Source organism: Thalassophryne amazonica, chromosome 14, assembly GCF_902500255.1.
Source record: "Thalassophryne amazonica chromosome 14, fThaAma1.1, whole genome shotgun sequence".
Taxonomy (NCBI): Eukaryota; Metazoa; Chordata; class Actinopteri; order Batrachoidiformes; family Batrachoididae; genus Thalassophryne; species Thalassophryne amazonica.
The window spans coordinates 49,099,949-49,172,037 of NC_047116.1; the positions used below are offsets into that span (position 1 = coordinate 49,099,949).

The window sequence follows — 72,089 nt, forward strand, 5'->3', positions numbered from 1 at the left end:
TACTGCCTAAGGGAAGCATGTATAAAGTGAATAAAATTGGTCCTAGCACAAAGAACCTTGTGGAACTCCATAATTAACCTTAGTCTGTGAAGAAGAGTCCCCATTTACATGAACAAATTGTAATCTATTAGATAAATATGATTCAAACCACCGCAGCGCAGTGCCTTTAATACCTATGGCATGCTGTAATCTCTGTAATAAAATTTTATGGTCAACAGTATCAAAAGCAGCACTGAGGTCTAACAGAACAAGCACAGAGATGAGTCCACTGTCTGAGGCCATAAGAAGATCATTTGTAACGTTCACTAATGCTGTTTCTGTACTATGATGAATTCTAAACCCTGACTGAAACTCTTCAAATAGACCATTCATCTGCAGATGATCAGTTAGCTGTTTTACAACTACCCTTTCAAGAATTTTTGAGAGAAAAGGAAGGTTGGAGATTGGCCTATAATTAGCTAAGATAGCTGGGTCAAGTGATGGCTTTCTAAGTAATGGTTTAACTACTGCCACCTTAAAAGCCTGTGGTACATAGCCAACTAATAAAGATAGATTGATCATATTTAAGATCAAAGCATTAATTAATGGTAGGGCTTCCTTGAGCAGCCTGGTAGGAATGGGGTCTAATAGACATGTTGATGGTTTGGAGGAAGTAACTAATGAAAATAACTCAGACAGAACAATCGGAGAGAAAGAGTCTAACCAAATACCGGCATCACTGAAAGCAGCCAAACAGAACGATATGTCTTTGGGATGGTTATGAGTAATTTTTTCTCTAATAGTTAAAATTTTATTAGCAAAGAAAGTCATGAAGTTATTACTAGTTAAAGTTAAGGGAATACTCGGCTCAATAGAGCTCTGACTCTTTGTCAGCCTGGCTACAGTGCTGAAAAGAAACCTGGGGTTGTTCTTATTTTCTTCAATTAGTGATGAGTAGTAAGATGTCCATGCTTTACGGAGGGCTTTTTTATAGAGCAACAGACTCTTTTTCCAGGCTAAATGAAGATCTTCTAAATTAGTGAGACGCCATTTCCTCTCCGACTTACGGGTTATCTGCTTTAAGCTGCGAGTTTGTGAGTTATACCACGGAGTCAGGCACTTCTGATTTAAGGCTCTCTTTTTCAGAGGAGTTACAGCATCCAAAGTTGTCCTCAATGAGGATATAAAACTATTGACGAGATAATCTATCTCACTCACAGAGTTTAGGTAGCTACTCTGCCCTGTGTTGGTATATGGCATTGGAGAACATAAAGAAGGAATCATATCCTTAAACCTAGTTACAGCGCTTTCTGAAAGACTTCTACTGTGATGAAACTTATTCCCCACTACAGGGTAGTCCATCAGAGTAAATGTAAATGTTATTAAGAAATGATCAGACAGAAGGGGGTTTTCAGGGAATACTGTTAAGTCTTCAATTTCCATACCATAACTCAGAACAAGATCTAAGGTATGATTAAAGTGGTGGGTGGGCTCATTTACATTTTGAGCAAAGCCAATCAAGGCTAACAATAGATTAAATGCAGTGTTGAGGCTGTCATTCTCAGCATCTGTGTGGATGTTAAAATCGCCCACTATAATTATCTTATCTGAGCTAAGCACTAAGTCTGACAAAAGGTCCGAAAATTCACAGAGAAACTCACAGTAACGACCAGGAGGACGATAGATAACAACAAATAAAAGTGGTTTTTGGGACTTCCAATTTGGATGGACAAGACTAAGAGTCAAGCTTTCAAATGAATTAAAGCTCTGTGTTGTGAAAGTGTAGTGACACGGACCCACAACAGGGGGCGTAAATGAACGGACAATGAAAGAGTCAAATATGAATACTTTACTGTTGTGAAAAGCACAACCAAACACAGCAGATTACAGAATATGTACAATAGTCAATTAGCAAAGGTGACGTGTGGGCAGGCTCGAGGATAGAGGACGTCTGTCCTGAGAAGATTCGGAACCACATGATTTCCTCCACCACCGAACCTGGAGAATACTGGAGCCGCCAAATCCCGAACACCCCAGGTGGCCACTGTCTCCGTGTGTCGGATCTGGTACTGCTGGCGAGGAGCAGAGACAATCAGATGTGGGTGTGTGAACACCCAGTAACAACAACGGTGGGAATTCCACCTCCACCTCTAACACACACTCGTGCAGCGTCTGTCTATTCACTTATCTGGATATGCAGGCTGAGAAGGTTACCTCCTAAGGTAGACGATATCTCGGCAATGAGGTGGAGATGACGTCCGGTCTTTATGGAGTGGGATGATGAAGTGTAGATGGGTGACAGCTGTCAAGAGATAATGAGTGACAGCTGTCACCCCCGTCTGTGTCCGTGGCAGCAGCGCCCTCTCGTGCCTGTAGCCCGCACTTCAGGCAGGGCACCCACTGGTGGTGGGCCAGCAGTACCTCCTCTTCTGGCGGCCCACACAACAGGACCCCCCCCCCCAACGGGTGCCTCCTGGTGCCCGACCAGGCTTGTCCGGGTGACGGCAGTAGAAATCGGCCAGGAGGGCCGGGTCCAGGATGAAGCTCCTCCTCACCCAGGAGCATTCTTCGGGTCCATACCCCTCCCAGTCCACCAAATACTGGAACCCCCGGCCCATCCGACGGACGTCCAGGAGCCGGCGCACTGTCCAAGCCGGCTCCCCGTCGATAATCCGGGCAGGAGGCGGCGCCGGTCCGGGAGCACAGAGGGGTGAGGTGTGGTGGGGTTTGATTCTTGACACATGAAAAACCGGGTGGATCCGCAGTGAAGCTGGGAGTCGGAGCTTCACTGCGGCAGGACTGAGGATTTTGAGGATTTCATACAGTCCAATGTACCTGTCCTTGAGCTTTGGAGAGTCCACCTGGAGGGGGATGTCCTTTGTGGATAGCCACACCTCCTGCCCGGGCTGGTAAGCAGGGGCCGGGGACCGCCGGCGGTCTGCATGGGTCTTCGCCCTCATCCGGGCCTTTAACAAGGCAGAACGGTCGGAGCGCCACACCCGACGGCACTTCCGCAGGTGGGCCTGGACCGAGGGCACAGCGACCTCTCCCTCCACCACGGGAAACAACGGGGGCTGATACCCCAAACACACCTCAAATGGGGAGAGGCTGGTGGCAGAGGACACCTGGCTGTTATGTGCGTACTCGATCCAGGCTAGATGTTCACTCCAGGCCGTCGGGTGTGCGGACGTCACACAGCGCAGGGCTTGCTCCAATTCCTGATTGGCCCATTCTGCCTGTCCATTGGTCTGCGGGTGATACCCGGACGAGAGGCTCACAGTGGCCCCCAGTTCCCGGCAGAAGCTCCTCCAGACGTGTGAGGAAAACTGGGGACCACGATCAGAGACGATGTCGGTAGGTATCCCATGCAGACGGACAACGTGGTGGACCAGGAGGTCTGCAGTCTCCTGGGCCGTGGGGAGCTTCGGGAGGGCCACGAAGTGGGCCACCTTGGAGAATCGGTCCATTATCGTGAAGATGGTTGTCATGCCCTGGGACTGCGGGAGGCCCGTGACAAAATCCAGACCGATGTGGGACCAGGGGCGATGAGGCACAGGAAGTGGCTGAAGAAGTCCCTGTGCCTTCTGGTGGTCTGCCTTTCCCCTGGCACAGGTGGTGCAGGCCTGGATATATTCCTGCACGTCGGCCTCCAGGGACACCCACCAGAAGCACTGCCGGACCACTGCCACGGTCCTTCGCACCCCCGGATGACAGGAGAGCTTAGAACCGTGACAGAAATCCAAGACAGCAGCTCTTGCCTCTGGTGGGACATAGAGTCTGTTCTTCGGCCCTGTTCTGGGGTCCGGGCTCCGTGCCAGGGCCTCCCGGACGGTCTTCTCCACGTCCCAGGTGAGGGTGGCCATGATAGTGGACTCCGGAATGATGGGCTCCGGTGGATCCGACAGTTCAGTCTTGACTTCATCTTCATGCACCCGGGACAAGGCATCCGATCTCTGGTTCTTGGTCCTGGGGCGGTAGGTGATCCGGAAGTCAAAACGTCCGAAGAACAGTGACCAGCGGAAGTTGATACGTGTTCAGATACGTGTTGGTTTACGTGTTGGCATCAGAATTTGGCTCTCTGTTGGGACTGTTTAAACAGAGACTGCTACCTGCTGCTTTGGACTTGAATTAACAGTCTTTTTCAAGACTTTTTTACTTTTTTACCTTTTTACTTTTTTTTTATTTTTTTTTTTACTTTTTTACTGTGCTCCAACGCCTAAGGAAGACCTCTAACGGTCAAAACATCGCGACGGAGCACTTTTATCAGTTAACTTTCATCAGCGTTGGCAAGCTAACTAGCTTGCTAACGCTTTCGTTTTTATTTATTTATTTATTTATTTATTTATTTTTTTCTCTTTTAGCACTGTTGTCGTGCGTTATCTGTGCTGCTCCACAGCGTGTTTAGTTGATTTTTATTTTATTTTAGCACCGTTGTCGTGCGTTGCCTGTGCTGCTTCATGGCCTGTTTGGTGCCTTGATTGGGGCACTCCTTCTGCTGAATCACCTTTAAATTATTTACACATTATTCACTTTGTGTGTTTTTAGGAATCCGCTAGGTTGCGCAGCTACTAGCTCTTAGCCGATTTAGCATGGCGGCTTCTCCTGTCTCTCCCGTACTTTTCTGCTCTGGGTGTGAAATGTTTAGTTATTCCTCGGCCTCCTTTAGCAGTAACGGTACTTGTAATAAGTGCAGCTTATTCGTAGCTTTGGAGGCCAGGCTGGGCGAATTGGAGACTCGGCTCCGCACCGTGGAAAATTCTACAGCTAGCCAGGCCCCTGTAGTCTGTGCTGACCAAGGTAGCTTAGCCGCCGCTAGTTCCCCCCTGGCAGATCCCGGGCAGTCAGGAAAGCAGGCTGACTGGGTGACTGTGAGGAGGAAGCGTAGCCCTAAACAGAAGCCCCGTGTACACCGTCAACCCGTTCACATCTCTAACCGTTTTTCCCCACTCGGCGACACACTCGCCGAGGATCAAACTCTGGTTATTGGCGACTCTGTTTTGAGAAATGTGAAGTTAGCGACACCAGCAACCATTGTCAATTGTCTTCCGGGGGCCAGAGCAGGCGACATCGAAGGACATTTGAAATTGCTGGCTAAGGCTAAGCGTAAATTTGGTAAGATTGTAATTCACGTCGGCAGTAATGACACTCGGTTACGCCAATCGGAGGTCACTAAAATTAACATTAAATCGGTGTGTAACTTTGCAAAAACAATGTCGGACTCTGTAGTTTTCTCTGGGCCCCTCCCCAATCAGACCGGGAGTGACATGTTTAGCCGCATGTTCTCCTTGAATTGCTGGCTGTCTGAGTGGTGTCCAAAAAATGAGGTGGGCTTCATAGATAATTGGCAAAGCTTCTGGGGAAAACCTGGTCTTGTTAGGAGAGACGGCATCCATCCCACTTTAGATGGAGCAGCTCTCATTTCTAGAAATCTGGCCAATTTTCTTGGATCCTCCAAACTGTGACTGTCCAGCGTTGGGACCAGGAGGCAGAGCTGTGGTCTTATACACCTCTCTGCAGCTTCTCTCCCCCTGCCATCCCCTCCTTGCCCCATCCCCGTAGAGACGGTGCCTGCTCCCAGACTACCAATAACCAGCAAAAATCTATTTAAGCATAAAAATTCAAAAAGAAAAAATAATATAGCACCTTCAATTGCACCACAGACTAAAACAGTTAAATGTGGTCTATTAAACATTAGGTCTCTCTCTTCTAAGTCCCTGTTGGTAAATGATATAATAATTGATCAACGTATTGATTTATTCTGCCTAACAGAAACCTGGTTACAGCAGGATGAATATGTTAGTTTAAATGAGTCAACACCCCCGAGTCACACTGTCAGAATGCTCGTAGCACGGGCCGGGGCGGAGGATTAGCAGCAATCTTCCATTCCAGCTTATTAATTAATCAAAAACCTAGACAGAGCTTTAATTCATTTGAAAGCTTGTCTCTTAGTCTTGTCCATCCAAATTGGAAGTCCCAAAAACCAGTTTTATTTGTTATTATCTATCGTCCACCTGGTCGTTACTGTGAGTTTCTCTGTGAATTTTCAGACCTTTTGTCTGACTTAGTGCTTAGCTCAGATAAGATAATTATAGTGGGCGATTTTAATATCCACACAGATGCTGAGAATGACAGCCTCAACACTGCATTTAATCTATTATTAGACTCTATCGGCTTTGCTCAAAAAGTAAATGAGTCCACCCACCACTTTAATCATATCTTAGATCTTGTTCTGACTTATGGTATGGAAATAGAAGACTTAACAGTATTCCCTGAAAACTCCCTTCTGTCTGATCATCTTTTAATAACATTTACATTTACCCTGATGGACTACCCTGCAGTGGGGAATAAGTTTCATTACACTAGAAGTCTTTCAGAAAGCGCTGTAACTAGGTTTAAGGATATGATTCCTTCTTTATGTTCTCTAATATCATATACCAACACAGAGCAGAGTAGCTACCTAAACTCTGTAAGGGAGTTAGAGTATCTCGTCAATAGTTTTACATCCTCTTTGAAGACAACTTTGGATGCTGTAGCTCCTCTGAAAAAGAGAGCTTTAAATCAGAAGAGTCTGACTCCGTGGTATAACTCACAAACTCGTAGCTTAAAGCAGATAACCCGTAAGTTGGAGAGGAAATGGCGTCTCACTAATTTAGAAGATCTTCACTTAGCCTGGAAAAAGAGTTTGTTGCTCTATAAAAAAGCCCTCCGTAAAGCTAGGACATCTTTCTACTCATCACTAATTGAAGAAAATAAGAATAACCTCAGGTTTCTTTTCAGCACTGTAGCTAGGCTGACAAAGAGTCAGAGCTCTATTGAGCTGAGTATTCCATTAACTTTAACTAGTAATGACTTCATGACTTTCTTTGCTAACAAAATTTTGACTATTAGAGAAAAAATTACTCATAACCATCCCAAAGATGTATCGTTATCTTTGGCTGCTTTCAGTGATGCCGGTATTTGGTTAGACTCTTTCTCTCCGGTTGTTCTGTCTGAGTTATTTTCATTGGTTGCTTCGTCCAAACCATCGGCATGTTTATTGGACCCCATTCCTGCCAGGCTGCTCAAGGAAGTCTTACCATTATTTAATGCTTCAATCTTAAATATGATCAATCTATCTTTATTAGTTGGTTATGTACCACAGGCCTTTAAGGTGGCAGTAATTAAACCATTACTTAAAAAGCCATCACTTGACCCAGCTATCTTAGCTAATTATAGGCCAATTTCCAACCTTCCTTTTCTCTCAAAGATTCTTGAGAGGGTAGTTGTAAAACAGCTAACTGATCACCTGCAGAGGAATGGTCTATTTGAAGAGTTTCAGTCAGGTTTTAGAATTCATCATAGTACAGAAACAGCATTAGTGAAGGTTACAAATGATCTTCTTATGGCTTCGGACAGTGGACTTATCTCTGTGCTTGTTCTGTTGGACCTCAGTGCTGCTTTTGATACTGTTGACCATAAAATTTTATTACAGAGATTAGAGCATGTCATAGGTATTAAAGGCACTGCGCTGCGGTGGTTTGAATCATATTTGTCTAATAGATTACAGTTTGTTCATGTAAATGGGGAATCTTCTTCACAGACTAAAGTTAATTATGGAGTTCCACAAGGTTCTGTGCTAGGACCAATTTTATTCACTTTATACATGCTTCCCTTAGGCAGTATTATTAGACGGTATTGCTTAAATTTTCATTGTTACGCAGATGATACCCAGCTTTATCTATCCATGAAGCCAGAGGATACACACCAATTACCTAAACTGCAGGATTGTCTTACAGACATAAAGACATGGATGACCTCTAATTTCCTGCTTTTAAACTCAGATAAAACTGAAGTTATTGTACTTGGCCCCACAAATCTTAGAAGCATGGTGTCTAACCAGATCGTTACTCTGGATGGCATTTCCATGATCTCTAGTAATACTGTGAGAAATCTTGGAGTCATTTTTGATCAGGATATGTCATTCAAAGCGCATATTAAACAAATATGTAGGACTGCCTTTTTGCATTTACGCAATATCTCTAAAATCAGAAAGGTCTTGTCTCAGAGTGATGCTGAAAAACTAATTCATGCATTTATTTCCTCTAGGCTGGACTATTGTAATTCATTATTATCAGGTTGTCCTAAAAGTTCCCTAAAAAGCCTTCAGTTGGTTCAGAATGCTGCAGCTAGAATCCTGACGGGGACTAGCAGGAGAGAGCATATCTCACCCGTGTTGGCCTCTCTTCATTGGCTTCCTGTTAATTCTAGAATAGAATTTAAAATTCTTCTTCTTACTTATAAGGTTTTGAATAATCAGGTCCCATCTTATCTTAGGGACCTCGTAGTACCATATTACCCCATTAGAGCGCTTCGCTCTCAGACTGCGGGCTTACTTGTAGTTCCTAGGGTTTGTAAGAGTAGAATGGGAGGCAGAGCCTTCAGCTTTCAGGCTCCTCTCCTGTGGAACCAGCTCCCAATTCAGATCAGGGAGACAGATACCCTCTCTACTTTTAAGATTAGGCTTAAAACTTTCCTTTTCGCTAAGGCTTATAGTTAGGGCTGGATCGGGTGACCCTGGACCATCCCTTGGTTATGCTGCTTTAGATGTAGATTGTGGGGGGGTTCCCATGATGCACTGTTTCTTTCTCTTTTTGCTCCGTATGCATCACTCTGCATTTAATCATTAGTGATCGATCTCTGCCCCCTTTCACGGCATGTCTTTTTCCTGGTTTTTTCCCTCAGCCCCAACCAGTCTCAGCAGAAGACTGCCCCTCCCTGAGCCTGGTTCTGCTGGAGGTTTCTTCCTGTTAAAAGGGAGTTTTTCCTTCCCACTGTTGCCAAGTGCTTGCTCATAGGGGGTCGTTTTGACCGTTGGGGTTTTTCATAATTATTGTATGGCCTTGCCTTACAATATGGAGCGCCTTGGGGCAACTGTTTGTTGTGATTTGGCGCTATATAAGAAAAAAGTTGATTGATTGATTGATTGCCTGGGGTTCAGCCGCCTGGCGGTCCTGATATACTCCAGGTTCCGATGGTCAGTGAAAACCGTGAATGGCACAGACGCTCCCTCCAACAGGTGTCTCCACTCCTCATGAGCCTCTTTCACCGCAAGGAGTTCTCGATTGCCGACGTCATAGTTCCGTTCAGCTGGGGTCAACCTGCGGGAAAAATAGGCACACGGGTGAAGGACCTTATCGGTCTCTCCGCTCTGGGATAGCACGGCTCCTATCCCTGAGTCAGAGGCATCCACTTCGACCACAAACTGGCGACTAAGGTCGGGCTGCACCAGCACTGGTGCAGTCGAGAACCGTCATTTCAACTCCTTGAACGCGGCTTCGCACCGATCTGACCAGGTGAAGGGAAACTTTAGGAGAGGTCAGGGCTGTCAGGGGGCTAACTACCTGGCTATAGCCCTTTATGAACCTCCTGTAGAAATTTGCAAAGCCGAGGAACTGTTGCAGCTTCCTCCGGCTTGTAGGTTGGGGCCAATCTCTCACCGCCGCAACCTTGGCCGGATCAGGGGCGACGGAGTTAGAGGAGATGATAAACCCCAGGAAGGACAAAGAAGTGCGGTGAAACTCACACTTCTCGCCCTTCACAAACAGCCGGTTCTCCAACAACCGCTGCAGGACCTGACGTACATGCTGGACATGAGTCTCAGGGTCCGGGGAAAAGATGAGAATATCGTCCAGATATACGAAGACGAATCGGTGCAGGAAGTCCCGCAAGACATCGTTTACCAAAGCTTGGAACGTTGCGGGGGCGTTAGTGAGGCAGAACGGCATGACCAGGTACTCAAAGTCACCTAACGGGGTGTTAAATGCCGTCTTCCATTCGTCTCCCTTCCGGACCCGAACCAGGTGATACGCATTCCGAAGATCCAATTTTGTAAAGATTTTGGCTCCATGCAGGGGGGTGAACACGGAATCCAACAAGGGCAACGGGTATCGATTGCGAACCGTAATCTCATTCAGCCCCCTGTAATCAATGCATGGACGGAGTCCGCCATCTTTCTTGCCCACAAAAAAGAAACCTGCACCCATCGGGGAGGTGGAATTTCAGGATCAACCCGGCAGCTAATGAGTCCCGGATGTAGGTCTCCATTGATTCGCGTTCAGGTTGTGAGAGGTTGTACAGCCTGCTGGACGGGAACTCTACGCCTGGTATCAAATCAATGGCACAATCGTACGGACGGTGCGGAGGAAGGGTGAGTGCCAGATCCTTGCTGAAGATGTCAGCAAGATCGTGGTACTCAACCGGCACCGCTGTCAGATTGGGAGGGACTTTGACCTCCTCCTTAGCCTGTAAACCGGGAGGAACCGAGGATCCTAAACACACCCGATGGCAGGTTTCGCTCCACTGAACCACCACCCCAGACGGCCAATCAATCCGGGGATTGTGTTTCAACATCCAAGGGAAGCCCAAAATCACGCGGGAGGTAGAAGGAGTCACAAAAAACTCGATCTCCTCCCGATGATTCCCAGACACTACCAGAGTTACTGGTTGTGTCTTGTGCGTGATTAAAGGGAAAAGGGTGCCATCTAGTGCCCGCACCTGCAATGGTGAAGGAAGCGCCACCAGAGGGAGCCCTGCTTCCCTAGCCCATCTGCTATCCAGCAGATTCCCTTCTGACCCTGTGTCCACCAGTGCTGGGGCTTGAAGGGTTAAATCCCCACTGGGTGTGGCAATATGTGTGTGTCCCACCTGCATGCTATGACCCCCCTTTAGCCCAGTCTCTAAAGGCGAGTGTTGTCGTTTTGGCCATTTGGGGCAGTTTCTCTGTATATGCTCCTTTGAGCTGCAGAAAAAACACTCCCCGTGGACCAGCCTCCTCATTCTGTCATTTGATCTTATCTTGGCCCTGCATGTTTCCCTAGCAACATCAGCAGGGGGTGCTGTTGCCACACGGAGCGCTGCGGCTGTGGAGCGTGGGGAGGGCGGAACCTTTTCAGACCCGGAAGGGAGAGGGACGGCGCGTGCCCGGCCACGTCCTTCGTCTCGCTCCCGACGGCGTTCCTCTAACCGATTGTCTAACCGTATAACGAGATCAATAAGTCCATCCAAATCCCGCGGTTCATCCTTGGCCACCAGGTGCTCCTTCAGGACCGATGACAGTCTGTTTATGAAGGCGGCGCGGAGCGCAGCATTATTCCAGCCGGACCTCGCAGCCGCAATGCGGAAGTCGACTGCATAAGCGGCTGCGCGCCGGCGTCCCTGTCTCATTGACAGCAGCACAGTTGAAGCGGTCTCTCCCCTGTTAGGGTGATCAAACACGGTTTTGAACTCCCTCACAAACCCAGTGTACGTATGAAGGAGCCGTGAATTTTGCTCCCAAAGCGCCGTAGCCCAAGCGCGTGCCTCTCCTCGAAGCAGATTAATTACATAAGCTACTTTACTAGCATCAGACGCGTACATGACGGGACGTTGTGCAAAGACGAGCGAACACTGCATGAGAAAGTCCGCGCACGTCTCCACACAACCTCCGTACGGCTCTGGGGGGGTTATGTATACTTCAGGGGATGGTGGGAGGGGTTGTTGAACGACCACTGGAACATTCATATCCTGCACAGGGTCGGCAGGAGGAGGAGCTGCAGCAGCGCCCTGAGCGCTCGCTGCCACCTGTGCGGAGAGAGCCTCCACCCTGCGGTTCAGGAGGATGTTTTGCTCGGTCATCTGATCCAACCGAGCCGTAAAGGCGGTGAGGATGTGCTGCAACTCACCGATCACGCCTCCTGCAGACGCCTGTGCACCCTGCTCTCCCATTGGCCGTTCAATTGCTGGGTGACGCCCCTCGGAGTCCATGACGCTGGCCGAGATATCCTGTTGTGAAAGTGTAGTGACACGGACCCACAACAGGGGGCGTAAATGAACGGACAATGAAAGAGTCAAATATGAACACTTTACTGTTGTGAAAAGCACAACCAAACACAGCAGATTACAGAATATGTACAATAGTCAATTAGCAAAGGTGACGTGTGCGCAGGCTCGAGGATAGAGGACGTCTGTCCTGAGAAGAACCGGAACCACACGATTTCCTCCGCCACCGAACCTGGAGAATACTGGAGCCGCCAAATCCCGAACACCCCAGGTGGCCACTGTCTCCGCGTGTCGGATCTGGTACTGCTGGCGAGGAGCAGAGACAATCAGATGTGGGTGTGTGAACACCCAGTAACAACAACGGTGTTCACCTCCACCTCTAACACACACTCGTGCAGCGTCTGTCTATTCACTTATCTGGATATGCAGGCTGAGAAGGTTACCTCCTAAGGTAGACGATATCTCGGCAACAAGGTGGAGATGACGTCCGGTCTTTATGGAGTGGGATGATGAAGTGTAGATGGGTGACAGCTGTCAAGAGATAATGAGTGACAGCTGTCACCCCCGGCTGTGTCCGTGGCAGCAGCGCCCTCTCGTGCCTGAAGCCCGCACTTCAGGCAGGGCACCCACTGGTGGTGGGCCAGCAGTACCTCCTCTTCTGGCAGCCCACACAACACTCTGTCTGGGTTTTTGATTAATTAATAAGCTGGAGTGGAAGATTGCTGCTAATCCTCCGCCTCAGCCCGTGCTACGAGCATTCTTGCAGTTAGTGTGACTCAGGGGTGTTGACTCATTTAAACTAACATATTCATCCTGCTGTAACCAGGTTTCTGTAAGGCAGAATAAATCAATATGTTGATCCATTATGATATCATTTACTAACAGGGACTTAGAAGAGAGAGATCTAATATTTAATAGACCACATTTAACTGTTTTAGTCTGTGGTGCAGTTGAAGGTGCTATATTATTTTTTTCTTTTTGAATTTTTATGCTTAAATAGATTTTTATTGGTTGTTGGTGGTCTGGGAGCAGGCACCGTCTCTACGGGGAATGGGGTAATGAGGGGATGGCAGGGGGAGAGAAGCTGCAGAGAGGTGTGTAAGACTACAACTCTGCTTCCTGGTCCCAACCCTGGATAGTCACGGTTTGGAGGATTTAAGAAAATTGGCCAGATTTCTAGAAATGAGAGCTGCTCCATCCAAAGTGGGATGGATGCCGTCTCTCCTAACAAGACCAGGTTTTCCCCAGAAGCTTTGCCAATTATCTATGAAGCCCACCTCATTTTTTGGACACCACTCAGACAGCCAGCAATTCAAGGAGAACATGTGGCTAAACATGTCACTCCCTGTCCGATTGGGGAGGGGCCCAGAGAAAACTATAGAGTCCGACATTGTTTTTGCAAAGTTACACACCGATTCAATGTTAATTTTAGTGACCTCCGATTGGCGTAACCGGGTGTCATTACTGCCGACGTGAATTACAATGTTACCAAATTTACGCTTAGCCTTAGCCAGCAGTTTCAAATTTCCTTCAGTGTCGCCTGCTCTGGCCCCCGGAAGACAGTTGACTATGGTTGCTGGTGTCGCTAACTTCACATTGCTACCTATCACTAAGCTACCTTGGTCCGCACTGACTACAGGGGCCTGGCTAGCTGTAGGATTTTCCAAGGTGCGGAGCCGAGTCTCCAATTCACCCAGCCTGGCCTCCAAAGCTACGAATAAGCTACACTTATTACAAGTACCATTACCGCTAAAGGAGGCCGAGGAATAACTAACATTTCACACCCAGAGCAGAAAAGTGCGGGAGAGACAGGAGAAGCCGCCATGCTAAATCGGCTAAGAGCTAGTAGCTGCGCTAAGCTAGCGGATTCCTAAAAACACGCAAAGTGAATAATGTGTAAATAATTTAGAGGTGATTCAGCAGAGGGAGTGCTTTAGTTAAGGCACGTGAAGATTACACTGTGAAACAAATCGTTATCTAGTTAACTAGATCAATCTAACTGCGCAGATTAAACAGCTAACAGATACAGCAAAACACCACTGTGCTCCGGAACAGGAAGTGATACAATACCACAGTGATGTAAATATAGATTAAATGGGGTTGTCAACATTATATTTAAATGCTCCAAAAATCTATAATTGGATAAGATCCAGATCAAACATTGTCAATTGATAAAAGATACCATCCTACATAATGCTCTCAAATATGAAGGAAATTTGATCTTTTTTGACAGTTATGAATTTTTGAAAAGCAGTTCAGTGTTAAGGGCCCCTTTACACATAGCACAAATAAGGAATCAGGGCAAATCGCAATGAAACAGCCCGAATGAGTGAACCACGAAAACATTGTGCCAATGTTGGGAGGGCAGGCGTGAACGATCCTGTCGCGATGGTTTCTAAAAGGAGCATAAAATGCCTAAAATCAACAAGGAGATAAACATATTTTTTAAAAAAAGAGAGAAATTAGACGATGTAGACGAATTGGAAGTCTTTAATTACAGCGAAAAAAGCGCCGCAATTGCTCCTGTTGTGGAGGGAAGAAAAAAAAAACATCTGGGGCGTGTTGCACCACATCCCTCCTCTGCTGTGGAATAAATAAATAAATTAAACCACACACCATAAAAAAAAAAAAAAAACGCTGCATTTTACTGAATCCCTCTTATCAAGCGGACAATACAAGTATGGACTCTGTAGAAGACCCTTGGTCATAGATGTACAGTCATAACATCACATAAATGAAGCAGTGCACTCTTATCATGTCCACATCTGCTGGCCCGGCATGTCCAGCCTGCCCCGTGTGTATCCGGCCCAACACACATGTCCTGTGGATGATGCGCTGCAGGACAGACACCGCGTCATGTGGAACAGAGCTCAGGTGGGTGACATGACGTTCAGATCACCTGCTGTGTTCTGATCTGATGGTCTGTTTCACCTGGGACAGCCTGTCAATGTGCGCACTGTGCGCTCACCCACTGGAGCCCATCGAAACAGCAGTATATGTTTTTATGTATGTCCACATGAGGACAGCAAGCAGAGACATGCGCGTCACAGTGGACAGTTGTAAGGCCATGTCTGTCAAAACACAGTACATGTTCCCCAGCTGGGATATCCACAACCAGAGGTCTCAACAGCTGCTGCTGTCGGCAGCCACTCCCCCTGTTCATCCAGCGCACACACCAACGTGTCACTCTCTGTTTCTGTGTTTATGTGATTTTTTTTTTATTTGTTATGTAATTGTGTATGTAGGTAGTGTAGTACTTATTAAAATACCCATCCTGGCTGTGGTCTCTGTGTTTTTAATGTGAAACATTGTGTGTACTGAGCTGTCATTCATTTGTAGCTGTAAGTGAGTCTCTGGTCAGCAGTTGGGAGGCAGCTCACTGTGCCGTGTGCGCTCTGACGTGGTTGGCCACTCCCCATCTGTACATCCATATCAGCAGTTCACGTAAGTGCGCTCCCACCCACCACCCGGCACGCCACATGTCTTGCGGATATGGGTGGGGGGGAGTGCAACACATGCGCGATACACATGCACAGCACATGTTGCTGGGGGAGCTGACACTCTGGGATGTCACGTGTGTTGCTTTTTTGCAACGCCACACTTGTGGGGACACTTAGACAAATTTCACATCCAGCTCGAAAGTGTTCATCTGCTCACTGTTTTCGTGATGACAGCACAAATGGCACCACAAGTGCCTAGCAAGCGGTGCTGGATGTTCTTGTGTGTCACCTGGAATTTAGCCGACACCTTCTGCAAGCGGGATTGAATGGGCTCTCACAGGGCACTCTGTCTTTCAGCCGCTGGTGTGTGAATAGTTATAGTGACAGGTGTACAAGGCGTTGGAGGCAGCTCCGATTTTTCATGAATGGCATGCAATTCCTCCTTCCTGCGCTAGTCAGCTTCAATTGTGTTATGTGTGAAGGGGCCCTAAAGATAGTGATTTTTCCAGTTTCCAAGATTTTTCCTGACTTTACCCTATAACCTTGAAAATTTAATCAGTTCTTATCTATCAGGATATGAATCTTCAGCAAACATTTCACAGCGATATATGAAAAATCATGGGCTCCAGGCTGTTCGCAAACAGACAAACAGACAGACAATCAAACAAACTGTGACAGACATTCAACACATAATGGACATAATTCACCATACCGAGTGTATTTCTTGTTTGGTATGTGGTAACACACCCATATGTGCGACGCACATACCAAAGTGTCACCACTGGTGGTTTGAGTGTGTCCTCTGTTCTGTGGTGTTAACACACCGAGGTGTGCATACTGATATTTCCTTTCTCGGCCCCTGCATGGGTAATTGGCAATGTGTATTCCTGCTATGCATATAACAAGCTGTCTCAGCCCCCTGTGGTGCGTTTCCTGTCAGAATTCCTGTGAGGTTAATGGGCAAGGCTGAACTGTTAATCTGTGAATTGTGTGAAAAGAGAGAAATAACGTGACATGCTGATGCATTGTCAGAATGGAAAACTGTTGCTCTTTCTTACAGCTATTGCAATTTCCACAAAACAATCAAACAGGGGCAAAAACATAACCTCATCCAACTTTGTTGGCAAAGGTAACAATACTATAAGTCAGGAGTCTACATAATTTATTGCATTTGGAATCCCAATGGGAAAGAGAAGTAAAGATTGATTGTCTTGCAAATTTTTTAAATTATTGATCTTATTTACATATGCTGGTAGAGTGTCCACTGAAGACCAGAAAACTAAGTTAACACAGATTTTAAAAAATGGTATGTGACAACATTATCACAAAGGAAATCATTAGAGCCCTTTCATGTCCATCATATACGCGTACATACAAAATTGTTGGGCTCTGGGTAATGCTTTGAGAGATGAAAAAGTCTTTTGACAAGACATTCAAAGAGTTTGATTGATTAAATTACAGATCTTGTAGCTTACAAAATAACAACACAGATGTCATGGCATTTTTGAGAATGGTAAAATGTATTTCTGACACTGAGCAGCACAAACATTTCATGTTACAGGTTAAAACTGCACAGAATAGACACAAATACTTGAAAGTAGCTTCATCAGAAGGACTAGCATGTCAAAGGTGAATACATTATGCAACAAAAAAAATATATATATATATCACTACCTGTAGTACACAAAGTAATCAGAGAAAAGAATGGTTTTATTTCCAGTTTATAACACTACTAGATGTGTAGGATTTACCACAAGTACCTCATTCTGTCAAATGTTGCACTATTAATCCTTTTACAAATTTATGGTTTCCAAACCCAGCTCTCATGCCATCACGAAATGAGTCACATTTTCATGACAATTATATTTTACTATTTCTGGCCCTACCCCTTCCCCTAATCCTAACCATAACCCCCAAAGACCCTCTCCGCATCACCCTGCATTTTGTGATGCCATCACGAAATAAATTTGTGCTCCCATCATGAAAATGTGACACTTTTTGTGACATATCATGAACTAATAGATCAATTTACGTTTTGTGATGCCATCACAAAATGTCATGAGATTGGGATGTCCAAACCACAAGATTTTTAGAAAAAATTGTTCACAAAAGGAAGTATGACCCTGGCACCCGGGATATATATTTTTGAACCTCAGGAGTGAATCAGTCTGTAGAGCATTTGACCTATAGCCGCAGGAAGAGGCAAAGCAGGATTTGTGAGGGTGCTATCGTGTTCATGGCTTTAGTCAGGAGAAACCTTGGCTCCACTTTCTCATCTCCACCTCCAGCACCAAACTGGCACCTCTTTTCTTTTTTTTTTGCTGTCATCTCTCGTGACAGAGAGGAAATGAGGGCCGACTGCAACTGTGTATAATCTGTAATATGCACAAATTAAGGTCTTTTGGATCACCATTTGTGAATTACTGTTCCAGCCCCATGTGACTACAATCACCATGTTTTCCGTGGCCTTGAGCTGTTGAAGGTGTAGGTCATTGAGACATTTTTGTGACACTATATAAAATGGGGTGAAAAGTAAATATAATGCACTGGCTCATGTAACTGTTGACATCTCAAACATCTCTTTTTTTCTATGTATATCTTCTTGTATCTGAGTCCTGTTTGGAAAACAACAATCCATCTGGGATGTTTAATTCATGCAATTATAAACCAGGTTCCAGCTTCACACAGGTCTCAGATCTCAACTGACTAGGCTTAAATTATGGAGCCATCACTCACAGCAAACTGCAACCACAAAGGTGGGCAGGGAGACTACTTTACACTCACAGTGCTACAGTGTACAACTCCCAGAGAGGCACTTGAAAGCAATCACCCTTGACCAGCAGAGTGATGTTCCTTCATTCCCCATGAAAAATAATTTTCAGGATCTGTCCAAACAAATGGTTTTGTTGAACCTGTGGCGTGATGACTCAGCTGTTTGAGGTTTGCCGCTGTTTAAGGTCTCCGTAGAAATGTAACAGCTTTTCGCAATGGCAATATACGTGACCTGTATATCCACAGGGTTGGGTAGGATTACTTTGAAATGTAATCCAAAAGTAATCAGATTACAAGTAATCCAAATGTATGTACATACATACATGTAATCCACATGTATTCTTTCAAAGTAATCCTACCCAACCTTGTATATCCAGTACCAGTGAAATGTTCGGAAACACTGTCCAAGTAGTTTACACATTTCCAACGAGTGTATATGGTGACTTTCACAAGATTTACAGCCTAAATGTTGCATACTCATAAAATTCTCAATTCTGAAGTTGGATTAAATTTATTTTATTATTGAATTTTTATTTATTTATTTATTTATTTGTATTTGAAAGGGCATAAACAAATTAGAATGTGTAATATATCAAGTCTTCCAATACTTTTGGAGGGCACTGCATTATGATATATTGCAACTATAAATAATATTGTTCACTCTTTTAAAAAGTGAGGATGCAAAATAAAAATTATTATTGTTATTATTATTGTTATTTTGCTTTGAACAATTATGAATTATGTCATGAGTGACAATAAGGCTATATGTATAATGCAGTGGACAGGATGCACTTCCAAATACAACCCCTGGCAAAAATTATGGAATCACCGGCCTCGGAGGATGTTCATTCTGTTGTTTAATTTTGTAGAAAAAAAGCAGATCACAGACATGACACAAAACTAAAGTCATTTCAAATGGCAACTTTCTGGCTTTAAGAAACACTATAAGAAATCAAGAAAAAAAGATTGTGGCAGTCAGTAACGGTTACTTTTTTAGACCAAGCAGAGTTTTCCTCTGCTTGGTCTCACTTATGGACTCACTCAATTCTGAGGAATAAATTATGGAATCACCCTGTAAATTTTCATCAGCAAAACTAACACCTGCATCAAATCACATCTGCTGGTTGACATTGACCCTGTGTCATGACATTGACCCTATGTGTCTTTTTGCAAGGAATGTTTTCACAGTTTTTGCTCTATGGCAAGATGCATTATCATCTTGAAAAATGATTTCATCATCCCCAAACATCATAAAAGTGTTCAAAATATCAACGTAGACTTGTGCATTTATTGATGATGTAATGACAGCCATCTCGCCAGTGCCTTTACCTGACATGCAGACCCATATCATCAATGACTGTGGAAATTAACATGTTCTCTTCAGGCAGTCATCTTTATAAATCTCATTGGAACGGCACCAAACAAAAGTTCCAGCATCATCACCTTGCCCAATGCAGATTTGAGATTCATCACTGAATATGACTTTCATCCAGTCATCCACAGTCCACGATTGCTTTTCCTTAGCCCATTGTAACCTTGTTTTTTTTTTCTGTTTAGGTGTTAATGATGGCTTTTGTTTAGCTTTTCTGTATGTAAATCCCATTTCCTTTAGGCAGTTTCTTACAGTTCGGTCACAGACGTTGACTCCAGTTTCCTCCCATTCGTTCCTCATTTGTTTTGCTGTGCATTTTCAAGACATATTGCTTTAAGTTTTCTGTCTTGACGCTTTGATGTTTTCCTTGGTCTACCAATATGTTTGCCTTTAACAACCTTCCCATGTTGTTTGTATTTGGTCCAGAGTTTAGACACAGCTGACTGTGAACAACCAACATCTTTTGCAATATTGCGTGATGATTTACCCTCTTTTAAGAGTTTGATAATCCTCTCCTTTGTTTCAATTGACATCTCTCGCATTGGAGCCATGATTCATGTCAGTCCACTTGGTGCAACAGCTCTCCAAGGTGTGATCATTCATTTTTAGATGAAGATTAACGAGCAGATGTGATTTGATGCAGGTGTTAGTTTGGGGGATGAAAATTTACACGGTGATTCCATAATTTATTCCTCAGAATTGAGTGAATCCATATATTTTTTCTCTGCTTGGTCTAAAAAAGTAACTGTTACTGACTGCCACAATCTTTTTTTCTTGATTTCTTATAGTGTTTCTTAAAGCCAGAAAGTTGCCATTTGAAATTACTTTAGTTTTGTATCATGTCTGTGATCTGCGTTTTTTCTACAAAATTAAACAACTGAATGAACATCCTCCGAGGCCAGTGATTCCATAATTTTTGCCAGAGGTTGTAGAAACTTCAACCAGAGCCTTGAATGGTGGAACATATCCTAATTCAAAGCAAAAATATGCCCATTGTTTCCTTTTGTACAGTAGAAAACAAAACTGGAAATGTGCATCAATGTTTTCCTTATTTAGACATTTTGGGTTTGGGGCAGTGACAACAGCGGTGATGCAGTGGTATGCAAAATAAATGCATTTAAAATTGGGGGCCAATTTGAATGAACTATGAATGAAAGGATGAAAGGAGTGATGGAGTGCTGCGGCAGTGACCTGGCCTTCACAGTCACCGGACCTGAACCCAATCGAGATGGTTTGGGGTGAGCTGGACCGCAGAGTGAAGGCAAAGGGGCCAACAAGTGCTAAATACCTCTGGGAACTCCTTCAAGACTGTTGGAAAACCATTTCAGGTGACTACCTCTTGAAGCTCATCGAGGGAATGCCAAGAGTGTGCAAAGCAGTAATCAGCGCAAAGGGTGGCTATTTTGAAGAAACTAAAATATAAAACATGTGTTCAGTTATTTCCCCTTTTTTGTTAAGTACATAACTCCATGTGTTTATTCATAGTTTTGATGCCTTCAGTGAGAATCTACAATGTACTAAATATTCATGAAAATAAAGAAAACGCATTGAATGAGAAGGTGTGTCCAAACTGTATATATATATATATATATACGAGGTCTATTAGATAAGAAACCGACACTTTTATTTTTTTATTAACTACATGGATTTGAATGACGTGCGATTACACCAATCATGCTTGACCCCTTGTGCGCATACGTGAGTTTTTTCACGCGTGTCGGTGACGTCATTTCCCTGTGGGCAGGCCTTGAGTGAGATGTGGTCCAGCCCTCTCGGCTGAATTCCTTTGTTTCACATGCTGCTCGAGATGGCGCGCGTTGCTTTATCAACATTTTTTCTGGACCTGTGAGGAATATCCAAGTGGACACTATTCGAGAAATTAAGCTGGTTTTCGGTGAAAGGTTTAACAGCTGATGAGAGATTATGGGGTGTTTCTGTCGGTGTAAGGACTTCCCACGGAGCGGGACATCACGCAGCGCTTCCAGGCGCCGTCTTCGGCCTGTTTCTTCCTGAAAACATTCTAATTTAAGGCTTAATTCACCCAGGACGTCGTGAGAGAACAGAGAAGATTCAGAAGAGGCCGGCATGAGGACTTTATGCGGACATTCCACTGTCTAAGAACATTTTTTAATGAAATACGTGCGCGCAAATTCGCGGAGTCGTTTCCGTGACGACTCGGCGAATCTGTGTGCGCCGCGACAGGAAAAACACCTCCGTGTTGAAAACCATTTGTAAAATTCAGGCGGCTTTTGATGGCTTTCAACAAGTGAGTAACTGAGAAATTGTTTAACAGCTTGGGCATGTTCCAACTTGCCCGTTAAGGTTTCCAATGGAGGTGTGTTTTTCCTATCGCGACCCCCCGCGATCGGGTCCGGCCCGACATGCGACTCTGCCCGCATGTTCTTTCATTACAAAATGTCCGTTAACAATGGAATGTCCGAATAAACTCCACATGCCGACTTCTTCTGAAAGTTCTCTGTTCTCTGTCGACTTACTGGGTCAACAGAGCCTGAAATGTAGAAGTTTTCAACTTGAAACGGCGAGACGCTGCTGCCTCGAAGCGCAGATCACCATCAGGCATCGTGGGCCGTCCTTACGGCGACACTACCAGACCAAAATCTCTCATCAGCCGTTAAAATTTTTACCGAAAACCAGCTGAATTTATCGAATGGTGTCCACTCAGTTGTGCCTTACAGTTTAGAAAAAATTTTGATCAATCAAAGCAGCAATATCTGAGCCATTCCTAAACAATGAAAAAATCGATGAGAGGGTGGGCCACTCCTCACTCAAAGACTGCCCACAGGCGAATGACATAACCGACAGGCGTGAAAAAACTCTCGCATGCCCACGAGGGTTCAAGCATGTCTGATGTAATCACATGTGATTCAAATCCATATGGTTTTTGAAAAAATAATAAGGTCGGATACTTTTCTAATAGACCTCGTGTATATGAACAGGCTGACGAGGTGAAAGCGTCATGGAGGTCAAAGCCCCTGATGGGGATGTACCACCTATTGATAGAGGAAGCCCTACTGATGGCTCGGAAAGGCCAGTGTCGCCGACCAAGTGGTCCCTCCTAAAAATAGGTCCATCCTGCCTTCACTGTGCATGCGTAATTTCGAAGTATCAGCATCGTCATTTCTGAGCATCAGCTGCATTCCACCAATTATCACCTCATGCTTAAAACTGCACTCCAGTCATCATCTATATCAGCAACATATATGTGAATCTTTTGTACAACAATCATTTACACATAAATTCAGCATTATTTTGGAATAAAAGACGGCGGACCAATCAGAGCACCACAGCAGCACGAGAGACATCTGACTTGCTGCTGCGCCTACATCATTTCAGTGCGTCAGTAGTGAAATGAGCCAATTATCGCCTCGTTTGTGCTTAAAACAGCCTTGTTTCTGCTTGAAACTGACTTTAGAATGATTTAAGAGGTTTTACTTTGTCATCTGATGGTTAATGATCACATTATTCCCTTTGATCACTTTGGGTGTAGAGAGTCAGACTCAGACGAGATGCTCAGGTCCCAAATGAAGCATGCTCAGCGAAGGCAGGGCGGACCAATTTTTAGGGGGTGGCTGGATCAACAACATCGGCAATTTTGGTATCAACAGTTGCAGAAACTCAAGTTTTTTTTTCTGTTTTGCAGATTCTTCTTCAAAAATGTAAAATTATTCATGTCACTTTTGATATTATAAATATTTGAAATCAAGGAGTGTTTTTGTGTTCGCCCTGTATTTCCTGTGTTTCCTTTGTGCTGAAAGTCATCTTTCTTTATATAAAAACAAACTACTCAGTTTTTTTCTTTATTATTTTATTACAATTAAAGCTCATCATCCAACAGCAACGGTGTACTGTTACAAGTTGTCAGGGGTGCATGTCTACCACAAAGCTTTCAGGTCATTGGATCACCTAAGTTCATCAATCGGAAGTGTCACAGATACAAAACCTGACATTGAACCTCAGCACAAAGCATGTGTGGCTCCATATGACATGAATTTGCAATCATGTTTCTGCTACTGTCACCACTCAAAAAATGTTCTGAGGCTATGTTTGATGTGAGACTGCAGTCCCGGAATGCACAATCAGATATTTATGATTTTGCTTTTAATTTAAAAGCCTTTTTGTAAGTATTTTTATCGACCTGAAATAAGCTTTTGATGTTATCGACCACTCAAGATTGCTTTACAAATTACAACAATATGGAATTAGAGGTATTGCACATCAGTGGGTAAAACGCTACTTAGAAAATAGAAAACAGTTTGTTCAGATAAATAATACTAAATCAGAATTGTGTAACATTATTTATGGAGTACCACAAGGGTCGGTACTTGGACCCAAACTGTTTATTTTGTATATCAATGACTTTGTGAATGTATCTAAAGTACTTGGCAGCATATTATTTGCTGATGATACAACATTATTTTACTCTGGATCAGATATACAGGAAGTAGTACAAGTGATAAATACAGAGTTGGAAAAAGTTAAACATTGGTTTGATATAAACAGATTGTCACTAAATCTTAATAAGACAAATTTCATATTGTTTAATGACAGAGTGAAAAAAAAATGATGTATCATTACAAATAGATGGAATGGACATACAAAGGGTAAAAGAAACAAAATTTCTAGGAGTCATGATTGATGAAGATCTTACATGGAAGTCACACATAAATAACACAAAAGGAAAAATAGCGAAAGACATTGCTGTTTTACATAAAGTAAAATTTTTGTTGAATAGTTATGGTTTATTAACATTGTACAATTCATTGATTGTCCCATATTTAATTTATTGTGTAGAAATCTCGGGATCAACAAAACTTATACACAACCATTATTTATTCTGCAGAAAAGAGCTTTAAAAATGATCAGCAATAGTCGTTTTAGAGATCCATCTAATCCATTATTCATTAAGTATAAGGTACTTAAATTTCATGATTTAGATGATTTGAAAATATTACAAACAGTGCACCAAGCTAATAAAAATACCTTACCAATAAACATTCAAAATATGTTTGAAAAAAAGAGTAAGTAGTTATAATTTGAAAGGAATAGAAGTCTTTAAAAAACCAAGATTCAGAACCAAAGTAAAGGAACGGAGTATTGCAGTGAATGGTGTAAAATTATGGAACAACCTCAACAAAGAAATCAAAGAATCAAGGTCGCTTAAATTATTTAAAAAACGTATTAAACTAGATGCATTAAGTAAGTATGAATAAATCATTGGGTTGTGACAAAGTCTAAAATGTAATCTGTTAATAATGTCTAAAATGTTTTAAGTCTAACAAGTAACCTGTTAAAAATGTAATCTTTTAAATAATGGCTAAAATTATGAAATAAGTCAGTGGTATGTGACAAAGTCGAAAAAAATGTAATCTGTTAAATAATGTTGAATAATGATGCTTAAAATTGAAAGATTGTATTGTTAAAAGGGGCAGAAAATATAAGACTTGTTCTTCTCTCTGCTCCTTTTCATTCAGTGTCTTGTAATGTACTCATTTCTGCTTTTCTTTTAAATGAATGAAGTAAATATTGAAAAAAAAATTCCTGACTTAATTCCTGACCTGTGGTTTATTTGTTTTTTATTGTTTTCATTCTTGTGTTTACTTGTAAACTGACATACAAATGTGTATAATTATTGTTATTATTGTGATTATCATTATTATCATCCAAGCAGGTTAGGGACCGTATGAAAATTTACTCCTTTCTCATGAACGCTTCAGCGAAACTTTTCACTCATTTCTCAGCCAAATTGTGGTTTTAGGCCTGGCAGAGTGTGTTTGTCCTCTGCAGCTGCCATGTTCCAAGCACACAAATCAGCTGCCATCTGATCTTATGAGTTGGCTTGTTTCGACGAATAAGAGCATCTGGTGCCAAAATAACATTACTGAACCATCCCTATTTGATAAGTACCCTTTTGTAAAATAAATGAATAAATAAATAAATACAAATTAACAAATAAAATTAAATCTTTGACATACCTTAAATAAAGTGCTTTAAAAATGTGGGGAATTTGGTTTTCTAACAGTTTTTTAGTCACTTCACACACACATACACACACACCCACACACACACACACACTGCTAAAGAACAGTGCTGATGGTGTCACACTCCTTGCTGATCTGAGAGCTGCTGGGGAGGGATTTGAGGTACTCCAGATGCCTCCTGGCATCCTCCTGATTGTGTCTCACATAGTAGATGACATATGCAATCACCATGGTGAACCACCCAAACATAGTAACAAACATGGCTATATCGGTGGTCTTATGATGAAAGTTGCAGAAGTTGATCCCTGAGTCCAGCACCTGGATTAGCGGCTTGCCTGCATATTCATCCTGCACTGCGGTGTGGCAGATGACCTCGTTCACTGTCTCAGGGTCCAGCCGCAACTCCCTTAGAACTTCCTGCAGTGTACACTCACAGTGCCAGGGATTGTGTGAAAGACTGATTTTTGCTCGAAGATGGGCAAACGCCTCTTTGGGGAGGCTTTGAATGTGATTGTTTGACAGATCCAGGACAAGGAGGCTGTCAGAAACCCCTTGAAATGCTCCAGCATCCACAATCTCAATGTTATTGTTAGACAGATCCAATTCTTGAAGGTGGTGCAGTTCCTTGAAAGTGTGGTTTGGGATCTTGGTGATGTGGTTGGAAGCCAAAAGCAGGACAACTGTGTCTCTTGGTAGATCTGATGGGATCTTCTCCAAACTGCGGGACATACACTGGACCACTGTTAAGCCGCTTTTCTCTATGCAGTGACAAATTTGGGGACAAGCCATCACTGGTGCAAGGATTATTCCCACCAACGAGCCCCACAGCAGGAAACCAGCAAATATCAGGAACTTCTTGGACATATCCAGCCCCAGTGAGATCCACATATTCAGTAGTAGGTTCCCCTCCCGTCCTGTCAGTCAAAAACAATCATCGTCTCCAGTACTTTGTGACCTCAAATGCAGATAACTTGAACTTTATTCAGTTTTTTTCCCACAATCCTAAGGACTCATCTTGAAGTAATCCTCACAACTCATTTCTTTGCATTCCATGTTGCCTTTTTAAAGTGTTGGTAAAAGACTTTAGCCACAGGTGGTACTCAGTGAGCTATTCCAGCAGGGAACTGTAATCTTGGGTTTGCTGTGAGGATGACTGTGGCAGAGAGACAAGTGCTGAAAGAAACAAAGTCATGTTGAGAAACAATTTAGTCTTCAACGTAGCAAAAATTCCAGCAGTAACTGTCAGTATCCAAGTTCATCATCGATTACTCCAGCAAAGACAACTGTTCCTTGTCCACAGGCAGCCCAGTCTTTTAAATACCATTTCCTTACGAATTGTTATACTCATTGATAAAGATACACTGCAGTTTTAGGGAATCTCATGAATCAACGCACACCCCCAGCTGTCACAGCCAATTTTGACTTATTCAATTAGGAAATTATATTCTGCACAGCCAACTGTAAGCATGATATTAAATTCATTTTGACACTGTAGTGCTCATCATTGTGTTAATTCTTTACTGAACAATAAAATAAAAATGGTTTATGTGGCTTGTCTCAGGCAATGTTTCCGCTGTTGTTCATTCATAGATACACAACAAAAATAGCTTTAACCTGTACAGTGCATCCTGCAGGAGCATCATCATTTTGGGACTGTGCTCTCTCTGCTGATCGCACTACCACCTGCCCCCTGGCTGCGCTCGAGGTCATCCTCCCCATAAAAATGATGTCTTCATTTTTTTTCCTTCCACCTCACTGTTTTGCATGTGCTTACCACCTTTCTGAAGTCACAAACACAATTACCACCATGAGTCCTTAAATACACCCCTCACATTCTCTAGGCAGTCTAGTCAGCAGGAGGTGTGGACAAGCGTTGGCATATGCACACACAAAGGCATTAAAGGCACCCTGTGGTGACTATCACAAATTATTTTTTAAAAATAAGTAGTGTGTTGGCCAAGAGGTCAGTGCACTTGTTTCCAAGACCACCCACACTCATTCTCCATGTAATGAGTTGCATCAGGAAGGGCATCAGATGTAAAAGCTGCACCAAATAAACATGCAAATTCCATTTTGAATGCAGTGTTACAACAATGGCAGCACAGTGGCTTAGTGGTTAGCACTGTTGCCTCACAGCAAGAAGGTCATGGGGTCAATTCCCATCTGTGTCCTTTCTGTGTGGAGTTTGCATGTTCTCCCCATGTTTGCTTTGGTTCTCTCTGGGTGCTCTGGCTTCCTCTCACATCCAAAGACATGCAGGTTAGGTGGACTGGAAACTTGAAATTGTCTGTAGATGTGCATGTTGGTGCACAGTAAAATCAACAGTGTAAAACTAACACTGACAGTGTTAAATTAACATTGCCAGTGTACATATGTTACTGCTTTGGTCAGAGTGGGGCCATATGTTCACTGTCAGTTTTAATTTAACACTGGTGATTTGTATGTGGCACTGCAAGACTGGCATCTTGTCCAGGGTATACCCTGCCTCACACTCTATCACTGCTGGGATAGGTTCCACCCCCCCCTCCCCCTGTGACCCTTAATTCGAGTAGGCAGTTGAAGATGAGTGAGTGAGTGAGTGTTACAACACCAAATGTAAAAAGGAAAAAGCCCAAAGAACTTACTTGATAGCATGAATATATTTCCATTCCTGTGTAATAATTCTTGAAATCAACTGTACTTGCTTAGAGGTGTGCAATAACAGCAGATGTTTATATCCAATTCACTGGAAAATGTGTTTAAAAAAAATGTACGTATCCGAGCAAAATGTGCGGTGTAGACATCCGTGTAACAGCAGGAAATGAAGCCAGATAGCTTGCATTGAACCAAGACAATCTGGTGAGGGAGTGAATGGTTATGAAGTATATAGAACAATATACAAGGAAATGCACATGAACCCAGAAGTCCAAGTGACAGGAAGTAAAGCTACAGAGAGAAGAAATATGAAGTAAGTGTAAAAATAAAAGCATGACGAATAATTATCACAAAGGAAAATTCCATTGAGAAGGTGTGAAGAGTAAATAATGCAGAGGAGAAATGTCAGAGATAATACAAAGTCAATGCCATGAAAATAATGCATGGCAGATAATAGTGGAGAAAACTAAATCAAATCAAATCAAATCAATTTTATTTATATAGTGTCAAATCACAACAAACAGTTGCCCCAAGGCGCTTTATATTGTAAGGCAAAACTGAAAGAAACAGTGTCTCACCTTAAAGTTAAAGGAATACCCGGCTCAATAGAGCTCTGACTCTTTGTCAGCCTGGCTACAGTGCTGAAAAGAAACCTGGGGTTGTTGTTATTTTCTTCAATTAGTGATGAGTAGTAAGATGTCCTAGCTTTACGGAGGGCTTTTTTATAGAGCAACAGACTCTTTTTCCAGGCTATGTGAAGATATTCTAAATTAGTGAGATGCCATTTCCTCTCCAACTTACGGGTTATCTGCTTTAAGCTGCGAGTTTGTGAGTTATACCACGGAGTCAGGCACTTTTGATTTAAGACTCTCTTTTTCAGAGGAGCTACAGCATCCAAAGTTGTCATCAATGAGGATATAAAACTATTGACGAGATAATCTATCTCACTCACAGAGTTTCGGTAGCTACTCTGCCCTGTGTTGGTATATGGCATTGGAGAACATAAAGAAGGAATCATATCCTTAAACCTAGTTACAGTGCTTTAAGCTTTCAAATGAGTTAAAGCTCTGTCTGGGTTTTTGATTAATTAATAAGCTGGAGTGGAAGATTGCTGCTAATCCTCCGCCTCAGCCTGTGCTACGAGCGTTCTGGCAGTTAATGTGACTTGGGGGTGTTGACTCATTTAAACTAACATGTTCATCCTGCTGTAACCAGGTTTCTGTAAGGCATAATACATCAATATGTTGATCAATTATTATATCATTTACTAACAGGGACTTAGAAGAGAGAGATCTAATGTTTAATAGACCGCATTTAACTGTTTTAGTCTGTGGTGCAGTTGAAGGTGCTATATTATTTTTTTCTTTTTGAATTTTTATGCTTAAATATATTTTTGCTGGTTATTGGTGGTCTTGGAGCAGGCACCGTCTCTACGGGATGGGGTAATGAGGGGATGGCAGGGGGAGAGAAGCTGCAGAGAGGTGTGTAAGACTACAACTCTGCTTCCTGGTCCCAACCCTGGATTGTCACGGTTTGGAGGATTTAAGAAAATTGGCCAGATTTCTAGAAATGAGAGCTGCTCCATCCAAAGATGGATGGATGCCGTCTCTCCTAACAAGACCAGGTTTTCCCCAGAAGCTTTGCCAATTATCTATGAAGCCCACCTCATTTTTTGGACACCACTCAGACAGCCAGCAATTCAGGGAGAACATGTGGCTAAACATGTCACTCCCGGTCCGATTGGGGAGGGGCCCAGAGAAAACTACAGAGTCCGACATTGTTTTTGCAAAGTTACACACCGATTCAATATTAATTTTAGTGACCTCCGATTGGCGTAACCGGGTGTCATTACTGCCGACGTGAATTACAATCTTACCAAATTTATGCTTAGCCTTAGCCAGCAGTTTCAAATTTCCTTCAATGTCACCTGCTCTGGCCCCCGGAAGACAATTGACTATGGTTTCTGGTGTCGCTAACTTCACATTTCTCAAAACAGAGTCGCCAATAACCAGAGTTTGTTCCTCGGCGGGTGTGTCGCTGAGTGGGGAAAAACGGTTAGAGATGTGAATGGGTTGGCGGTGTACACGGGGCTTCTGTTTAGGACTACGCTTCCTCCTCACAGTCACCCAGTCAGCCTGCTTTCCCGGCTGCTCGGGATCTGCTGGAGGGGAACTAACGGCGGCTAAGCTACCTTGGTCCGCACCAACTACAGGGGCCTGGCTAGCTGTAGGATTTTCCAAGGTGCGGAGCCAAGTCTCCAATTCGCCCAGCCTGGCTTCCAAAGCTACGAATAAGCTACACTTATTACAAGTACCATTACTGCTAAAGGAGGCCGAGGAATAACTAAACATTTCACACCCAGAGCAGAAAAGTGTGGGAGAGACAGGAGAAGCCACCATGCTAAACTGGCTAAGAGCTAGTAGCTGCGCTAAGCTAGCGGATTCCTAAAAACACACAAAGTGAATAATGTGTAAATAATTTAGGGGTGATTCAGCAGAGGGAGTGCTTTAGTTAAGGGACGTGAAGATTACAATGTGAAACAAATTGTTATCTAGTTAACTAAATTAATCTAACTGCACAGATTAAACAGCTAACAGATACAGCAAAACACCGCTGTGCTCCAGAACAGGAAGTGATACAATACCGCAGTGAGAGCCAACCACCAGTAGAGGCAGTAGAGGGATGTGACACTACCAGTAGCTAAACTACTAAACTAAACTAAACACCAGAAATGTGAATGTGAATGCCTCTGTAGAAATGATGAGCAATTTGAAAAGGCCAAGAAGATGCCCACATTGCAACTGCTTATGGCAGATAGATGACTACTTTTGAAATGTGGGGACCGGCTGTCTATTTAGGTTGCTGCCATTCAGGTCCTAAGATAGTTCCATAGTGTGGTGGATTCAGCGAAATGTGGTACCACCACATGCTCTCAGAATTTACCTGAGTGACACCCTCTAACAACCTCAATAAATATTCATTAATTTTTATGTGTTTGCTTCTCCTTTGCCAACTGCCAACAAGACTGCCTCGTCATCACCAATATTAGGAATGACTGATAGCTGTGTTTTTATCTAGTGCCTCTGTTTCTGAGTGACTCGTTTGCTGCTTCCCCATTGGATGCTGTCATCTGTTGGACAGATCTCCTGTGTATCAATCTTTTGGCAGTCTTTACAGTTATCTGAATTACCTGCTTTCACCTGAAAGCACGGGCCGAGGCGGAGGATTAGCAGCAATCTTCCATTCCAGCTTATTAATTAATCCAAAACCCAGACAGAGCTTTAATTCATTTGAAAGCTTGACTCTTAGTCTTGTCAATCCAAATTGGAAGTCCCAAAAACTAGTTTTATTTGTTATTATCTATCGTCCACCTGGTCATTTCTGTGAGTTTCTCTGTGAATTGTCAGACCTTTTGTCTGACTTAGTGCTTAGCTCAGATAAGATAATTATAGTGGGCGATTTTAACATCCACACAGATGCTGAGAATGACAGCCTCAACACTGCATTTAATCTATTATTAGACTCAATTGGCTTTGCTCAAAATGTAAATGAGTCCACCCACCACTTTAATCATATCTTAGATCTTGTTCTGACTTATGGTATGGAAATTGAAGACTTAACAGTATTCCCTGAAAACTCCCTTCTGTCTGATCATTTCTTAATAACATTTACATTTACTCTGATGGACTACCCAGCAGTGGGGAATAAGTTTCATTACACTAGAAGTCTTTCAGAAACCGTTGTAACTAGGTTTAAGGATATGATTCCTTCTTTATGTTCTCCAATGCCATATACCAACACAGTGCAGGGTAGCTACCTAAACTCTGTGAGTGAGATAGAGTATCTCGTCAATAGTTTTACATCCTCATTGAAGACAACTTTGAATGCTGTAGCTCCTCTGAAAAAGAGAGCCTTAAATCAGAAGTGCCTGACTCCGTGGTATAACTCACAAACTCGCAGCTTAAAGCAGATAACCCGTAAGTTGGAGAGGAAATGGCGTCTAACTAATTTAGAAGATCTTCACTTAGCCTGGAAAAAGAGTCTGTTGCTCTATAAAAAAGCCCTCCATAAAGCTAGAACATCTTACTACTCATCTCTAATTGAAGAAAATAAGAACAACCCCAGGTTTCTTTTCAGCACTGTAGCCAGGCTGACAAAGAGTCAGAGCTCTATTGAGCTGAGTATTCCTTTAACTTTAACTAGTAATGACTTCATGACTTTCTTTGCTAATAAAATTTTAACTATTAGAGAAAAAATTACTCATAACCATCCCAAAGACATATCGTTATCTTTGGCTGCTTTCAGTGATGCCGGTATTTGGTTAGACTCTTTCTCTCCAATTGTTCTGTCTGAGTTATTTTCATTAGTTACTTCCTCCAAACCATCAACATGTCTATTAGACCCCATTCCTACCAGGCTGCTCAAGGAAGCCCTACCATTAATTAATGCTTCGATCTTAAATATGATCAATCTATCTTTATTAGTTGGCTATGTACCACAGGCTTTTAAGGTGGCAGTAATTAAACCATTACTTAAAAAGCCATCACTTGACCCAGCTATCTTAGCTAATTATAGGCCAATCTCCAACCTTCCTTTTCTCTCAAAAATTCTTGAAAGGGTAGTTGTAAAACAGCTAACTGATCATCTGCAGAGGAATGGTCTATTTGAAGAGTTTCAGTCAGGTTTTAGAATTCATCATAGTACAGAAACAGCATTAGTGAAGGTTACAAATGATCTTCTTATGGCCTCAGACAGTGGACTCATCTCTGTGCTTGTTCTGTTAGACCTCAGTGCTGCTTTTGATACTGTTGACCATAAAATTTTATTCCAGAGATTAGAGCATGCCATAGGTATTAAAGGCACTGTACTGCGGTGGTTTGAATCATATTTATCTAATAAATTACAATTTGTTCATGTAAATGGGGAATCTTCTTCACAGACTAAGGTTAATTATGGAGTTCCACAAGGTTCTGTGCTAGGACCAATTTTATTCACTTTGTACATGTTTCCCGTAGGCAGTATTATTAGACAGCATTGCTTAAATTTTCATTGTTATGCAGATGATACCCAGCTTTATCTATCCATGAAGCCAGAGGACACACACCAATTAGCTAAACTGCAGGATTGTCTTACAGACATAAAGACATGGATGACCTCTAATTTCCTGCTTTTAAACTCAGATAAAACTGAAGTTATTGTACTTGGCCCCACAAATCTTAGAAACATGGTGTCTAACCAGATCCTTACTCTGGATGGCATTACCCTGACCTCTAGTAATACTTTGAGAAATCTTGGAGTCATTTTTGATCAGGATATGTCATTCAATGCGCATATTAAACAAATATGTATGACTGCTTTTTTGCATTTGTGCAATATCTCTAAAATTAGAAAGGTCTTGTCTCAGAGTGATGCTGAAAAACTAATTCATGCATTTATTTCCTCTAGGCTGGACTATTGTATTCATTATTATCAGGTTGTCCTAAAAGTTCCCTGAAAAGCCTTCAGTTAATTCAAAATGCTGCAGCTAGAGTACTGACAGGGACTAGAAGGAGAGAGCATATCTCACCCATATTGGCCTCTCTTCATTGGCTTCCTGTTAATTCTAGAATAGTATTTAAAATTATTCTTCTTACTTATAAGATTTTGAATAATCAGGTCCCATCTTATCTTATGGACCTCATAGTACCATATCACCCCAATAGAGCGCTTCGCTCTCAGACTGCAGGCTTACTTGTAGTTCCTAGGGTTTGTAAGAGTAGAATGGGAGACAGAGCCTTCAGCTTTCAGGCTCCTCTCCTCTGGAACCAGCTCCCAATTCGGATCAGGGAGACAGACACCCTCTCTACTTTTAAGATTAGGCTTAAAACTTTCCTTTTTGCTAAAGCTTATAGTTAGGGCTGGATCAGGTGACCCTGAACCATCCCTTAGTTTTGCTGCTATAGACTTAGACTGCTGGGGGGTTCCCATGATGCACTGAGTGTTTCTTTCTCTTTTTGCTCTGAATGCAGCACTCTGCATTTAATCATTAGTGATTGATCTCTGCTCCCCTCCACAGCATGTCTTTTTCCTGGCTCTCTCCCTCAGCCCCAACCAGTCCCAGCAGAGGACTGCCCCTCCCTGAGCCTGGTTCTGCTGGAGGTTTCTTCCTGTTAAAAGGGAGTTTTTCCTTCCCACTGTCGCCAAGTGCTTGCTCACAGGGGGTCGTTTTGACCGTTGGGGGTTTTCCGTAATTATTGTATGACCTTGCCTTACGATATAAAGCGCCTTGCGGCAACTGTTTGTTGTGACTTGGCGCTATATAAATAAAATTGATTTGATTTGGTTTGTGCTTAATTTCTTAGCAGTTGCACGCTATGTTTAGCCTATATATATTAAATTTTTTGATGTTGGACTAAAATGACTGAATTCTATCCCTTGAGAATGAAGAATAATCCTCCAAATGAACTTTATAATTCTTGATAAAGCATAGGTCATGTCCATCATGCCAGCGTGCCAGTTTTGTGCTGTCAATTTCTTGAATTTAATGAAAATAAACAAATGGAAATGAAAAGAAAAAGGTTGTGTATGTTTTATGTCATTAGGTTAGAGGTTACATTATAGTGAGCTCTAGCTCTATTATGTTTAATATGAATTGTCCTAGACTTTAAATATTCACACCATCTCTGTCATAATTTTACCAAACTTTGATTCTTTGGGATTCTGGCTGTGGTTGCTACTTGTATTGCGCCTTGATCCTTCACTGCTCCAAGTATACTACTTTTTATATTGTTGTTAGTAACCTTAATGTTGTGAAGGTGTAGGAACACGGACCCACAACAGGGGGCGTTAAATGAACGGGCAATGGATAAGCCAAACAGTAACAATTTAATGTTGTAGTGCACAACAAAATACAGACAATCACAGTGTAGGTACCACTGAATTACAGATTTGAGTGACGTGTGGGCAGGCTTGAGGATAGGAGACATCCGTCCTGAGCCGAGCCGGATCCCACACGGCCCTCACCACCAACGGATCTGAAGAACACCGGAGCTGCCAAGTCCTGTGTCCCCAGGTGGTCACCATCTCCAGCTGTCAGACCTGGTACTGCTGGCAGAGAACAGAAACAGTGTTGATGAGTGTGAGTTCGCACACTCAGTAATCCCACAGTCTGTATTCTTTTGGGAGGGAGCACCTCCACCTCCAATCACACACTCGTGCAGCTCCTGTCTAACCATTTATCTGGTTGGAGTGTGAAGCGAAGCCGTCGCTGATCACACTTTACACCAATCCCGGCTGCAAAAGCGTTCTGACTACACTCTCACTGCAGAGAAATTACCTCTTCTGATGGCTGATTTCTCAGCGGGGAGGTGGAGTTGCAGTCCGGCCTTTATGGTGGTGGTGATGTGGATGAGTGACAGCTGGTGCTGATGACGAGTGACAGCTGTCACTCCCGGTTGCTATGACGCCCTCTCATGCTTGAAGCCCGCACTTCAAGCAGGGCGCCATCTGGTGGTGGTGGGCCAGCAGTACCTCCTCTTCAGCGGCCCACACAACACTTAAGGGCCTTTAGTCATTACACTACTCAATGATGGCCTCTACTGGATGTATAATGAGCTGCAGTAAAGTACATTTTAGAATGCCCAGCCCTACTTCCACAGTTCCTTTGGTGAAAATAACTCAAAAGTCATTCAGAAGGATGTAGCGCATCACAATTCAGAGTAATATAACTAATATGGCAGCACAGTCTCGTTTGAATCCTGCGTGATTTGACCACTTATGGGGACAGCCGCTCCTGTTGTACAATATATAGACAGCATAACTTCATGTGGAAAAATGGTGTTGTGTTTTGTTTTCGGCTGCAATCACCAAAGCAGTCGCGAAAACTGTTTTTTTTTTTTTTTTTGTTTTGTTTTGTTTTGTTTCCATTGGTGAAGTGAAGATGAGGCGAATGGAAGATGTTGTGTCGGTAAGTGTTAGCCTACACAGCTAACCAGAGTAGCTATGTTCTCATGCCTGCAAAACTGCCTCGACATGTTTGTGCTCCGGCTCAGAAACTTTCCACCACATCGTCACTTTTTATTTGCATTTTCACTTTGTTTGTATATAATTTGCCCAAAAAGTCAGAGAAAATGCCATGTTTTTTCGCTGGAAGAATAGAAATTACCTTATATGTGTCATATTTTACCCCTTTAGTGCTCGCCCTCAAATGAGACTGTGGTGCCCAATTCAATTCAATTTATTTCATTTATATAGCGCCAAATCACAACAAAGTTTCCTCAAGGAGCTTCACACAAGTAAGGTCTAACTTAACCAACCCCCAATTACTATGAAATAACAGTAACTAGTAAAGTAACGCCTAGGTTACACATAGATGGTTTTGTCGGCGAGTAGTACGTAGACCGAAGTTCGCGGTAGTTCCGGCTGTTTTCGTGGTGGAAAGGGGCGGAGCGCGAGCACGTAAAAAAAAAAAAGAAACTCCGCTCCCCGCTCCTCCGCTCTTTCCCCCAAAAAACTCTGTCATAATTGTGTTTAGAAGCCAGTCACCATTTGCTTTATTATACATCTGTGTAGTAAATTAATAAAATATTCTCTACAGACGATTCGCTCGCGCGCACATAAAAAAAGAAAGAAAAAAAGAAACTCCGCTCCCTGCTGCTGTTTGTGTTTGCTGCGGGGCTGCTACTCGCTCTTTCCCCCAAAAAACTCTGTCATAATTGTGTTTAGAAGCCAGTCACCATTTGCTTTATTATACAGCTGTGTAGCTAATAAGCAAAATAATCTCCAGGACGATTCGCGTGCGCACGCACGTAAAATAAAAATAAAAAGAAACTCCGCTCCACACTGCTGTGGTGCTGCTGCTCGCTCCAAAAACTTTGTCATGATTGTAAAATAAAGGACAAAAGAGACCTAAGTCCTGCTCACAGGCTGCTACCAGATACAGGACATGTTCACATCTTCAAACTCCAGACATCTCCACGTCACTACATATTCAGTCCCTGATTGGTCATCACGGCGCGACGAGAACTGCGGCACTACAGGAAGCGGCAGGATGAAACGGCGATTAAAAAGTATCAAACGCCGTTGTTCGCGTTGTCGCTGTCGTCACGGGAGGTCTCCGGGAGCGCTCCCGGAATTATTTGACATGTTGAATAATTTTTTCGACGATTCCCGGTAAAGCCGGAACTAAGCCACGCCCCCTAGTGCTGGCGTTACCAACGGCGTGTGATCCTTAAGAAGGCCAAAAACTCTTCTGGGATGCTTCCGGAAGCTCTTACCGTCTGTGTGTAAACGGGGCTTATGTCCCTTTGGCTGCTCCCTTGTTTTCACTCAGAGTTGGCACAGCAGATCCAAGGTCAACGTGCATGTTGATTTGACACAATTATTACACTAGTTGCCCTTTTGTGACACAACTCCACATTACATGGAGAAATGTGGCAGAGATGGAGTTTGAACCAGAAACCTTCCACACTGAAACCAAGCGTACCTGTTGGGAAAGTGTAGGTACATGGACCCACAACAGGGGGCGCAAATGAACGGACAATGGAGGAAGTCAAATAACAACACTTTACTGTTGTGAATGGGCACAACAAATACAACAGATTACAACAATGGACAAAAAGCCAAATCACAAAAGGTGTCGTGTGGGCAGGCTCGAAGATAGGAGACGTCTGTCCAAAGCAGAACCGGAACCACACGATTTCCTCCGCCACCAGACCCCGGGAATACTGGAGCCGCCAAGTCCCGAATTCCCAGGTGGCCACTGCCTCCGCGTGTCGGACCTGGTACTGCTGGCGAGGAACAAAGAAACAATTAAATGTGGGCGCGTTTGCACCCAGCAATCCGCACGGCAGGAAAACTACCTCCACCTCTCGTTGGAAAAGGAGTCTGTTATACAATGCACAAAAGTCACAAAAGGTTACTGTTACACAGTTAGCTGAGAATGTTACCTTCCAGGTAGAACGATATCTCGGCAAAGAGGTGGAGACGTCGTCCTGCTGATGTACCCCTGCTGATCAGATGATTGGTAACAGCTGTTGCAGGTGATGCGTGACAGCTGTCACCCTGGCTGCTCCTGTGAGGCGGCTGCGCCCTCTGGTGCCTGGAGCCCACACTCCAGACAGGGCGCCCTCTGGTGGTGGGCCAGCAGTACCTCCTCTTGTGGCGGCCCACACAACAGGACCCCCCCCTCAACGGGCGCCTCCTGGCGCCCGACCAGGCTTGTCCGGGTGGCGGCGGTAGAAATCGGCCAGGAGGGCCGGGTCCAGGATGAAGCTCCTCTTCACCCAGGAGCGTTCTTCGGGACCGTACCCCTCCCAGTCCACCAAATACTGGAAGCCCCGGCCCATCCTACGGACATCCAAAAGCCGGCGTACAGTCCAAGCCGGCTCGCCATCGATTATCCGGGCAGGAGGCGGCACCGGACCCGGAGTACAGAGGGGTGAGGTGTGATGTGGTTTAACCCGGGACACATGAAACACAGGATGGATCCGCAGTGAGGCCGGAAGCTGAAGCCTCACTGCGGCTGGACTGATGACCTTAAGGATCTTGAATGGGCCGATGTATCGGTCCTGTAGCTTGGGGGAGTCCACTTTGAGGGGAATGTCTTTTGTGGATAACCACACCTCCTGCCCTGGCCGATACGCAGGGGCCGGGGTCCGCCGACGGTCTGCATGGGCTTTTGCCCTCGTCCGGGCCTTTAGCAAAGCAGAACAGGCGGCACGCCACACCCGACGGCACTTCCGTAGGTGGGCCTGGACCGAGGGCACACCGACCTCTCCCTCAACCACCGGAAACAACGGGGGCTGATACCCCAGACATACCTCAAAAGGGGAGAGGCCGGTGGCTGAAGACACCTGGCTGTTATGGGCATACTCGATCCAGGCCAAATGGGTACTCCAGGCCGCCGGGTGCGCGGCAGTCACGCAGCGCAAGGCCTGTTCCACCTCCTGGTTTACCCGTTCTGCTTGCCCGTTGGTCTGAGGGTGGTACCCGGACGAGAGACTCACCGTGGCCCCCAGTTCCCGGCAGAAGCTCCTCCAGACCTGCGAGGAGAACTGGGGACCGCGATCGGAGACAATGTCTGTTGGAATCCCATGCAGCCGGACGACGTGGTGGACCAGGAGGTCCGCTGTCTCCTGGGCTGTTGGGAGCTTCGGGAGGGCCACGAAGTGGGCCGCCTTGGAGAATCGGTCCACTATCGTGAGGATGGTGGTGTTACCCTGGGACGGCGGGAGGCCCGTGACAAAATCCAGGCCAATGTGGGACCAGGGGCGATGAGGCACAGGCAGCGGCTGGAGTAAACCTGATGCCCTGCGATGGTCAGCCTTGCCCCTGGTGCAGGTGGTGCAGGCCTGGATATAATCCCGGACGTCGGCCTCTAGGGACGCCCACCAGAAGCGCTGCCGGACAACTGCCACGGTTCTTCGCACCCCTGGATGACAGGAGAGCTTGGAGCCGTGACAGAAGTCCAGGACTGCAGCCCTAGCTTCTGGTGGGACGTATAGTTTGTTCTTCGGCCCAGTTCCGGGGTCCGGGCTTTGTGCCAGGGCCTCCCGGACGGTTCTCTCTACGTCCCAGGTGAGGATGGCCACGATAGTGGACTCCGGGATGATGGGTTCCGGTGGATCCGACAACTCCGCTTTGACTTCATCTTCATGTACCCGGGACAAGGCATCCGATCTCTGGTTCTTGGTCCCAGGACGGTAGGTGATCCGGAAGTCAAAACGGCCGAAGAACAGTGACCAGCAGGCTTGCCTGGGGTTCAGCCGCTTGGCGGTCCTGATATACTTCAGGTTCCGGTGGTCAGTGAAAACCGTGAATGGCACGGACGTTCCCTCCAACAGATGTCTCCACTCTTCAAGAGCCTCTTTCACCGCAAGGAGTTCTCGATTGCCGACGTCATAGTTCCGTTCGGCCGGGGTCAACCTGCGGGAAAAATAGGCACACGGGTGAAGGACCTTATCGGTCTTCCCGCTCTGGGAAAGCACAGCTCCTATCCCTGAGTCCGAGGCGTCCACTTCAACCACTAACTGGCGACTAGGATCGGGCTGCACCAGAACGGGTGCAGACGAGAAGCGCCGTTTCAACTCCTTGAACGCGGCATCGCAACGAGCCGACCAGGTGAAGGGGACTTTTGGTGAGGTCAGGGCTGTCAGGGGGCTAACTACCTGACTGTAGCCCTTAATGAACCTCCTGTAGAAATTTGCAAAGCCGAGGAACTGTTGCAGCTTCCTACGGCTAGTGGGTTGGGGCCAGTCTCTCACCGCCGCAACCTTGGCCGGATCAGGAGCGACGGAGTTGGGGGAGATGATAAACCCCAGGAAGGACAAAGATGTGCGGTGAAACTCACACTTCTCGCCCTTCACAAACAGCCGGTTCTCCAACAACCGCTGCAGGACCTGACGTACATGCCGGACATGAGTCTCAGGATCCGGAGAAAAGATGAGTATATCGTCTAGATATACGAAGACGAATCAGTGCAGGAAATCCCACAAGACATCATTAACTAATGCTTGGAACGTCGCGGGGGCGTTTGTGAGACCGAACGGCATGACCAGGTACTCAAAGTGACCTAAGGGGGTGTTAAATGCCGTCTTCCACTCGTCTCCCTTCCGGATCCGAACCAGGTGATACGCATTTCTAAGATCTAGCTTAGTGAAAATTCGGGCTCCATGCAGGGGCGTGAACACTGAATCCAACAAGGGCAACGGGTATCGATTACGAACCGTGATTTCGTTCAGCCCCCTATAATCAATGCATGGACGAAGTCCGCCATCTTTTTTACCCACAAAAAAGAAACCTGCACCCATCGGGGAGGTGGAATTCCGGATCAACCCGGCGGCTAAAGAGTCCCGGATGTAGGTCTCCATTGATTCGCGCTCAGGTCGTGAGAGGTTGTACAGCCTGCTGGACGGGAACTCAACGCCTGGAACCAAATCAATGGCACAATCGTACGGACGGTGGGGGGGAAGGGTGAGCGCCAGATCCTTACTGAACACATCCACCAGGTCATGGTACTCCACCGGCACCGTCCCTAGATTGGGCGGGACTCTGACCTCCTCCTTAGCCTGGGAACCGGGAGGAACCGAGGAACCTAAACATACTCGATGGCAGGTTTCGCTCCACTGAACCACTACCCCGGACGGCCAATCAATCCGGGGATTGTGTTTTAACATCCAAGGGAAACCGAGAATCACACGGGAGGTGGCAGGAGTCACAAAAAACTCGACCTCCTCTCGGTGATTTCCTGACACCACCAGAGTTACTGGTGGTGTCTTATGTGTGATTAGAGGGAGTAGGGAGCCATCTAGTGCCCGCACCTGCACAGGCGAGGTAAGCGTCACCAGAGGGAGCCCTACCTCCCTGGCCCATCTGCTGTCTAACAGATTCCCTTCAGAGCCCGTGTCCACCAGTGCTGGGGCCTTCAGGGTTAAGTCCTCATAAAGGATTGTAACTGGGAGTCGTGTGGCAATATGGGTATGTCCCATGTGAATGTTTTGACCCACCCCTAACCCAGTTTCTAGGGGCGGGCGTTGGTGTTTTAACCGCTCGGGGCAGTCCCTCACTTGATGCTCTATTGAGCCACAAACAAAGCACGCTCCGCGGGCCAGCCTCCTCTGTTTATCTGGTGCCCTAAATGTGGCCCTGCTCATGTCCATAGCTTCATCAGCAGGGGGAGCTGTAACCACACGGAGCGTAGAGGCCGTAGAGCGTGGGGAGGGCGGAACTCGGTCGGAACCGGAAGGGAGAGGGACGGCGCGTGCCCGGCCACGCCCTTCGTCTCGTTCCCGACGGCGTTCTTCTAACCGATTGTCTAATCGTATAACGAGATCAATAAGCCCGTCTAAATCCCGCGGTTCGTCCTTGGCCACCAGGAGCTCCTTCAGGACCAACGACAGTCCGTTTACGAAGGCGGCACGGAGGGCAGTGTTATTCCAGCCGGACCTCGCAGCCGCGATGCGGAAGTCGACTGCATAAACAGCTGCGCTCCGGCGCCCCTGTCTCATTGACAGCAGCACGGCTGAAGCGGTCTCTCCTCTATTTGGGTGATCGAACACTGTTCTGAACTCCCTCACAAACCCATCATATATCAGAAGGAGCCGTGAATTTTGCTCCCAAAGTGCTGTAGCCCAAGCGCGTGCCTTGCCGCGAAGCAGATTAATTACGTAATCTTACTAGCATCAGTCGCGTACATGACGGGACGTTGTGCGAAGACGAGCGAACACTGCATAAGAAAGTCCGCGCATGTCTCCACACAACCCCCGTACGGCTCTGGAGGGCTTATGTATGCTTCAGGGGAAGGTGGGAGGGGTCGTTGAACGACCTGTGGAACGTCACTGTTGCGCACAGGATCGACAGGAGGGGGAGCCGCAGCAGCGCCCTGAGGGCGCGCTTCCACCTGCGCGGCGAGAGCCTCCACCCTGCTGTTAAGGAGGACGTTCTGCTCAGTCATCAGATCCAGCCGAGCCGTAAAAGCGGTGAGGATTCGCTGCAACTCACCGATCATTCCTCCTGCAGACGCCTGTGCGCCCTGCTCTTCCATTGGCCGTTCAACAGCCGGTTGACGCCCCACGGGGTCCATGACGTTGGCCGAGATATCCTGTTGGGAAAGTGTAGGTACACAGACCCACAACAGGGGGCGCAAATGAACGGACAATGGAGGAAGTCAAATAACAACACTTTACTGTTGTGAATGGGCACAACAAATACAACAGATTACAACAATGGACAAAAAGCCAAATCACAAAAGGTGTCGTGTGGGCAGGCTCGAAGATAGGAGACGTCTGTCCAAAGCAGAACCGGAACCACACGATTTCCTCCGCCACCAGACCCCTGGAATACTGGAGCCGCCGAGTCCCGAATTCCCAGGTGGCCACTGCCTCCGCGTGTCGGACCTGGTACTGCTGGCGAGGAACAAAGAAACAATTAAATGTGGGCGCGTTTGCACCCAGCAATCCGCACGGCAGGAAAACTACCTCCACCTCTCGTTGGAAAAGGAGTCTGTTATACAACGCACAAAAGTCACAAAAGGTTACTGTTACACAGTTAGCTGAGAATGTTACCTTCCAGGTAGAACGATATCTCGGCAAAGAGGTGGAGACGTCGTCCTGCTGATGTACCCCTGCTGATCAGATGATTGGTAACAGCTGTTGCAGGTGATGCGTGACAGCTGTCACCCTGGCTGCTCCTGTGAGGCGGCTGTGCCCTCTGGTGCCTGGAGCCCGCACTCCAGACAGGGCGCCCTCTGGTGGTGGGCCAGCAGTACCTCCTCTTCTGGTGGCCCACACAACAGTACCCCTGTTACAGTAACTTGTCCAACACTGACTTTGACAGGAGGGTTTACATTGGGTGGAGTGCCAATCCTGTAATTCTTCATTAAACCACCAAGTCTCCTTATCTTACTTCCTCTGTTCAGGTGTCACGAAATACCTCCCAAAGGGCCCCTTCACACATAGTACTAATGTGGTCGAATTGTGCATGAAGCAGGAATCGTATGCAATATGTGTATAATCGTAGCTGCTTCCAACGCCTCATACACCGGTTGCTACATCTATTTGCACACACCAGTGGCTGGAAGACAGAGTGTGCGCTGTGAGAGCCCATTCGAACCCTCTTGCAGCAGGTGTCGGCCAAATTCCAGGTGACACACACAAACATCTAACACCACTCGTTTGGCACTTAGTGTGTGATCATTCACAGTATTAGCACAATAACAGTCAGCTGACGATCACTGTCGAGGTGGATGTGATATGTCTAAGTGCACACATGACTGTGGAGTTGCCAAGTGCACATGTGGTGTGCCAGAGTGTCGGCTGCCCCCACAACACGTGTGCATGTGTTTCATGTGCCCCCCTCCCCCCGCTCTGCCCCAACACATGTGCATGTGGTTCGCGCGCACCCCGCAGGCGAGGTATCTCTCATCTGGGGCGTGGCTGGCTGCCCATAGCTGTTGAGACAAATGCTGTTTGGTCAGTTATCACAGCACTTTTCTCTCTTTTTTGAAAAATACATTTATCTGCTTGTTAATTTTAGCCATTTCACGCTCCTGTTAAAACACAGTGATTGTAGCACAGTGGTAAAGTTTCTGTCTGTTAATCAGAGCTTATGGGTTTGAATCCCATGAGTGGCATTTATTTTTTAATTAACCAGGCTTATTTAACTGCAGGGTTCTGTATTGCCTCCCCTTTTAATTTATTATTTATATCAACTGAGTGATATTCACTAATTATACAGCTGTTTTTTTTTTTTTTTAATTTTCCTCCACCTCAACAGCACAATGTGGTGCAGCTGCTTGCACTGTATGTGTTCCTGCTCACACTGCACCATCATGTGCACGATACCATCGCACCAAGCTTGTGCATGCCTGCCCGTCGGCTCGATGTTTTCGTGGTTCGCTCATACGAGCTGTTCCGCCGTGAGTCGCCCTGATTTGGACTTATTTGTACTATGTGTGAAGGGGCCCTATCTGTCTCTCTCACCACTTCTACAATAATTTCCCATCATCCAGTCTCTCCTCACCACCACCATATCCCTGTTCAAAAAAAATACACCAAATTATTCAATGACTAGAAAGCTAATGTTAAAGTTTTCCATGCAGCAAAAAAAAAAAAAAAAAATGCATCTTTGGCTCAGTGGTTATCACTGTTATCTCACAGTAAGAAGGTTTCAGGTTCACTTCCCACCTGGGGCCTAATGTACAAAGACTTGCGTGGACTTTCTACTAAAAGTTGGGATACGCCAAAACCCTTAATCTGGCGTAAGCACAAAAATATTCAGACATATGAAAGTGTGGGTAGGCATGAATTCAAGCATGTTCCGTTTGTACATCCCACTGAACGTGGAACTGAGCATGGAACCAAACTCCTCCCTGGCCACGCCCTATTTAAATATGCAATTTTATGTAACTAGCCCCTTGGAGCAGGGATTCCCCACAATGTCACATCAGTCAACATGAACACAGAAAAGAAATTATACTATACATGACTGGAAATTACGTGGAGATACGCACGGACAGTTTATTCAGTACACTGTTAAATGGATTAATCATGAAACTGGAAAAATTTTCATGGGAGCTATGAAGTGTGTGTGTGTGAGGCCAACAGGCAGAACAGCGCACACACAGGGACGTTAAAAAGGTGCGGCGCTCCTCCACTGACCATTCTCAATTTACACACACATTTATTGACAAATACTGAACACAGGAAGCCTGTTAAGAAGCTCTGTAGCTCACCATCAAACAAAAATAATAAAAAAAGACATTAATAATAATAATAAAAACATATTTGAATACGCACATCCCCAAATGTGCCCACTCTGGTTTTCATTCAGAACAATTACACAAATAAACTATTTAAACACAAGCATCACCCCCCCACCCCCCACCCCCCATCACACACTGTGCACTGCAGCCTCCAGCCTTTTTTTGCACACCACATATGATTTGAACATTGATGGAATGAAAATGTTTCCTATTAACAGAAACAAATTCATCATGTGATGGCACTTTCATAGCAAAATGTGTGCAGTTAGTAGCGCCGGTTACATTCAGGGAACTGGCTCTCACTACAAAATGAGCTGTAATGTTAGAATGTACCTGATGACATTTGGATGATTTGTGGCTCGGTGCAACGTTGACTGGCACACCCCTGACTGATCAGCCAGCTCACGATGGAATGCACCTGATGCCAGGATGCCCAGCGTGGTCAGCACCTGTGTGGGCATAGACAACCCTTGGCTTGTTGTCGTATTGTACTCTGGTCTGGCCGCAGTTCTGTGCGCACTGCCAGTAACAGTGGCCTTGATAATCGAAATCGGTTTATGAGCCCATTATCCTCATTTGGAAGTAAATCCTCGCATTCTCCAAATACACGCTCACGTCGGATTGCACCATTAGAAAGGTCCTCTAAAAACGCCATTGTTAGTGTCATTTTACGCATCACTTTGTGCGTGCTTTTATATCCACACATATAATTGTAAACACGTGGGTGTGTTAAATGTTCATCAGTGTGTCTCTGATGTGCACATCACTCTGATGACTTCATGTTTTCACACTGTTGACGGTTCCCTGCGTCACCTCTACGTGTCAACGGTGGAACAATAGCTGTAGAAACGTGCGTACACCAGCCTGGAATATTGTGTGACGCACCGCACATTTCCACGCTCACGTCACTTTTGATACATTTACACGTGGACTGTGGAGACGGACGTATGCCAGGTTTTTGTGCGTAAGCACGCTTTGTACATGAGGCCCCAGGTTCTTTCTGTGGCGTGTTCTCCTCAGTGCGTGAGTTTGCGGGCGCGCCGGCTCCCTTTCACATCCGAAGACATGCAGGTTAGGTGAAAAGGTGACCCTAAATTGACTGCAGGCAAGAGTGTGACTGTGTTTGCCTGTCTATATGTGTTGGCTCTGCGATCGTCTGGCAGCCTGTCCTCAGTGAACGCAGGAACAGGCTCCAGCTCCCCCGTGATCTTTAAATGGACTAAATGGGCATTGAGAATGGATGAAAGAAAAAGGGAGCATTATAAACCCATTGCCATGTAAGCCGGAATGAGCCGTTGTTATAAATTAGGCTTCATCACTGTGCATAATATTAAACCAAAGTAAAGTAGCTCATCAGACACTATATATTTTAATATTCATATGATTTTACATGTTTTGTCAGACAATGTAATAACACCAAATGATTGTGTCAATGAATTACATGCAATGCAGCTTTTCCAAGCAGAGTTTTCAATATTACTACTACAACTACTACTAGTGTGACGAACAATAATAATAATAATATGGCTTTTGACAAGTTGCACTTACAGAAAAGTACAGCCAAAGCAAACATTCCGAGAAGGCATGTGCACAACAGCAGTAATATTCACTCAGGTACATTTGACAGGAACATGCTGTTGTGGAAGATCTCTGCATCTTTGTTTTGAACAGATTTGCTAATTATACCATTTATCTTATGTGTTTCTCTGAAGAAAATGTATTTTTCACTATCTGTAATAATAAATCTTTTTTTTTTTTTGTAACACAATGCTGCTATTTGTTTTATATACTGATTACATAATGATATTCTCCTCTTCTCCGATTTTGGAGCTCACGCAACTAACTGTCTGTTTGGTATAAGTAGCTTTGTTGCCAAAAATCTACTTGAATCTACAGTACTGCCGAATCTGATTTCTCAAACACAAAATGATTGACATGACTGACCTGACAGCCTGATATCCAGCTCGGCTGCATGCGGCTCTCTAATGTAAAATTTTTAAATATTCTGACAGACGTGTGATTTTATTTCTTCATGGACCCTTCGCTTTTTTAAATACAGAAAAACTAACCTCACAATTATTGTTATTCAAATATTCATATAGGTGGAAAAATGTGACAACCACTCCCAGTCTCCCCTATCCATTTTAATGATTTTATCATACTTTTTAACATTGTGCGTAAAATGTGGTAGCAAAATATAACACAGACACATATGTACTTACAGGGAAAGAGGAAAGCATCCAGCTTGTGTGCTGTGATCAGCAGCACATCTTTGCTCAGCTCTCCTCTGTGCCATCGCTGCAGGGATCACTGCAATAAAGTGCAGCCGAAATCGTCCCGTCCATGTCTCCCTGCAGGGGAAAAAAAAAAAAAAGTAAAAAGAAACAAAGTTCCCGTTTGGCACAAACTTCCTCAGTCAGAGGGAGAATAAAGATCTGCGTATGTGCACGAGCTTTGTAAAGATGACCAGGGCACTTGTTGATGATGCTGAGGATGTTCCTGCGCTCTTGTCCGCAGCGCAACGGTCCGGTTCATTACGCGCGTCACGCGGAGCGCAACTGCGCCGATTGGACTGCTGTTCTGCTGCCAGCGCTCCTCCTCACACTCCTGCTCCTCCTCTTGTCTGTCAGGGTGTCCTCTCCCTCCTGCCCTGCACCTCCTGCGCTCTCTCTCGCTCTTTCTCTCTGAGAGAGAGCGAGAGAAAGAGACAATTAGACACAATCTCAAAAATTGCCGCTGGATGGAAGCTGCATTAAAAATATATGATTTGCCCGATGGAATGTGCAGAATGCTGTGAGTTCGGTGGGGAAACACTGTTACACTCACAAAAACCCAGAAGGGCAAAAAGCAAAAGCAGGTGATCAGGTCAGCTCATCCATTTTACTGAACAAAGTGTTTGTTTGTTTGTTGCAGCATTTCCTTGCACTTTTTCAAACACTGAAAAAAAGTCTTGTTTCTAATAAAGAAGCATGAGAAAATGATGTTATTTGAACACATTCTGATCATGTGCAACTGGTGCACATATTTAAGTCATGTATCCTATTTTTCAGTTAATCTCAATAACCTCCACCCCACCCCCCCAAAAAACAATCAAAAACAAAAAAACAGCAAAACATTTTGTTTAACATACATTTTAAACTACGGAACCCGGGAGAGGTCACTTAAAGTGATTTTTTTTTTTTTTTTTCTGGCCATGATCATTTGTGCACACGTTTTCCTTTAACTGAGCCCACAAATTAATAAAACGTGCTGTCAAATTAATAAAACGTGTGCACATTTTCCTTTAATTGAGCCCTTGAATTAATAAAACGTGCGTACGTTTTCCTTTAATCGAGCCCTCGAATTAATAAAACGTGCGCACGTTTTCCTTTCGTTCAAAACTTCATAATATGACCGAAACTGTCATCCTCACGACGGGGAGACACTTCGCCCTCAGCATCCTTTTTAATGTGCTTAAACTCCAGATGATGCCATTCTGGGCAGCTGGAGTTCTCTGTGTCCTTGTGCACCCAAACCATGATGATACACTCTGACCAGATCCATTTCTAATGGGGAAATGTATAAAAATGTCTGCTGATTTGTTGGCTAAAAGCCAATATTTATGTGTCACGACAATACTGAGTGCACGTTTTACAAATTGTGGCCACGTTTAAGTAGATCGTGCCCTTGTTTTACTCAAACGATGCTTAAAACGTGCGCACAATATAATAAAAACGTGCGCACAATATAATAAAACGTGCACACAATATAATAAAACGTGTGCATAATATAATAAAATGTGCACGCAATATAACAAAAACCAGTGGCGGTCCTAGAGTGATTTACTCGCTGGGCGAAACCCCCACCAAATCAAATCAAATCAATTTTATTTATATAGCGCCAAGTCACAACAAACAGTTGCCCCAAGGCACTTTATATTGTAAGGCAAGGCCATACAATAATTACGTAAAAACCCCAATGGTCAAAACGACCCCCTGTGAGCAAGCACTTGGCGACAGTGGGAAGGAAAAACTCCCTTTTAACAGGAAGAAACCTCCAGCAGAACCAGGCTCAGGGAGGGGCAGTCTACTGCTGGGACTGGTTGGGGCTGAGGGAGAGAACCAGGAAAAAGACATGCTGTGGAGGGGAGCAGAGATCAGTCACTAATGATTAAATGCAGAGTGGTGCATACAGAGCAAAAAGAGAAAGAAACACTCAGTGCATCATGGGAACCCCCCAGCAGTCTAAGTCTATAGCAGCATAACTAAGGGATGGTTCAGGGTCACCTGATCCAGCCCTAACTATAAGCTTTAGCAAAAAGGAAAGTTTTAAGCCTAATCTTAAAAGTAGAGAGGGTGTCTGTCTCCCTGATCCGAATTGGGAGCTGGTTCCACAGGAGAGGAGCCTGAAAGCTGAAGGCTCTGCCTCCCATTCTACTCTTACAAACCCTAGGAACTACAAGTAAGCCTGCAGTCTGAGAGCGAAGCGCTCTATTGGGGTGATATGGTACTATGAGCACATAGTACTATGAGGCAACCTGATAATAATGAACAATAGTCCAGCCTAGAGGAAATAAATGCATGAATTAGTTTTTCAGCATCACTCTGAGACAAGACCTTTCTAATTTTAGAGATATTGCGTAAATGCAAAAAAGCAGTCCTACATATTTGTTTAATATGCGCATTTAATGACATATCCTGATCAAAAATGACTCCAAGATTTCTCACAGTATTACTAGAGGTCAGGGTAATGCCATCCAGAGTAAGGATCTGGTTAGACACCATGTTTCTAAGATTTGTGGGGCCAAGTACAATAACTGAGTTTAAAAGCAGGAAATTAGAGGTCATCCATGTCTTTATGTCTGTAAGACAATCCTGCAGTTTAGCTAATTGGTGTGTGTCCTCTGGCTTCATGGATAGATAAAGCTGGGTATCATCTGCGTAACAATGAAAATTTAACCAATGCCGTCTAATAATACTGCCTAAGGGAAGCATGTATAAAGTGAATAAAATTGGTCCTAGCACAGAACCTTGTGGAACTCCATAATTAACCTTAGCCTGTGAAGAAGATTCCCCATTTACATGAACAAATTGTAATTTATTAGATAAATATGATTCAAACCACCGCAGTGTAGTGCCTTTAATACCTACGGCATGCTCTAATCTCTGTAATAAAATGTTATGGTCAACAGTATCAAAAGCAGCACTGAGGTCTAACAGAACAAGCACAGAGATGAGTCCACTGTCTGAGGCTATAAGAAGATCATTTGTAACCTTCACTAATGCTGTTTCTGTACTATGATGAATTCTAAAACCTGACTGAAACTCTTCAAATAGACCATTCCTCTGCAGATGATCAGTTAGCTGTTTTACAACTAGTCTTTCAAGAATTTTTGAGAGAAAAGGAAGGTTGGAGATTGGCCTATAATTAGCAAAGATAGCTGGGTCAAGTGATGGCTTTTTAAGTAATGGTTTAATTACTGCCACCTTAAAAGCCTGTGGTACATAGCCAACTAATAAAGATAGATTGATCATATTTAAGATCGAAGCATTAATTAATGGTAGGGCTTCCTTGAGCAGCCTGGTAGGAATGGGGTCTAATAGACATGTTGATGGTTTGGAGGAAGTAACTAATGAAAATAACTCAGACAGAACAATCGGAGAGAAAGAGTCTAACCAAATACCGGCATCGCTGAAAGCAGCCAAAGATAACGATATGTCTTTGGGATGGTTATGAGTAATTTTTTCTCTAATAGTTAAAATTTTATTAGCAAAGAAAGTCATGAAGTCATTACTAGTTAAAGTTAAAGGAATACTCGGCTCAATAGAGCTCTGACTCTTTGTCAGCCTGGCTACAGTGCTGAAAAGAAACCTGGGGTTGTTCTTATTTTCTTCAATTAGTGATGAGTAGTAAGATGCCCTAGCTTTACGGAGGGCTTTTTTATAGAGCAACAGACTCTTTTTCCAGGCTAAGAGAAGATCTTCTAAATTAGTGAGACGCCATTTCCTCTCCAACTTATGGGTTATCTGCTTTAAGCTGCGAGTTTGTGAGTTATACCACATAGTCAGGCACTTCTGATTTAAAGCTCTCTTTTTCAGAGGAGCTACAGCATCCAAAGTTGTCTTCAATGAGAATGTAAAACTATTAACGAGATACTCTATCTCACTTACAGAGTTTAGGTAGCTACTCTGCACTGTGCTGGTATATGGCATTAGAGAACATAAAGAAAGAATCATATCCTTAAACCTAGTTACAGCGCTTTCTGAAAGACTTCTAGTGTAATGAAACTTATTCCCCACTGCTGGGTAGTCCATCAGAGTAAATGTAAATGTTATTAAGAAATGATCAGACAGAAGGGAGTTTTCAGGGAATACTGTTAAGTCTTCAATTTCCATACCATAAGTCAGAACAAGATCTAAGATATGATTAAAGTGGTGGGTGGACTCATTTACATTTTGAGCAAAGCCAATTGAGTCTAATAATAGATTAAATGCAGTGTTGAGGCTGTCATTCTCAGCATCTGTGTGGATGTTAAAATCGCCCACTATAATTATCTTATCTGAGCTAAGCACTAAGTCAGACAAAAGTTCTGAAAATTCACAGAGAAACTCACAGTAACGACCAGGTGGACGATAGATAATAACAAATAAAACTGGTTTTTGGGACTTCCAATTTGGATGGACAAGACTAAGAGTCAAGCTTTCAAATGAATTAAAGCTCTGTCTGGGTTTTTGATTAATTAATAAGCTGGAATGGAAGATTGCTGCTAATCCTCCGCCTCGGCCAGTGCTACGAGCGTTCTGGCAGTTAGTGTGACTCGGGGGTGTTGACTCATTTAAACTAACATATTCATCCTGCTGTAACCAGGTTTCTGTAAGGCAGAATAAATCAATATGTTGATCAATTATTATATCATTTACTAACAGGGACTTAGAAGAGAGAGACCTAATGTTTAATAGACCACATTTAACTGTTTTAGTCTGTGGTGCAGTTGAAGGTGCTATATTATTTTTTCTTTTTGAATTTTTATGCTTAAATAGATTTTTGCTGGTTATTGGTGGTCTGGGAGCAGGCACCGTCTCTACGGGGATGGGGTAATGAGGGGATGGCAGGGGGAGAGAAGCTGCAGAGAGGTGTGTAAGACTACAACTCTACTTCCTGGTCAAAACCCTGGATACTCACGGTTTGGAGGATTTAAGAAAATTGGCCAGATTTCTAGAAATGAGAGCTGCTCCATCCAAAGTGGGATGGATGCCGTCTCTCCTAACAAGACCACCTCATTTTTTGGACACCACTCAGACAGCCAGCAATTCAAGGAGAACATGCGGCTAAACATGTCACTCCCGGTCCGATTGGGGAGGGGCCCAGAGAAAACTACAGAGTCCGACATTGTTTTTGCAAAGTTACACACCGATTCAATGTTAATTTTAGTGACCTCCGATTGGCGTAACCGGGTGTCATTACTGCCGACGTGAATTACAATCTTACCAAATTTACGCTTAGCCTTAGCCAGCAGTTTCAAATTTCCTTCAATGTCGCCTGCTCTGGCCCCCGGAAGACAATTGACTATGGTTGCTGGTGTCGCTAACTTCACATTTCTCAAAACAGAGTCGCCAATAACCAGAGTTTGATCCTCGGCGGGTGTGTCGTCGAGTGGGGAAAAATGGTTAGAAATGTGAATGGGTTGGCGGTGTACACGGGGCTTCTGTTTAGGGCTACACTTCCTCCTCACAGTCACCCAGTTGGCCTGCTTTCCCGGCTGCTCAGGATCTGCCAGAGGGAAACTAACGGCGGCTAAGCTACCTTGGTCTGCACCAACTACAGGGGCCTGGCTAGCTGTAGAATTTTCCACGGTGCGGAGCTGAGTCTCCAATTCGCCCAGCCTGGCCTCCAAAGCTATGAATAAGCTACACTTATTACAAGTACCATTACTGCTAAAGGAGGCCGAGGAATAACTAAACATTTCACACCTAGAGCAGAAAAGTGCGGGAGAGACACGAGAAGCCGCCATGCTAAACCGGCTAAGAGCTAGTAGCTGCACTAAGCTAGCAGATTCCTAAAAACACACAAAGTGAATAATGTGTAAATAATTTAGAGGTGATTCAGCAGAGGGAGTGCTTTAGTTAAGGCACGTGAAGATTACACTGTGAAAGATTAAACAGCTAACAGATACAGCAAAACACCGCTGTGCTCCGGAACAGGAAGTGATACAATACCGCAGTGAGAGCCAACCACCAGTAGAGGCAAGCAAAAGGAGTACCATTCACCATAATGAACAAGACTTAAACCTCCATTAAAGTCGCACCATATAAATAACAAAAGAAGTTAAACAATCTGTATATTACAGAATACCATGAAGTGACAAAAAAAATGTACAAAAAAAAAAAAAAAACCCCTATAAAAGTGGCAAAAATGGTAAAGCGCAATCATGTATCATAAATAAATGAACTAACGACAGAGGTAAATTCTATATCCATTACTGTACACATAAGAAGAAATAACAAACACTATTGTGTATCATAAGTAACAGGAAGCAACAAGTGAAGAACTTAACACTCTTTAAAGGCAAAAATGGCAAACCATAATAATATGTCATAAATAACAAGAAGTGCAAAAGAAGTAAGAGGAAAACAGTCTATATACAAAAGTTTGCAGGAGGGCATCATAATTGTTTGCCACAGTGCTCACTATCCGTGATGTGAAATTCCATCGAGTAGGAGCATTTCTGGGCAACCTTGAGCAGCATGCAGACTCAAGAACAGACATCCTCTTTATGGATTTTGAGAAAAATGTGGCAAACCCAGAGAGTGATGCAAAAAATATTCTGCACTCAGATAAGCATTTAGCCCCCTGAGACAGAAACAGATTCAGTCTGTGTGCAGAGCAATACACAAACATTGCACTGGGGGCTGTTGCTTTAACTTTGGCCTGCAAACCACTGAGAGCTGAAGCCATGACAGCAGCCATGGCTTCTTCGTAAGGAAGACTATCAAATGGGTTCACCAAAATCCGGTCCACAACATTCAAATTGTCTGCCATTATGTGCAGCTTGCTACCTAGCTAGCTCACTAGCTGGGACTGGCGCGAGGCTCGTGTGAAGTGTGTCCACCTGTGAGTGCTTTGTGACGGTGGAGGAGCTCAGCAGCACCCGCTGCTCGGTAGGGACAGAAACTGCGATAGAAGTCAGAAAGAGTGATAGAAATCAGTCTCCAAACACAAGCAGCTACAAAAAACACACCAGAAATAGAAGCTTGATTTGTCGCTAGTCGTTTTTAACAAAGAAAATGCCGCTAAGAGGATTAGGAAAGTCTCCGGTTCAACTCAGAACAGAATGAAAATTAAATAATGCTCCCACGGATGTTTACACCAAAAGATCGCTGATTCGTTCATTTCGCTGTCAATCAAAAAGGGATTCAGCCTCAGACAGATCATCCAATCATCATGCAGAAGCTGAGCGTCCGGGCCGGCCGAGGCCAGCCCACTGCCCCATAGACCCCCAGACACGCTGAGCGTCCGAGCATTTATCCAATGACTCGTCTCGTTTTGCTGCAGTCTTTGTGTCGCTATTAAACTCTGTGGACGCTCCACACTGTTTAAAGCACTGTGAAGCTGCGGGAATACGTAAATCAATACATAACTTTTTCCTTTGCTCGTTTCTCCTTTTCTTCTTTCTTTTTCTTTCGAAATTGGGCACCTGATGGCTTTGATTGTTTCCTATCCATGATTATGTCTTACTCCGTTTCGACCACCTCCTCGTCCAAACATTGAATGATTCCCCCCTCCCCTGCACAAACGCTGCACTGTGCAGCGTTGCTCACCTAACGCGAGAGGTGAGATGGGGGGGCACTCTGCCGTAACGTAACCACGAACTCCCCCGTCAGGACAACCCCCGGTTTTATTTTTTTTTTTTTTTGGACAGGTTTTTTTTTTTTTTTTCGCACGCTCGTGCCCCCCCGCCCAGTCGGCTCGCCTCCAGGACCGCCCCTGAACAAAACGTGCACACAATAAAACGTGCGCACAATATAATAAAACGTGCACACAATATAAGAAAACGTGCACGCAATATAATAAAACGTGCGCACAATATAACAAAACGTGCAAACAATATAATAAAACGTGCGCACAATATAACAACATGTGCACACAATATAATAAAATGTGTGCACAATATAATAAAACATGCGCACAATATAACAAAATGTGTAGACAATATAATAAAACATGCGCACAATATAATAAAACGTGCGCACAATATAACAAAACGTGCACGCAATATAATAAAACGTGCGCACAATATAACAAAATGTGCACACAATATAATAAAATGTGTGCACAATATAATAAAACGTGCGCACAATATAACAAAATCTGCACACAATACGAGGTATGTCCATAAAGTATTGTACCTTTTTATTTTTTTCAAAAACTATATGGATTTCATTCATATGTTTTTACGTCAGACATGCTTGAACCGTCGTGCGCATGCGTGAGTTTTTCCACGCCTCTCGGTGACGTCATTCGCCTGTGAGCACGCCTTGTGGAAGGAGTGGTCCTGCCCCCTCGTCGGATTTTCATTGTCTGGAAATGGCGGAATGAAAAGGACTTTTTTCCATCAGAATTTTTTCAGAAGCTGTTAGAGACTGGCACCTAGAAACCATTCGAAAAATTTATCTGGCTTTCAATGAAAATTTTATGGGCTTCACAGAGATTAAGGACTTTAACTACAGGACCCCTTTAAGGACAGTCGTGCGCCGTGCTGCGAACTGCGATGACGCGGCACAAACCACTGGATCATTTCTAAGCTGATGGCTCTGTAGATACGAGACCGTCGTGTGCTCTTTCTCTGGTTATCACAAGACCTGGACATCAGCCATTTTCCGGCAGATTTCACTTTTAACAAGAGATTTTGTCATGGAAAGCCGCGCGGAGGCTTCGCGCGTCACGAACATGGCTGCACACAAAAAAAAAATCTCCTTTAACAGTGGAATATCCGGATAAAATGCTGAAACCGACTTCTTCTGAAACGTCTCTGTTCTCTCACGACGTCCTGGATCAATAGAGCCTGAAATGTGGAGGTTTTAAGCTTGAAACAGGCTGATGACGCTGCCTGAGAGCGCTGCGCGACGTCTCGCACCGTGAAAAGTCCTTAAAGCGACAGAATTACCTCAAAATCTCTCATCAGCTGTTAAAATTTTCACTGAAAACCAGCTTCATTTTTCGAACCATGTCCACTTCGATGTGTCTCACAGGTTTAGAAAAAATTTTGATCAAACAAAGCGCCAGTCTCTCAGCAACTTCTCAGACAAAGGAATTCCGACGAGGGGCTGGACGACTCCTCCCACAAGGAGTGCTCACAGGCGAATGACGTCACCGACAGGCATGGAAAAACTCACGCATGCGCACGAGGGTTCAAGCATGTCTGACGTAAAAACATATGAATGAAATCCATATAGTTTTTGAAAAAAATAAAAAGGACCTATACTTTACGGACAGACCTCATATATTGTAAGGCAAGGCCATACAATAATTATGTAAAACCCCAACGGTCAAAACGACCCCCTGTGAGCAAGCACTTGGCTACAGTGGGAAGGAAAAACTCCCTTTTAACAGGAAGAAACCTCCAGCAGAACCAGGCTCAGGGAGGGGCAGTCTTCTGCTGCGACTGGTTGGGGCTGAGGGAGAGAACCAGGAAAAAGACATGCTGTGGAGGGGAGCAGAGATCGATCACTAATGATTAAATGCAGAGTGGTGCATACAGAGCAAAAGAGAAAGAAACAGTGCATCATGGGAACCCCCCAGCAGTCTACGTCTATAGCAGCATAACTAAGGGATGGTTCAGGGTCACCTGATCCAGCCCTAACTATAAGCTTTAGCAAAAAGGAAAGTTTTAAGCCTAATCTTAAAAGTAGAGAGGGTGTCTGTCTCCCTGATCCGAATTGGGAGCTGGTTCCACAGGAGAGGAGCCTGAAAGCTGAAGGCTCTGCCTCCCATTCTACTCTTACAAACCCTAGGAACTACAAGTAAGCCTGCAGTCTGAGAGCGAAGCGCTCTATTGGGGTGATATGGTACTACGAGGTCCCTAAGATAAGATGGGACCTGATTATTCAAAACCTTATAAGTAAGAAGAAGAATTTTAAATTCTATTCTAGAATTAACAGGAAGCCAATGAAGAGAGGCCAATATGGGTGAGATATGCTCTCTCCTTCTAGTCCCCGTCAGTACTCTAGCTGCAGCATTTTGAATTAACTGAAGGCTTTTTAGGGAACTTTTAGGACAACCTGATAATAATGAATTACAATAGTCCAGCCTAGAGGAAATAAATGCATGAATTAGTTTTTCAGCATCACTCTGAGACAAGACCTTTCTGATTTTAGAGATATTGCGTAAATGCAAAAAAGCAGTCCTACATATTTGTTTAATATGCGCTTTGAATGACATATCCTGATCAAAAATGACTCCAAGATTTCTCACAGTATTACTAGAGGTCAGGGTAATGCCATCCAGAGTAAGGATCTGGTTAGACACCATGTTTCTAAGATTTGTGGGGCCAAGTACAATAACTTCAGTTTTATCTGAGTTTAAAAGCAGGAAATTAGAGGTCATCCATGTCTTTATGTCTGTAAGACAATCCTGCAGTTTAGCTAATTGGTGTGTGTCCTGTGGCTTCATGGATAGATAAAGCTGGGTATCATCTGCGTAACAATGAAAATTTAAGCAATACCGTCTAATAATACTGCCTAAGGGAAGCATGTATAAAGTGAATAAAATTGGTCCTAGCACAGAACCTTGTGGAACTCCATAATTAACTTTAGTCTGTGAAGAAGATTCCCCATTTACATGAACAAATTGTAATCTATTAGACAAATATGATTCAAACCACCGCAGCGCAGTGCCTTTAATACCTATGGCATGCTCTAATCTCTGTAATAAAATTTTATGGTCAACAGTATCAAAAGCAGCACTGAGGTCTAACAGAACAAGCACAGAGATGAGTCCACTGTCCGAGGCCATAAGAAGATCATTTGTAACCTTCACTAATGCTGTTTCTGTACTATGATGAATTCTAAAACCTGATTGAAACTCTTCAAATAGACCATTCCTCTGCAGATGATCAGTTAGCTGTTTTACAACTACCCTTTCAAGAATTTTTGAGAGAAAAGGAAGGTTGGAGATTGGCCTATAATTAGCTAAGATAGCTGGGTCAAGTGATGGCTTTTTAAGTAATGGTTTAATTACTGCCACCTTAAAAGCCTGTGGTACATAGCCAACTAACAAAGATAGATTGATCATATTTAAGATCGAAGCATTAAATAATGGTAGGGCTTCCTTGAGCAGCCTGGTAGGAATGGAGTCTAATAAACATGTTGATGGTTTGGATGAAGTAACTAATGAAAATAACTCAGACAGAACAATCGGAGAGAAAGAGTCTAACCAAATACCGGCATCACTGAAAGCAGCCAAAGATAACGATACGTCTTTGGGATGGTTATGAGTAATTTTTTCTCTAATAGTTAAAATTTTGTTAGCAAAGAAAGTCATGAAGTCATTACTAGTTAAAGTTAATGGAATACTCAGCTCAATAGAGCTCTGACTCTTTGTCAGCCTGGCTACAGTGCTGAAAAGAAACCTGGGGTTGTTCTTATTTTCTTCAATTAGTGATGAGTAGAAAGATGTCCTAGCTTTACGGAGGGCTTTTTTTTATAGAGCAACAGACTCTTTTTCCAGGCTAAGTGAAGATCTTCTAAATTAGTGAGACGCCATTTCCTCTCCAACTTACGGGTTATCTGCTTTAAGCTACGAGTTTGTGAGTTATACCACGGAGTCAGACACTTCTGATTTAAAGCTCTCTTTTTCAGAGGAGCTACAGCATCCAAAGTTGTCTTCAATGAGGATGTAAAACTATTGACGAGATACTCTATCTCCCTTACAGAGTTTAGGTAGCTACTCTGCACTGTGTTGGTATATGGCATTAGAGAACATAAAGAAGGAATCATATCCTTAAACCTAGTTACAGCGCTTTCTGAAAGACTTCTAGTGTAATGAAACTTATTCCCCACTGCTGGGTAGTCCATCAGAGTAAATGTAAATGTTATTAAGAAATGATCAGACAGAAGGGAGTTTTCAGGGAATACTGTTAAGTCTTCTATTTCCATACCATAAGTCAGAACAAGATCTAAGATATGATTAAAGTGGTGGGTGGACTCGTTTACTTTTTGAGCAAAGCCAATAGAGTCTAATAATAGATTAAATGCAGTGTTGAGGCTGTCATTCTCAGCATCTGTGTGGATGTTAAAATCGCCCACTATAATTATCTTATCTGAGCTAAGCACTAAGTCAGACAAAAGGTCTGAAAATTCACAGAGAAACTCACAGTAACGACCAGGTGGACGATAGATAATAACAAATAAAACTGGTTTTTGGGACTTCCAATTTGGATGGACAAGACTAAGAGACAAGCTTTCAAATGAATTAAAGATCTGTCTGGGTTTTTGATTAATTAATAAGCTGGAATGGAAGATTGCTGCTAATCCTCCGCCCCGGCCCGTGCTACGAGCATTCTGACAGTTAGTGTGACTCGGGGGTGTTGACTCATTTAAACTAACATATTCATCCTGCTGTAACCAGGTTTCTGTTAGGCAGAATAAATCAATATGTTGATCAATTATTATATCATTTACCAACAGGGACTTAGAAGAGAGAGACCTAATGTTTAATAGACCACATTTAACTGTTTTAGTCTGTGGTGCAGTTGAAGGTGCTATATTATTTTTTCTTTTTGAATTTTTATGCTTAAATAGATTTTTGCTGGTTATTGGTAGTCTGGGAGCAGGCACCGTCTCTACGGGGATGGGGTAATGAGGGGATGGCAGGGGGAGAGAAGCTGCAGAGAGGTGTGTAAGACTACAACTCTGCTTCCTGGTCCCAACCCTGGATAGTCACGGTTTGGAGGATTTAAGAAAATTGGCCAGATTTCTAGAAATGAGAGCTGCTCCATCCAAAGTGGGATGGATGCCGTCTCTCCTAACAAGACCAGGTTTTCCCCAGAAGCTTTGCCAATTATCTATGAAGCCCACCTCATTTTTTGGACACCACTCAGACAGCCAGCAATTCAAGGAGAACATGCGGCTAAACATGTCACTCCCGGTCCGATTGGGGAGGGGCCCAGAGAAAACTACAGAGTCCGACATTGTTTTTGCAAAGTTACACACCGATTTAATGTTAATTTTAGTGACCTCCGATTGGCGTAACCGGGTGTCATTACTGCCGACGTGAATTACAATCTTATCAAATTTACGCTTAGCCTTAGCCAGCAGTTTCAAATTTCCTTCAATGTCGCCTGCTCTGGCCCCCGGAAGACAATTGACTATGGTTGCTGGTGTCGCTAACTTCACATTTCTCAAAACAGAGTCGCCAATAACCAGAGTTTGATCCTCGGCGGGTGTGTCGTCGAGTGGGGAAAAACGGTTAGAGATGTGAACGGGTTGGCGGTGTACACGGGGCTTCTGTTTAGGGCTACGCTTCCTCCTCACAGTCACCCAGTCAGCCTGCTTTCCCGGCTGCTCGGGATCTGCCAGGGGGGAACTAACGGCGGCTAAGCTACCTTGGTCCGCACCAACTACAGGGGCCTGGCTAGCTGTAGAATTTTCCACGGTGCGGAGCCGAGTCTCCAATTCGCCCAGCCTGGCCTCCAAAGCTACGAATAAGCTACACTTATTACAAGTACCGTTACTGCTAAAGGAGGCCGAGGAATAACTAAACATTTCACACCCAGATCAGAAAAGTGCGGGAGAGACAGGAGAAGCCGCCATGCTAAATCGGCTAAGAGCTAGCAGCTACGCTAAGCTAGCGGATTCCTAAAAACATGCAAAGTGAAAAATGTGTAAATAATTTAGAGGTGATTCAGCAGAAGGAGTGCTTTAGTTAAGGCACGTAAAGATTACACTGGGAAACAAATCATAATCTAGATAACTAGATCAATCTAACTGCGCAGATTAAACAGCTAACAGATACAGAAAAACACCGCTGTGCTCCAGAACAGGAAGTGATACAATACCGCAGTGAGAGCCAACCACCAGTAGAGGCCAAAACGTGCAAACAATATAATAAAACGTGTGCACAATATAACAAAATGTGCACACAATATAACAAAATGTGCACACAATATAATAAAACGTGTGCACAATATAATAAAACGTGCACACAATATAATAAAACGTGCACACAATATAAAGCGTGCGCACAACATAATAAAACGTGCGCGCAATATAACAAAACGTGTGCAGAATATAACAAAATGTGTACACAATATTACAAAACATGCGCACAAAATAATAAAACGTGCGCACGTTCTCTCCACATGCAAAACATTTTGCGATGACACTAACACTAACCCTAACCCTAACCCTAACCCTTAACAACATTTACTTCATATTGAAAGCTAGTTGTTATATTTCTGTGGTTGATCACAGAATAACAGCTAATTGCTGTTATCGTATTTTTGTTTGTGTGTTGGGGGGGGGGGGACTGGATTCTGTGGTAAATGACATGAAATCCTGTTAGTGGCAATGCTGGAAGTTTGGGCTGCATTTGAAGGAAACTGGGAATGTGGAATTTCTAACTTCCAATGAAGAAAAATAGGCTCAAATAAATTAATTTTCACCCCAGACTTCTTTCTCCCCTGAAGCAAAGTGGGACTGAATTCAAAGCTGACAGCTGAGACAGCTGTCTGAAGGGTGGCAGTGAACCTGTGTGGTGTCTTACCTCTCTACTAGGTATCTACTAAAACCTATGTGTTCGTTCATATTTTATCCCGTGTTCTTCTCAGCAGGGTTTCTGCTCACCTGTGTTTATAAGCTGTATCTATTACTTTCTACCTGCTTTACTGTCTTTGTCATTCGCTTTGACACTAGTTTCAGAACCGTGATGTCACTTTTCACAACTCTAGATACAAAACTCACAACCAATGATCAAAATGCACTTTTTTGTCTTGGATACAATTCACATAAACCAAAGATCATTTGTCCATTGAACTATAATCACCTGTTCAAAATGACACACACATTACATTTGAGATGGCTGTCTATTCATTTAATTACAATAATCTATCAATTGATACAACTGATCAAAATGACAAGTACCTCTTACATTACTCTTAAAGCATAGTCGTATGGAAACTGAGGATGAGCATGTTCAGATCATGGAGGTTCTTTTTTGTTACAGTAACTGTTGCGTTCATTCAACCCGTGTTGTCATTTAATTTGTATTAATCAATAAATTTCAGCTTTGTTTAATGATCTCACTGTGTCTGTGGTATTCTCTCTACTACGTAATGGCACTTTCAGTTACAGTTGATGCCTCACTGCATTTATTCAGATGCTGACCAGGTTTGCTGTCCCAGAATCTGAACAAACCCCCACTCTATGGCATCGCCACAGAAAGTATGTCATGTCACTGGATTTTAACCAACATCAGTCAAAATCATAAAATGTTTCCAGACACAGTGAATTTAGAGCAGATTGGTGATATGAAACTGTAAATCTATTTTTTTAACTACAGGAGCAAAATTACAGTGGAGTAGAATAAAATCATTTTTATGACTTAAATGCTGGACTACACTTTTAAATTTTGTAAGCAGAACTGCCAGTAGTGTATTTTTTTCCATATCCAATTGTGGTAGTATTGTCAGGTCAGCAACATGGCTGATTTTATTCACAAAATGTAAAAATATCACATTAACCATTTAGGGATTACAACCAATTTCATTCACAGCTTCTCTATTTTCAGAGGCCATATGTTACTGCACAATTAACCGACAAATTTAATGGCCATCTGACCAGTCCCCTCATTATTCAATGACAAATTTAAGCAGATAAAAGCTCTGGAGTTTATTGCAAAAGTGGTGAATTTACATTGGGGCTCAATGTTCAGTGGAATTACCAATATGAGGTGCAAAGATGAGTTGAGAAAGTGAAGGAGGCCATAATTAGGCTGGAAAAAGCAATTAAAGGCATCAGAGGGCTGATGCATACCCTGCATGCTGTACACGCCACAATATAAATGTAAATACATACATATATGTCTGTAATAATGTTTTGACTATGTTTGACTTCATCATATGATTTCTGTGTGACTTCATTATGGAGTCATTCACACCAATCAATCCCAAATATTTTGTTGATCAATCTGTGCTCCCCCTCCCCACGACACACATAAACACAATTTCAACATCTTTGTGTGTTTCTTTTTATTCTTATTTGTGTTTTTTTTAAGGAACTGTCTATGCATTTACACATTTTATAGCCTTTGTAAACATTTTGAACATATTTTTAAAGAACTTTCTATTCTTTCACACATTTTACACCCGTATTAAACATTTTAAACGTCTTTAAAAAACTTTCTATTCTTTTATTTTTACTTTTTGTCATATTTTAAACATCACTTTTGACATTTAAACATCTCTGTGTGTTTTTAAACATCTTTGAAAGAATAAACTCATTTTAACATAGATAATATTAAACTTTTATACATATTGCTCATGAGTCTGGGTCTTTGACACCCACAGGCAGGTGATGCGGGGATGCACTGTGGAGAGGAGCAAATGAAGCTCATCCTCTACTTTTGTTCTTTTTTTGGTTGCCCCAAACTCTGTCTTCTCACTGGTAGATTTATGCACTAAAAATGTATCCATTTTGCTCCTGGCATGTTAGCTAACAATGTTTTCTTTTTGCTCCCCCCCTTCTTCTTTTGTTGGTTAACAGTGTTTACAGTTATTTTGCTGCACCTCCCCTGAAGAACTCTGGTGCCCCCAGGGGGAGCATGCCTCACAGTTTGAAAACAATTTCAATTCAATTTCAATTTATTAAAGTTATAGCACAAATTCACGACAGCGTCGTCTCAAGGCACTTCACATAAAACAACTCAACAATAAAGTCCAAAACAAATTAAATAAAATAAAAAAAATCAAAGAGCATGATGAAAAGGTTAAAAACATGATAAAATTAAAAAGGCAAATAAATAAATAAAATATTAAAAGAATAAAAGCAAAGTAAACAATATATTAATCATCTAAAATAGCACACAAATGCGTCTTCAGATGCGACTTAAAAGTCTCCAAGTAGGGTGGTACCAGTCCATGAACAACTTTATACGCCAGAAGCAGGACCTTAAAATCTGATCTCGCAGAGACAGGCAGCCAGTGAAGAGATGCCAAAATGGGAGTAATGTGGTCAAACCTTCTGCTTCATGTCAAGAGTCTGGCAGCAGTGTTTTGAACAAATTGAAGTCCCCTGATTCTGTACTGCGGCAACCCAGAAATTAAACATTGCAATAATCCAACCTAGAGGAAACAAATGCATGTATCAGGGTCTGAGCATCAGCCATAGACAGGATAGGACGCATCTTCGCTATTTCGCAGATGGAAGAAGGCAGTCCTCGTGATGTCTTTAATATGGAGGTCAAAGGACAATGTGGGATCAAAAATTACCCCAAGGTTTCTCACTTTGTCAGTATGATGCTGGTCAAACTGGTGCTGATGTCTCTGCTGGACCAAGAACCATCATTTCAGTCTTATCAGAGTTCAAAAGCAAGAAATTACCAGACATCCAGCTTATCACTGAAACAAGGCAATCCTCTTGGGATTTTATATGAATAAGATTACCAGCAGTTATTGGCATGTACAACTGAGTATCATCAGCACTGCAATGAAAGGCAATTCCAGAATGCTGCAGTATACACCCAAGGGGTGATACATACAGGGAAGAAAACAAGGGGCCCAGAACAGATCCATGTGGAACCCCAAACTTCATATCACTAAGATTAGAAGTCGTGTATTGTACAAAACACATTGAGAACGACTGAACAGGTATGACGTCAACCACGCAAGAGCACTTCCAGTAATCCCAAATAATTCGCCAGCCTGTGAAGTAAAATATGATGATCCACAGTATCAAATGCAGCACTGTGCAAGTTTTGGCCCTTTTTCAGCTGATTTTTCACTCATGCGAGAATTTTTTGGATTGTGCTGAGTTTCAGCTTAATCGCGTGTCCTGCATTGTGTAGTATACATGGAGTAACGAGCTGCATTTAACCTCTCACGACCACCTCCCGATTGGCAATCGTATAGTCAGATGAATATCAAACCTCTTTATATTCTGGTCAGCCGTTGTGAGGGTATCTTGCTGCTGAAGCAGCACTACAAGCGTCTCTTGCACTGTGCATGATCATCTCTTTGGGAGAGCAGCTTCTGTTTCTTTTTTCCCCATTATTCTTCAACTCATTTAAAGTCTTGTATTTTTTTTTTTTAATTTTGATGTCTCCCATCGAGAGGTTTTGTAAAAATAAGAAATGTAAATAAAGTTTGAAAAAAAGAATAAGAAAAAAAAAAGCTTCTGTTTAAGTTCTGCTTCCGGAAACACGAGTCCGACGTGTGGTTTTTGAACGTACAATGTGAGTAATCAGATTGCATCAGAGCATCAGGCCGTATAGTGTGAGAACATGAATCGTGCGCTCTGAACTTTTACACCCTGTGGTTTTGTCACACAGTTTGAACTGGAGCCAAGTACAATGATTGAAAATATCATACAGTGTCTGCCCAGCTTAAGAAGAAAAAAAATTTGTATAAGCAATTCTTAAAACTCAGAACATTTCAGGCCGAGAGCAAATACAAGACAATAATATTATGCGATCTTGCAAAAGGCAGTACTATATAGTGATTTATTGGGAAAAAAAATAAAACAAACATTAAAGGTACTTGGAAGCTATTAAACAACATCAAAAATAAAAGAGTTACCAAAGACTATCCAACATATTTTTACACAAATACTGAAACAATTGTTAAGGAAAAGGAAGCCATAGTAAATCTTTTTAATAATTATTTTGCTAATGTGGGGAAAAAAAATGAGCAAATTCATTAGTACCTTCTAATATACATTCTTGGGATAACAGTACAATAAGAAACAACCATTTGGATTCTATGTTTATCAGAGAAACTAATGAATATAAAATAATTGATATAGTTCATAAAGGAAAAAAGGAAAAGGAAAAAAAATCTACAGATTGCGAAATTTTTACATGTTTTTGATAAAAAAAAATATTATTGTGTTGCTAAGCTTCAAGCTTATATTTGTAATTAATCATTAATGACTGGGAGATTGATTTCCTTCCAAAATGAAAATAGCGAAAGTAATACCACTGTTCAGATCTGGTGACAAACATGTTTTCTTAAACTACAGGCCAATCTCACTGTTACCTCAGTTTTCAAAACATTTAGAAAAGGTATTTATTAAGAGGTTAAATGATTTTATGTCTAAACATCACATACTAATTGAGCAACAATATGAATTTAGACAAAAATCAGACTACTTCATTGGTGGTGATTGATTTTGTGGAACATATTACGAATGCAATTGAAAACAAGCAATATACTGTAGCTTTTTTTTTTTTTGACTTACAGAAAGCATTTGATACCATAGATCACACATTATTACTGGATAAACTATGGAAGTATAATATCAGGGGACTAGATCACGATTGGATAGCAAGTTATCTGCACAATATCAGTATGTTCATGTTGGTGGGGTGAATTCTTGAAATGTACTTGTGGGGTGCCCCAGGGCTCAGTCCTTGGGCCGTTGTTGTTTCTTTTGTATATTAATAACATACTCGTATGTTTGGTTTCAAAATTTGTGAGTTGCATTTTGTTTGCTGATGACATGACTGTGTTTTGTAGTGGGGATCATTTGGAAGAGGTTCTGGATTTGATGGAGAGGGAACTACAGAAGTACAAAGAATGGTTTGATTCAAATAAATTATCGCTTCATTTTGGTCAAACTAAGTGTTGTGTGGGCCGCTGAAGAGGAGGTACTGCTGGCCCACCACCACCAGAGGGCGCCCTGCCTGGAGTGCGGGCTCCAGGCACCAGAGGGCGCTGCCGCCTTATGGGAGTAGCCTGGGTGACAGCTGTCACCCATCACCAGACACAGCTGTTCCACTCAGCACAGAGGTATATCAGGAGGACGGCGTCTCCACCTCAGTGCCGAGATATCGCCTTAAGACTGAGGTAACGTTCTCTGCATTCATAGTCTGAATAACCAGCTAAAACTTGTTAAACCTTTTCAGGACTGCTGACTACTGATAGCTAAATTGCTTGGATAAGTACTCACCTTCCTGTTATATATTGACAAGAGGTGGAGGCGGCTCTTCCCCTCTCCGTTACTGGGTGCTGTCGCATCCACACCTGTGTGTTGTTGCTCTCTCCCGCCAGCAGTACCGGATCCGACGAGCGGAGGCAGTGGCTACCTGGGAATTCGGGACTTGGCGGTTCCAGTATTTCCAGGGTTCGGTGGCAGAGGAGATCTGGGTGGTTCCGGTTCGACTGAGACAGACGTCTCCTACCTTCGAGCCTGCCCACACGACACCAGCGGATTCGACCCCAAATTGTTAATTGTTGTATTCGTTGTGCTCGTTTCACAACAGTAAAACTTGTTATTCACCTTTCTCCATTGTCCGTTCATTACGCCCCCTGTTGTGGGTCCGTGTACCTACACTTTCACAACACTAAGTGTATCATATTTGGAAATAAACCCAGGAATTTATCTAGGAATTTACTAGTGCATGATATTGAAAGTGAACTTGTAAATAAACAAAATTTCTTGAGATTTTTATTGATGAGGGATTGAGTGGGAAAACACATATAAATTATGTTAAATCAAAAATGTCAAAAGCCATTGCCTTTTTCAACAAAGCACAATACTTCCTCCCCAACGGTCATTAGTTACCCCATATCATTCATTAATAGTTCTGTACATGACCTATTGCACTGAAGTTTGGGGAACCACCTACAAGACAAATACAAACTCAATATTCTTGCTACAAAAGAAAGCCATAAGAATTATTAGTAATAAACCATATCATGAGCCAACAAATCCATTGTTTGTCTGTTTAAACATTTTAAAATTTTGGGACCTGACTGACTATAGCTTAATACAAATTATGTTTAAAGTAAAATATAACTTTTTACCACAACATGTCCAGGACCTGTTCAAAATGAGGGACTCCAGTCATAATTTGTGAGGAACATTATTATTTCAAAAACCGAAGATTCGAACTACAGTATAAAGTCATTGTGTTTCTGTTGAAAGCGTAAATATTTGGAATTTGTGCCCGGATAACATAAAGTCACTTGGTAACTTGGTTGGCTTCAAAAGGCTCTTCAAAAATAATTGAATTACTTGTTATAGCATGATTAACTAGGTTCATCAATTTTGTTTTGGTTTTTTTGGGTTTGTGCATGGCCCACTGCTGTTTGCATGTTTGTGTTTTGAAATCTTAGTTTAGTGATTACTTTAAATTTTGCATCAGTTATCATGGGTGTGTATATGTATACATATGCATATATTTTTTCATTCTTTTGGTTAAAGGGGCAGGTGTTTATAAGCCTTTGCTTCTGCCCACATCCTTTCAGTCACATGGGTGCCTTGTCAGATTGTTTTCTTTCTTTTCACTGTGAGGTTTGTCATTTTTTTCTGTGTGCTTAATAAAGTCATTCATTCATTATTCTCAGCAAGGTGGTCCATGAGCTGCCGTGAAACCACTTTTTCCAGAATTTTAGAACAAAATGATAAATTTGATATTGGCCTATAATTTTTCAATACACTAGGGTCAAAATTAGATTTCTTAAGTAACGGTTTAATCGCTGCAGATTTAAAGCATTTAGGAACAGATTCAGAAGTTAGTGAGAGATTAACAATTTCCAGCATAGCCAGCCCAAGAATGGGCGATAAATCGTTAGAGTTTTGTTGGTATGGGATCAAATAAACAGGTTGTGCTTTTTGTAGATGTTATGAGTTTTGTCAGTGCGCCTAATGAAATACTATTAAATTCTATAAATCTAGGTAATACCTCAATGGTAGCACCCACTTCCATAGCAGGGCGCAGTGGCTGGGACAAGGCATGCTGAGATATGCTCAACGTAATATCTTCTATTTTCTTCTTGAAAAAAATCCAAGAACTCCTATGCTGAAAAGGGAGAACGACTAACAACTGGCTATCCATGAATAAGAAACGCTACCGTGTCAAACAAAAACTTTGAGTTATGCTTGTTTTTTTGATCAAATCAGGATAATAGGCCTGCTTTGTAGCAAAAGTAAACCATAAACCACTGCTTTAGAAGGAATGCACTGGTGTGCCAAGCAACAAGGAAAGACCTGGACAAATCACACGACAGCTCAAGTGGATGACAGCAGGATTCTTTCATTGGCGAAGAAAAATCCCTTCACTATCAACATGACTGACTGACATGTAAGGGATTAACTGTCCAAGCACCTTCCCAACAAATCAGTTACTGTACCTTTCAGACATATTGACCAATTAAAAAAAAATATATAGAGAGAATGTTGTGTGTTGGGGGGTTTGGCTGGATGTTTTTGTGTTGTTTTCTTTTCTTTGCTCTCCAGGTGGTATGCAAACTGGTTTTTGTCTGTGGAGAAGGTGCTGGCAGAAGAGTCCTTCACCCTCATCAGCATTATTAGCTGCACCTGTGGAGGATGTTCACGTGCAGGCCTACTGACTCGCAGCACCTGTGGATGATGCTCACGTGTAAACTTAAAGAGTTTCAGCTGAAGCAGATAATGAGATGGCGTTCTGCATTTAAGCCATGAGCGGTTCAAGCAGAATTGCCGGGAACTCGACCTTGTGACGTTCGTTTGTGAGACGCTGAGGACCGCGCCAGGGTTTGACACATCGTGCCTGTGAAGGAGGACGGGTGAGGGACACATGCTGTCAGCACACATCAGAGGTGATTATTGTCTGAATGATCGTTAATAGTAATTTGGCATTTTGTTACGCAGTATATTTGAACATTGATGAGAATTGTGCAGTTTGCTTCTCACTGCCGTGGCGTACGGACTGATGGTCCTCCACCTGTTGTGAGAAGCTGCTCATTTACATAAAGCTTAAATTCAGACCTGAATGTGTTGCTGATAGTGTGTGCCTCTGAAAGATATTTACTGTATCTCTGTTGACTTACCTCACCTTTTCCATCCTTCACAGAGTCAGTTTGTCGTATCCACCTGGGGGGTGTTTAGCGGTGAATCTGAGTCCAGAAGTGCCGAGGCTTCGATCCTTTTGGGCGCTGGAGAGCGCGCCGTCCTTCACTCCACCAGACAAACCAAATATTTATGTTGTACACTAATTATTGCACTGGAGGGGAAATAAAATTGTTTTGTTTGTGGAACCGCTTTCTGGTTATTTAGTGCTGGGTTCGGTCAGACGTTGGTCCGCTCCTCAACCTGCGTCTGCACATAACAGTAGTTCCCGGCCATTCCAAAATGGACCCAGCGGCAGAAGCGGTTCTGTTTGCCGAAAGAGTTCAAGAACACTTGGAGAACATTTGGGAGCAATTACAGCATCTCACAAACCAAATTAAACACACAGATGCCCGCGTTACGGAGCTTGCAGCGCAAGCCGTTCCGCTTCCTGCTGCTCCAGCTGCGGCACCATCGATACCGGTGCAGATAAGTCTGTCACCCAGAGATTCGGCTTCCGAACCAATCATTTGTCATCCGGAGCCTTATGCGGGAAATGTTGAAGCCTGTGCTCCGTTTTTGATGCAATGTTCTCTGGTTTTTGCTCAGCGACCGGCTTCCTTCTCTTCTGATGGTAGTCATGTCTCATATGTGACAAATTTGCTCCAAGGTGACGCTTTAGCTTGGGTCACTGCGTTGTGGAGTAATAACTCTCCATTGTTAGGATCCTTTAAGGATTTCTCCCGGGAGTTCCGCTTGGTTTTTGAACATCCGGTGAAAACAAATACCGTTGCCCAATGGTTGCTGAATCTCAGGCAGGGGAGGCGGAGTGCGGCGGATTATTCCGTGGATTTCCGAATTTTTTCTGCTCAGTCCGGTTGGAATGCTGCAGCTTTAAGAGGAGCGTTTGTAGATGGTTTGAACGATCCATTAAAAGACGAGCTAGCAGTCCGTGATGAACCAAAAGATTTAGATGAACTAATATCTTTGGTTATTCATCTAGATGATCGGATAAAGGAGCGTGGACGCGAGAGAGGACAGACATCAGAGTGGGTTTTTTCGTCTCGGGGCTTTCCCTGACACAGATCTGGGCTGCCTCTTCTTCGCCCCACTGAGACTCCTCCGACGGGACCTCTGGCTCCTCTTGCGGATGAGCCCATGCAGCTCGGACGAGCTGAAGCCGCCATATTGCCCCAGTCACATAAGCGTCAAGAAAGATAGTGATGACGTATCTAGAGGTGTTCTGGGACAGGCATAAAATGGACACACACACACAAAAAAAAACCCTTTGGTTGTTTAGTTATTTGGGCTATTTTTGGGTTTTTTTTGTAAGGGGTTATAAATTGTTTAGGGATTTAGAGGCGGTTCCGGAGGAGTGAACGACTGGCAGTTCGGAGCTCGGCTGGACTCAGGTAATCATTTGTTTTCATTATTTGGACTTAGGTATTTTCTGTTTGAGGATTGGGTCGTTTTGTTTTGTTGTTTTTTATTAACCCCAACCTCACATTGCTCTGAGACCGTTTTGTCTTTTGGGTTGTGGGGTGGTGCAGGTTGGTCACGCTGAGCGTTTCTCAGAAGACCTCTGCACCTGGTGGGGGGGGTTGTCAGGGGCGTTTTTTTGGGTTTGGTTAGGGCCCGGTTCCTCTCCAGCCCCGGTGGGCCTTTGACCGTTCGTCATTGGTGTTACCGGGGTGTGGTTCAACGGGAACATACCTCAGTCGGAGTGGTGGGCCGATATGTTGCCGTTCGCCATTTCGGTAGTTCCACCCCTCCCGATAGGCTGGTGGTATGGTCGGATTGGGGCACCGGACATCTTTCTGGTTTTCCGCTGGGCTTCAGGGATGGGACCGGGTTACT

At 43.5% G+C, this 72,089-nt stretch overlaps 1 protein-coding gene across 1 annotated transcript; it reads right to left on the reverse strand.

Annotated features, from left to right (window-relative positions):
- Positions 1–25,454: 25,454 nt before the first annotated feature.
- On the reverse strand, positions 25,455–47,844 carry lrrc3 (leucine rich repeat containing 3). Its single transcript, XM_034186470.1, has 2 exons — positions 47,454–47,844; positions 25,455–26,531 (listed from the first exon to the last, which is right to left on the reverse strand). Exon 2 carries the CDS (start codon positions 26,244–26,246, stop codon positions 25,455–25,457), a length of 792 nt encoding a protein of 263 aa, XP_034042361.1. The 5' UTR covers positions 26,247–26,531; positions 47,454–47,844.
- Between the last annotated feature and the right edge of the window lie 24,245 nt (positions 47,845–72,089).

What these genes read in the sequence shown, in the direction of transcription:
- lrrc3 (XM_034186470.1), bottom strand. Translation starts at nt 26,246, where the DNA reads ATGTGGATCTCACTGGGGCTGGATATGTCCAAGAAGTTCCTGATATTT.